The sequence below is a fragment of the Agelaius tricolor genome, unplaced genomic scaffold (assembly GCF_023055355.1).
Source record: "Agelaius tricolor isolate 1412-34295 unplaced genomic scaffold, bAgeTri1.0.p SCAF_52, whole genome shotgun sequence".
Classification (NCBI taxonomy): Eukaryota; Metazoa; Chordata; class Aves; order Passeriformes; family Icteridae; genus Agelaius; species Agelaius tricolor.
In genome coordinates, this window is record NW_027269312.1 from 2,287,832 (window position 1) to 2,357,270 (window position 69,439).

The 69,439-nt window shown below is 58.0% G+C and overlaps 2 protein-coding genes and 1 long non-coding RNA gene across 3 annotated transcripts; 2 read left to right on the forward strand and 1 right to left on the reverse strand.

The window, feature by feature from the left end:
- Positions 1–4,072: 4,072 nt before the first annotated feature.
- On the reverse strand, positions 4,073–11,802 carry LOC139604568 (Fc receptor-like protein 2). The gene is made up of 12 exons (XM_071455693.1): positions 11,754–11,802; positions 11,221–11,234; positions 8,266–8,347; positions 7,561–7,581; positions 7,242–7,472; positions 6,765–7,019; positions 6,386–6,664; positions 5,552–5,821; positions 5,160–5,462; positions 4,985–5,072; positions 4,415–4,494; positions 4,073–4,329 (listed from the first exon to the last, which is right to left on the reverse strand). Exons 1-12 carry the CDS (start codon positions 11,800–11,802, stop codon positions 4,220–4,222), a joined length of 1,782 nt encoding a protein of 593 aa, XP_071311794.1. The 3' UTR covers positions 4,073–4,219.
- A 313-nt stretch (positions 11,803–12,115) lies between these two features.
- On the forward strand, positions 12,116–59,405 carry LOC139604569 (uncharacterized). Its single transcript, XM_071455694.1, is given in 22 exon segments — positions 12,116–12,146; positions 12,468–12,698; positions 12,958–13,163; positions 13,265–13,514; positions 13,817–13,894; positions 14,449–14,470; positions 14,561–14,640; positions 17,471–17,728; positions 18,309–18,397; positions 18,443–18,620; positions 19,250–19,321; positions 32,156–32,256; positions 37,969–38,050; positions 38,278–38,298; positions 38,387–38,617; positions 56,466–56,718; positions 56,819–57,099; positions 57,665–57,934; positions 58,024–58,326; positions 58,414–58,501; positions 58,995–59,074; positions 59,160–59,405. Coding segments are annotated over 22 exon segments (3,315 nt in total). The 3' UTR covers positions 59,270–59,405.
- LOC139604512 (uncharacterized) lies at positions 39,898–41,158 on the forward strand. Its single transcript, XR_011683998.1, has 3 exons — positions 39,898–39,984; positions 40,371–40,392; positions 40,480–41,158. It is a non-coding gene; the product is annotated as an uncharacterized lncRNA (long non-coding RNA).
- Positions 59,406–69,439: the final 10,034 nt, after the last annotated feature.

Genomic DNA, 69,439 nt, shown 5'->3' on the forward strand with positions numbered 1-69,439 from the left:
GGTGACCCATGGAGCGGAGCCCACCCAGAGCCCTTGGGGTCCCCACAGGAGCCAGGCTGGGGACATCCAAACCCCCCTCACCATGTAAGACTGTCACCGTAGGGCTGTGCCCGGTGCCAGGTCTGTCACATGTGTAGATGCCACCTTTGGTGACAATGAGGTGGTCACGTTCCTGCTGCCCCCAGCGCTGCCCGTCCTTGTACCAGGAGGTGGCACCAGTGGTCCCCGAGCCCTGGCAGGTCAGGGTCACCCGGTCCCACGGCACCGCCGGCCTCCAGGGAGGCTCCACCAGGAGCTGGGTGGTCTGGGCACCTGTGGGTGACAGGGGACACCAGCCTGCCAGGGCCAGTGTGGGGCTGGGGACAGCGGGGTGGGGCCATGGCATTCCCCGAGGACTCACCAGCGAGGCCGAGGGTCTGGGCTGGAAGGGAGAAGGGACAGGGCTGGGTGGGGGTGGCACCATGGGGACAGAGGCAGAAGGCCATGGGGTGTGGGGGATGTGCCCAAAGTGTCCTTGTGTGACATGGACCCCTTGGGGACAGGGACACTGCGGGCACCCCTTGCTCAGGCAGGACATGGGGACACTGTGGGCACCCCTGAACTGGGGATGTCACAGCCACCCCGTGCTGGCACAGGTCACCCCCACCTGCCCCATGTTGCCTCCCCAAATCCCTGACCCCCTGTTATTGTCCCCACATTCCTGTCCCCCTTCCCCTGTCCCCAAAGCCACCCCACGACCCCAGTCACCTCATGCACCAGTTCTGATGGCCTTGAGGACCTCTGGGGACCCCGCAGCCCCCCTGTGTCCCCTCCCCTCCCTATCCCTGGGGTGTCAAGCCCATGCCTGGGGCACTCACCCCACAGGAGCAGCGCCACCTTCCCGGCCATCTCGGTGTCCCCAGCCATGTGCACTGGCTGTCACTCGCTGCCGGGGGTGGATGTCCCCTGGGTGGTGGCTCTTTGGATGAAGGGGAAGGAAGCGAGGTCAGGTCTTGTCCTCATGTGTTGGTGGCCCCTGGTGGGGGCAGGGTGGCCACAAGCACAGGATCATGGGGATGTGGCTGTGGGGACAGGCTTTGGGCAGGTTGGGAACAGGATGGTGACAAGGCTGGGTGGGACACAGCGGGACATGGGGTTCCCACGAGTGGGAGATTTGGTGGGTTTGGGGACCCAGGTATGGGTGTCCAGGAGAATTGGGGGGTCCCAGGGATGGGAGGGGACTCAGGGATGGGAGTCCCAGGGGAACGTGGGCTCCAGGGATTTGGGGTCATGGGAGGGGGATGCTGGGGGAATGGGGGTCCCTGTGGGAATGGAGGTCCTGGGAGAATCAAGGTCCTGGGGGAAGGAGGGTTTCAGGGGATGGAATGAATTGGAGAGGGTTCCTTGGGAATGGGGTCCTGGGCCATGGAGATCCTGGGGAATGGCATTACTGGGATGGTGGTCCCAGGCAAGGTGGGACATAAGGAATGGTGCTCCCATGTTTGATTTCAAGGGGAATGAGGGTGCCAGGAATAGGCAGTGGCCTTGTGAGCCCCTGGGTCAAAGCTCCTTCCCTGGCTGGCTCCAGCAAAGTCCCCTCAGGGTGCTTGTGGTTTGGGAGCATCACCCCAGGTAGATTCCAAGAAGGTCGGGTCTGTGTCCCCATAGACCTCAGGCAGTCTTCCCCTCTTTATTTCCACTTCCATAATTTTACCCCTCAATTTCACAACCCTCAATTTCGTGCCTTGATGATCCTGTGGAGGCCCTGAGCAGGGAATGGAAGGGGGAAACCCAGGGTGGGGGAAGCAGGGGTGAGGGGTCTGCAGGGAAGGCTGGGGAGGCTGTGGGGGATGGGGGTGCCCAGCTTTTACACCCCCAACATTTTCAGTTTCTCTCTCCTGCAGAAGAAGGAAGAGGCTGTTTGACACGTTTGTCACGGGGGAGAGGGGGGGAAGAGGGGCAGGTTCTGTCCTGGGGGGCACATCCAGGGGGCTCCTGTCCTGGGGGGGATCCTGTCCCAGGGGGGACACATGCTGGACAAGGGGCTCCTGTCCTGGGGGACGGCAGCTCCGGAGGGATCCAGACTTTTCCATTCTTGCTTGTCCCCTGCAGGATCTGCGCCAGCAAGAGCAGCTGGGGACTGGAGCCCCAGGCAGGAAGGAGCTCCCAAACTCCTGCTCCTTGAAGCCAGTGCCCATCCAAGGGTGGGGCCCAGCCATGGCCCAGCCCCACTGCACAGGGATGGCCATTGCCCAGCCCTGCTCTGCCCAGCTCCAGGTGGCAGCCAGGACATGAGGGTCCCCCCTGCCCCCTTGGCTTTGATTCTGGCAGCTTTAGAGCTGCTGCAGAGGTGAGAATTCTGTGGGTGGAAAAGGCCTGCCTGTGGTTTGCTCAGCCCTGCAAGAAGCACAAAACACAAAGAGAGCCCAAGCAGTGGCTCTGTGAGGGCCTTTGATGGTTTTCAGAGAAGCGCTGGCTGGAAACCCCTGCCTAGAGGGGCGACTGTGGGGGAACCAGTCTGGAAATGCAGCAATTGATCATTTTATCCCTTGCAGGAAGTTCTGAGAGAGCCCCAAAAACTCTGCAAATCCCACAAAAATCTGCTCAACAACCTGCCTGGGTCCATCCTCCTACCTGTGTCAAGCCTGCAGCCCTTTCTAATATCATGGGAAGAACATTTGTGTTCTGGTTTGGCTTCCAGAAAAGAGGTAAATGTGTGAAAATATCGAGCAGGGGTTCAGCCCTGCGGCCGTGGTGGTGCTGTGGGGAGTGACCCTGTCTGGATTCCAGGTGTCCCCAAAGCAGCTCCATCCCTGCCCTCCTCATCTGAGTGAAAGGCTGAAGGTTTGCAGGAATTGTGGTGTAAAGCCACCAGAGGTGCTGCTGTGGACCCGAGACCTGCCTGGGGTCAGGCTCTGCCTTCCTTCCATTCGAGATCATGGAGAGCGGTCGCAGGTGTTGTGCAGGGCGTGTGCCTGGCCCCGGGACACTGCTACGCTGCCAGTGGGCACTGGGATCCAACCTGCTGCCTTGGCGGCTTCTGCCCACTGCCGGTGGTGGTGCCGGGACCGATTGGTGGCTGTGAATTTGCAAAAGGAGCGATTTCACCTCTTCCCTCCCGGCCGAGGCCGCCATGGCCCCTGAGGGGATGGAGCTGGAGCGGGGCGCCCCCTGCTGGCCGGGAGTGCTCCCTGCAGCGCCCCCTGCTGGCCGCGGTTATAACTGCCACAAAAACCAACAGCGCTGAGCGGGAGGGAAAGTTCTGGGGTTCTGTTGTTGCTTCTCTTCTGGTTTATAAATTTCCCAGTAAAGAGCTATTATTCCTTTTCCAACACTTTTGCCTGGAAGCCCCATCATTTTTGAAACTAAAAAATGTTTTAGAGATGGGTCTTCTTTCCATTCTAGAAACATTCCCAATTTCCTTGGTAGATATTTCTCATTTAAATGAGATGTCAACTCTTGGGTTCCAGCCTGGATGGGAAAGACAGCCCAAGAGGAGACACAGTCAGTGACTTGACTACCTTATGCTCTGCCCTTTAAAGCAGTTGGGCCACCAAGGGCCCTCTTCCCAAGTGGCACTTCTGGTCACCCGGCCACTCCAGAGCTGGCTTTGGCAGAGCGTCACACTGTCCCAGTGCACCATGGCTGACAGACTGATAGACAGATGGGGCCCTGTCTCACCAAATGCCAGGCCTGACCCACCCCTGCCACATGGAGGTGTTCCAAAATGTCTCCAGACATCAAACTTCTGTCTCTGACACCCCACCCTGTGCCATGGCCTGATCCCGACTGCCCTGGAAAAGGAGGAGGCTCCGGGAACCCCACAGGGCTTTTGTGACATTCTTCTGTGAGGAACACAGCAGAGGAGGGTTTGGGACAGGGGACAAGAGAATCCAGAGTCTCCTGAAGGCTGCTTTGGCCATCAGAGCAAGGAAGGTCCAGGGCCCTGCCAGGTTCCTCTGGTGGAGGAAACCTTCTGGGGGAACTGTCTGGGGTTTGTTCCTTTTTGGTGGCTTGCCAAGGAAATCGTTCATTTTTTGCATATATAGACTCTGCACCTTGTTGCTGTTTCTGTTGGTTTTATTGTCTCTCATTGCTGTTTCAGGAAATTCTTCTTCTCTCAGCCCTTTGGGATGTTTGTGCCCCCACGGGGAGCAGGAGGGGCAGTTTTTAGTGGCAGCACAGACACGAGTGGGTGCCCATGGGTGGGGACCCCCAGTGCCCCCAGTTCCCCCCAGTGTCACAGCACATTCCCGTAGATGTCACCGGGTTCCCGCGGTCGCCCCTGGGGTCCCCGCAGCTCCGCGTAGGTCACCTGGGGATCCTGGAGGGTGGTGGCACGGGGGGACGCTGTGAGAGACACGGGCTGTGGGATCTGGGTGGGGTGACACTGGTGGGTGACGTGTCCCTCTGCGTGTGTCCCCCCCGTACTCACCCCCTGCCCTCTTGGTGACCACGATGTGGGTGTACAGCACCTCCCCCTCCTCTGGGGGGGCCGGGGGATCCGGGGGGCACCTGAGGGAATAAAGGGGATGTGGGGGAGGGAATGGGAGGTCTTGGGGTTTGGGGTAAAAGGGGAGAGTGTGGTTTGAGCCCCCCACTCACCTTTCCTGGTGCTTCCTGGCGGCTGCAGGGGAAAGAGAGGAGGAGTCACTGTGGGGTCCCAGGGCCCTGAACCCTCTTAGGAATCCTGTACCCCCACGGGACCCTCAATTCCCTTTAGGACCCCCAAGAATCCCTGAAGCCCACCGGAATTCATGCACCTCCCTGTGGCCCCAAACAAATCACCCTCAAGAACCCAAGGCCCAGCAGGGACAGAGACCCCCAAACAGCCCCAGGGCCCCTGAAGAACCCCCAGAATCCCTGCAGAACCCTCCAGCACCTCCCCAAACCCTACAGGACCCTCAGCCAAAGTCACAATTGGCGGTATGTGGGTTGTTCTCTATGGTTCCCCAATTCAGTTGGCCTCTACAGCTCGCTAGGTCCCCCAACCACCCATTGTCACCCACCCACACGGTGCCAGCAGCGACAGGTCACAATGACAGCCTTGAGGAGGACCAGGTAGGAAAGGGCCCCACCAACACCTGCAGCCACTGCAAGAAACAGAGGGGGACACATCAGGGTCACCCATCACCCCAGGGGTCCTGTACTCCCTGGTGACCCCACCTGTGTGACCCCACCTGTGACCCAGGGTGAACCAGGTGTCACCTCCAGGGCCAGCTCTGGGCTGAGTGTCTGGAACACGCGGTGCTCGTCCTGTCCCAGCTGGTTGGTGGCCACGCACTGGTAGGTGCCTGAATGTCCCACTTCAATGTCACTGAGCTCCAGGAGGGGACCCCGGGCCACCGCCTGCCCGTTGTGCAGCCAGGTGAAGGTGACAGGGGCTGAGCCCACCTGCACTGAGCAGCTCAGGGTTACGTTGTCACCTGCACGCACCTGGTGTGATTGGGGACTGGGAGTGATGGTGGCATTGGCCACAGGCACTGTGGGGACAGAGACAGGGCTGGCACGTGGCAAGGTGGGAGGGGAGTGCTCTGGGTGGGCTCATCCCCAGTTCGAGGGTCCCGCTCACCCAGGACGGTGACATTCATGGGGTCACTCTCGGCCACGCTGTCCCCGTCACTGACCCGGCACCGGTATTGGCCGCTGTCATTGTCCCCAATGTGGCACAGCTCCAGGCGGGGGCCGGTGCCCAGCAGTGCCCCCGAGCCTTCCCGGTGCCAGGAGAAGGACAGGGGACCTGTTCTCATGGTCACTGAGCAGTTCAGCACCAGGCTGTCCCCCAGTGCCACCTGTCCCCCGGGAGGCTGCGCTGACAGGGACACCCCCGAGGGTGGGACCCCTGCAGGAGAGGGGGACACCAGGGGACAGTGAGGGACCCAGGGGGTTCAGAGAGGGGCAGGGGAACTCCAGTGATGGAGAGCAGGCGCAGAGATGGAGGGGGGGGTGTGCTTAGAAAGGAACCCTGAGGGATAATTGGGAGATCAGGGAGTGAACACCTGGAGAGGGAGGTGGGCAACACCAGGGCAGGTAGGGGGACCCAGGGAGGGGATGGTGTGACCTGGGGAATGTGTGGAGACCTCAGAGAGGGGTGATGGGACCCATGGAGGGGTGAGGGGACCCAATGTGGGATGGAGGGAAGCACGAGCCAGGAATGGGGGGACCTGGGGAGGGACCCGGGGCAGCAATGGCAGGACACGTAAACGGTGCCAGGGAAGGATGGGGGTACCCATGTAGGGGCTGGGGGACCTGGTGAGGGACCCAAGAAAGGATGGTGGGAGCCAGGGAGGGATCCGGGAAAGGTTGGGTAGCCCAGAGCAGGCATCAGGGAGGGCTGGGCGATGCCAGGCAGTGTGGGGGACCCAAGGAGGCTGTGGGGGCTCCGCGTGCCCATCCCCGCACTCACTGCGCACCGTGACGCGGAGCCGGGCACTGCTCTTCCGCACGGCCCCACCCTGGGAGTGCACCTCACAGCCATAACTCCCCGAGTGGGAGACCCCCACAGCGGGCACCAGCAGCTGTGGGGACCCCTGTGGGCCCCCCACCACCTGCCAGTCCCGGTAGAACACGTGCAGGAGGGGGGCTTGGGGCCGCAGGGGGCTGGGGGTGCTGAGGCAGCTGAGAGTCAGGGGGGACCCCTCGGTGGGTGTGGGGGGACCCTCCAGCACCGGCATCGAGAAGAGCTCTGGGAAGGAGAGGGGAGGTGAGGAATGTGGCTCTGAATCCACTGGGAAGTGGCTTTGGGGTTGTCAAGATATTGGAGTTCCAGCCATGGGGGTGCTCACCATGCACTGTCACTGTCACTGCTGCTGACCGGGACTGCCAGGACCCCACCAAGCCCTCACATCGGTAGCGGCCGATGTTGTGCAGCTCCAGGGGGGACAGGGACAGCTCGGTTCCCCTGAGGGACCCCCCGAGATCCTTCTCCTCCCGGTAAAATCGCACCCTGCTGAGATGGTTTTCCTGCCGGCCCCGGCAGCGCAGTGTCACTGTGTCCCCCTCCAGCAGTGCCCACGCTGGCACCTGCAGCACCACTGGGTCTGTGGGACAGGAAGGACACATTTTACTGATGAGACCATTCTGAGGTGGGTGCCCATAGCACCAGGGACATCTGGGTGCTCTGGAGTGCACTGGGCTGCACTGGGATGTCCCTGTGTGCAGGGCACAAGCTCTCGCCACATGAGGGGTGTGAGGCCACCCATGGAGTGGAGCCCACCCTGACCTCTCAGGGGCCACCCTGATCATTAAAGATCCCCTCTCACCATCTAAGACTGTCACGGGGGGGCTGCGCTTGGTGCCGGGTCTGTCACATGTGTAAGTGCCACTCATGGTGACAGTGAGGTGTTCAGGTCCCTGCTGCCCCCAGCGCTGCCCATCCTTGTACCAGGTGGTGGCACTGGTGGCCCCCAAGCCCTGGCAGGTCAGTGTCACCCGGTCCCACAGCACTGCTGGCCTCCAGGGGGGCTCCACCAGGAGCTGGTTGGTCTGGGCACCTGCAGGTGACAGGGGACACCAGCCTGCCAGGGCCAGCGTGGGGCTGGGGACAGTGGGGTGGGGCCATGGCATCCCCTGAGGACTCACCAGCGAGGCCGAGGGTCTGGGCTGGAAGGGAGAAGGGACAGGGCTGGGTGGGGGTGGCACTGCAGGGAAGGAGGCACCAGGGTACAGGGTGTGGTGGCTGTCCCCAAAAACTGTCCCTGTTGGGACAGCAGTTTTTGTGGGAAAGTGTGTGTGGGTGGTCTCAAAAAGATTTGGAGAGGTAGGGGGACATGTCTGTGTCACAGCCACCCATGCACCACATCCCTGTGGCACAGACGCCTTGGGAACAGGGACACTGAGGCCACCCTGGGCTGAGGCAGAACATGGGGACACTGTGGACACCCTGGGCACTGGGATCGAGGACACCACGGACACAGCTAATGATCCCATCCCCGTGATCCCATCCCCATGATCCCATCCCCATGCCCACATCCTCACCGTTCTTGTCCCCTTCTGCCCCTGCATCCCAGTTCCCTTGTCCCCATCCCCAGAGCTACCTGAGCCCAAAGGTCTCAGTCCCCACATTCCTGTGCCCACATGCCCATCCCCAAATCCCTGCCACCTGTTCTTGTCCCCAAAGCCACCCTACATCATTCGCAGTCCCAACAAGGTCTACTGTGGGTACCATGGACTGGCACTGCTGGCATTGGTGACCTCAGGGGACCCCACAGCCCCCCTGTGCCCCATCCCCATCCCTGGGGTGTCAGGCCCGTGCCAGGGGCACTCACCCCACAGGAGCAGCGCCACCTTCCCGGCCATCCCGGTGTCCCCAGCCATGTGCACTGGCTGTCACTCGCTGCTGTGGCCACCGTTCCCCTGGCTGGCGGCTCTTTGGATGAAGGGGAAGGAAGCGAGGTCACGTCCGTCCCCATGCATAGGTGGCCCTTGGTGGGGGCAGGGTGGCCACAAGCTGGGCACAGGATGGGGATGAGGGTGGGTGGGACAAGGTGGGAGATGTGGTTTGCAGGAGTGGGGGGCTTGGTGGGTGTAGGGAGCCAGGGATGGATGTCCAGCGGAATGTGGTTCCTGAGGAGGGGGAGTCATGGGTCTGGGGGTGTCCAGGGCTGGGGGGACTCAGGGATGGGAGTCCCAGGTGAGCGTGGGCTCCAGGATTTGGGGTCATGAGATGGGGATGCTGGGGGAATGGGGGTCCCGTGGGAATGGCGTTCCTGAGAGAACCAAGGTCATGGGGGAAGGGGGATTTCAGGGCATTGAATGAACAGGAGAGGGTTCCTTGGGAATGGGGTGCTCGGCCATGGACATCGTGGGTAATGTCAGTACTGGGATGAGGGTCCCAGAGATGAGGGGACATAAGGAATGGGGATCCCATGTTTAGATTCCCAGTGGAATGGGGGTGCCAGGGATGAGCAGCTGCTGGATGGGCACAGGAGTCTCAGCTCCTTCCCTGGGTGCCTCAGATTTTGGTGTGACCCAGAGCAAGCAAAGCCCCCCTGGGATGCTTGTTTCCTGTGCAGGCATCACATGGGGGTCCTGGGTAGCTCTGCCTCTGTGCCCTCCACTGTCCTTGATTTTTTTGTGTTTTTATTGCTTTTCTTTCCTTATTTTCCTCACTTTTGTGCCACGTCCCCTCTGCACCTCTTCCTACCTCAACAATCCTGGGGAGCACCTGAGCAGGGAATGGGTTGGGGGGACCCAGGGGAGGGGAAAATGGGGAGCAGGGGATGCAGGGAAGGGTAGGCAGGCTGGGGGGGATGGAGGTGTTGGACTGTGCCCCCTCAACACTTTCACTTTCCTTTTCCTGGACAAGAAGGAAGAGGCCGTTTGTGCTGAGAGTCAGATGGGAAAGGGGGGGTTCTGTCCTGGGGTGGCACATCCAGAGGCTCCTGTCCTGGGGGGATCCTGTCCCAGGGGGTGACACATCCTGGCATGGGAGTTCCTGTCCCAGGTGTGGCAGTTCCAGAAATGTCCCTGCACATTCCTGGCCGGGTGCCCGTCCCAGGGGTGGCACATCCTGGGGACACCTGTCAATGCAAGGGTGGGGCCCAGCCATGGCCCAGCCCCACTGCACAGGGATGGCCATTGGCCAGCCCTGCTCTGCCCAGCCCCAGGTGGCAGCCAGGCCCTGAGGGTCCCCTCTGCCCCCTTGGCTTTGATTCTGGCAGCTTTAGAGCTGCTGCAGAGGTGAGAATTCTGTGGGTGGAAAAAGGCCCTGCCTGTGGTTTGCTCAGCCCTGCAAGAAGCACAAACCCCAAAGGAAGCCCAAGCAGTGGCTCTGTGAGGGCCTTTGATGGTTTTCAGAGCAGGGCTGGCTGGAAACCCCCACTGCAGGGCAGCTGTGAGGGAACCAGTCCGGAAATGCAGCAATTGATCATTTTGTCCCTTGCCCAAGGGACTGCGAAAACCACAAAACTACTGTAAAGACAAAAACAATCTGCTCAACAAACTGACTGGAACACTCCTTCTTGAAGAAAACCTGCAGACTTCTGGAACATCATGGAATTAATACTTGGGTTGGGCTCTTGCTGCCAAATAATGGGGAAAAGTGTGGAAATATTGAGCAGGGGCTGCACACGAGGGGCTGGGGAACAGGGGTGTCACAGCAGGAGCAGGGAGTGCCCAGGCAGAGGAATTCAGGGCAGGCTGGAGTGGATTTACCAGGGAATCAGACCCTGAGGCACACAGGGGCATTTCCACTGATTCCTGTGCACTGTCCCAAGCATGGACAGAGCTTCTCCCCTTCCTCCATGGGAAGTCAATCAAGTTTCAGGGTGGGAATGAGCAAAATGGGGAGAGTTCCTTAATATGGCCCAAGAAAAGTCTTCCTTAATATGGCCCAAGAAAAGTCTTCCTCCCAGCAGGCAGGGAGCAATCCCATGGAACTGTTGGACACTCAGGGAGATTCCACCCTCTGTGTTATCCACAAGGAAACGCTGCTATGGGATGCAGCAGGGGGTTGCTAAAGGGAACCAAAAAGTCTCATTTCACTGTGATTTGTTTGCGGTTTTATCGTGGTTTTATTTCCACTTATTTGTGTGTTAATTGTGTTTTGATTTCCTCTTGTTGGGAAAGCAATGATTAAAAGGATTCTATAAACCAGAGCATTTTATACCTTGTCACATTGATTTTTGAGGAGTTTGTGTTTTATTGGGAAAATAATGGTATAGGAAAAGATTTATGCCTTTTTTCTATGGATGTATAATTTTGTCACAGTCAATTGGGCATCAAGTGTTTCCTGAGATTGCTAAGACAGGAAATTTGGGTGACAGGAAAAAGCCCAGGGATTTGTGGGGCAGAGACCCAGAGCCTCCCAGGACAAGCCTGGGGTGCCCCAGGATGGGGTCTGTGCTGGGCTCTGAGTCATCTCAAAATCTGAGACCAAAATATGACCCCAAAATTGTCCAAAGCAATTGGGCATCAGGGAATTCAACCAGCTTGATCCTGGGATTTACCATCATCAGGGCAAGGTCATAAAAGATGCCTCCTTAAGTTTGGGCACCCCAGAGGTCACAGAGCCCCACTGGGGACAGCAGGAATGCTCAAGGCCCAGCCAGGACAGAGGACCCCAGGATGTGCCACCTCTGGGAAAGGAATCCCCAAGGATGTGGCACCCCCAGAACGAGGAGGAGCTCCCAGGGACAAGAGGCTGGGACAAGAGCCGGGTGTCAGCACAGCAGAGCTGCCCTTTTCCCTAAAGGCTGGACCCCTCTGGATGTGCCCCCTGGACAGAATTCATGTCCTTGCCTCAGCACAAACCGCTGCAGGAAAGAGAAAGAGTTGGGGGGTCACAGACAGGGAGCCCCATCCCCCACAGCCCTGAAACCACTGCCTGCACCCCCCAACCCCTTTTTTCCCTTCCTGGGATTCTCCCAGCTGTTCCCTGGGATGGTTAAGTCAGGAAATGCGGGGAGACAGGAAAAAGCCCAGGGCTGTGTGGGGCAGAGACACAGAACCTCCCAGGAGAGCCATGGGGTGCCCCAGGGTGGGGACTGTGCTGGGCTCTGAGTCACCCCAAATTCTGAGGCACCCCAGGAAGGAGCTGTGACCCCCGTGCCCACCCAGCCACTGCCCATCCCTGGCACCCCCCATTCCCCTGGGAACCCAACCATGGGACCCCCATTGCCTTGGTCTCTCCTCCCTGGGGACCCTCATCCCAGGACTGACATTGCCCAGCCCCACCATTGCCTTGATCCCATCCCATGGGCTGCTTCTTCCCCAGAACCCCTATTCCCGAGGGTCCCCTTTTTCCCCCATGCACCCCCAGCCCTGGCACCCACTTGCCATGACCCCAAATCCTTGGGGACCATGTTCCCACAGCACCCCCATCCCTGAATCCCACCAGGCATGGAAACCCCAATTGCAGTGGACTCCCATTCTCCTGGACACCCATCCTTGGTTCCCCACATCCCCTGAGCCCCCCACTCCTGGCAATGGCATCCCCCACCATGTCCCCATCCTGTCCCCACACTGCCCACAGCCTGTGCCCAGCTTGTGGCCACCCTGCCCCCACCAAGGGCCACCTACGCATGGGGACGGACGTGACCTCGCTTCCTTCCCCTTCATCCAAAGAGCCGCCAGCCAGGGGAGCGGTGGCCACAGCAGCGAGTGACAGCCAGTGCACATGGCTGGGGACACCGGGATGGCCGGGAAGGTGGCGCTGCTCCTGTGGGGTGAGTGCCCCAGGCACGCGCCTGACACCCTGGGGATAGGGAGGGGAGGGGGCACAGGGGAGCTGAGGGGTCCCTGTCCTCGAGACATCTGTGCCACAACAATGCCCCCACTGAGACGTTTTTCAGGGCCAGCCCCCACTCCCCCTGCCCCCGTGCCTCTGACCGCACAGTGCCACCCCCACCCAGCCCTGTCCCTTCCTTCTCCTTTCCAGCCCAGACCCTCAGCCTCGCTGGTGAGTCCTCAGGGGATGCCATGGCCCCACCCCACTGTCCCCAGCCCCACACTGGCCCTGGCAGGCTGGTGTCCCCGGTCACCCACAGGTGCCCAGACCACCCAGATCCTGGTGAAGCCCCCCTGGACACCAGCAGTTCCATGGGACTGGGTGACCCTGACCTGCCAGGGCTCGGGATCCACCGGTGCCACCACCTGGTACAAGGACGGGCAGCGCTGGGGGCAGCAGGGACGCACCAATGTCACTGTCATCATGAAAGGCACCTACCACTGTGACAGACCTGGCACTGGGCTCAGCCCCCCTGTGATTGTCTCAGAACGTGAGGGGGGTTTGGCTGTCCACAGCCTGGCACCCACGGGCACCCAAAGGGGTCTGGGTGGGCTCCGCTCCATGGGTCACCTCCTGTGTGACCAGAGCCCATCCCCTGCTCTGGGGACATCCCAGAGCATCCCAGAGTGAGAGGACCCTGTTTGTGGAATTGATGACCTCTGGTGCACTGGGTGTGACTCAGTGAGGGTTCCGATGTCAGCGGGACCCTTGAGATCCCTGTGATGTGATGAATCCCCTCTGTCCCCCAGACTGGCTGGTGCTGCAGGTGCCGGCGCGGGAGCTGCTGGAGGGGGACATGGTGACACTGCGCTGCCGGGGCTGGTGGAACAGCACGGTCAGCTTGGTGTCCTTCTACCAGGAGGGGAAGGAACTGGGGGTGTTCCCCAATGTCACTGAGCTGTCCCTGTCCCCTCTGCAGCTGAGCCACAGTGGCCACTACAGCTGCAGGGGCAAGGTGGGATCCTGGGGGTGGAGGGAGTCACCACTGGTGACAGTGACAGTGCACGGTGAGCACCACAAAGTCCCCACCCTGACACCCCCAAAGCCCCCCCCTAGGGACTTGGGGACCAAATTCCCTCTCCCCTCTCCTTCCCTGAGCTCTTCTCGGTGCTGGTGCTGGTGGGTCCCCCCAGCCCGCCCAGGGGTCCCCCCGACTCTCAGCTTCCTCAGCACCCCCAGCCCCCTGCAGTCCCAAGCCCCCTCCTGCACGTGTTCTACCGGGACAGGAAGATGGTGGGAGACCTGCAGGGGTCCCCACAGCTGCTGGTGCCCACCCTGGGGGTCTCCCACTCGGGGAATTACAGCTGTCAGCTGCACCCAGAGGGGGAGGGTGTGGGGAAAAACAGCACCTGGCTCCATGTCATGGTGCACAGGGAGTGCGGAATGGGCACAGGGAGCCCCCACAGACACCTCGGGTCCCCTGATTGGGCATCTCCAAGTCCCCAACAAAAATTTCCTTGCTCCTTCTATTACTCCCCTTGTGCCCACACCCTTCTGTGTTATGACCCCATCCCTGACATCCCCCATCACACCCATCCCCCATCCCTGTCCCCCCACACCGGCTGCCAGCCCCTCCCTGTGCCCTCAGCCCTGTCTCTGTCCCCGCAGTGCCCGTCGCCAATGCCACCATCACCCCCTGTGCCCTGGACGTGACACCGCAGGACACAGGGACACACAGGGATACAGGTGGGGTCCCACAGGGTCACCAGGGAGTGCAGGACCCCTGGGGTCATGGGTGACCCTGAATGATCCCCCTCTGTTTCTTGCAGTGGCCGCAGGGGTCGGTGGGGCCCTTTTGTTCCTGCTCCTGCTCGTGGGTGTCATTGTGGCCTGGAGATGGTGGCACCTTGTGGGTGGGTGACAATGGGGGGACGGGGGTCCCAGGGGACTGTAGAGGCCCCCATAATTGGGGAACGATAGTGTGGCATTCACAATCCCTGAGTTGTGACATTGGCTGGGGGTGCTATAGAGCTTGGGGAGGTGCTGGATGGTTGTTCAGGGATGTTGAGGGTTCTTTCAGGGCCCCTGGGTGTGTTTGGGGGGGTCTCTGTCCCTCCTGGGCTTTGGGTACTTAAGGCTGAGTTGATTTGGGGCACTGAGGATGTTCATGAATTCTGGGGAGCTCCAGAGATGCATGAGGGTCCTGTTGAAGATTGAGGGTCCCATGGGACTTCAGGAATCCTGAGAGCAGTCAGGGCCCTGGAGACCCCAGAGTCACCCCTCCCCTCTTTCCTCTGCAGCTGGCAGGAAGCAGCAGGAAAGGTGAGTGGGAGGCTCAAACCAACCGCTCTCCTTTTTCCCCAAGCCTCAAGACCTCCCATTTCCTCCCCCACATCCCCTTTATTCCCTCAGGGCCCCCCCAGATCCCCCGGCCCCCCCAGAGGAGGGGGAGGTGCTGTACACCCACATCGTGGTCACCAAGAGGGCAGGGGGTGAGTATGGGGGGGACACACACAGAGGGACACGTCACCCACCAGTGTCACCCCACCCAGATCCCACAGCCCATGTCTCTCGCAGCATCCCCCTGTGCCACCACCCTCCAGGATGCCCAGGTGACCACGCGGAGCTGTGGGGACCCCAGGGGTGACCGCGGGAACCCGGTGACATCTACGGGAATGTGCTGTGACACTGGGGGGAACTGGTGGCACTGGGGGTCCCCACCCATGGGCACCCACTCGTGTCTGTGCTGCCACTAAAAACTGCCCCAATCCCTCCCCATGAGGGCACAAAGATCCCAAAAGACTGAAAGAAGAATACTTTCCTGAAACAGCAATGAGAGAGAATAAAACCAACAGAAACAGCAACAAGGTTAAGTGTCCAAATTGCCACACAAGGAACAATTTCCAGGGAAAGCCCCCAATAAGGAACAAAGCCCAGACATTTCCCCCAGGAGGTTTCCTCCACCAGAGGAACCTGGCAGGGCTCTGGACCTTCCTTGCTCTGATGGTCAAAGTGGTCTTCAGGAGGCTCTGGATTCTCTTCTCCCCTATCCCAAACACCTCCTCTGCCCTGTTCCCCACACGAGGATGTCAGAAAGGCCCTGTGGGGATTCTGGAGCCGCCTCCTTTCCCAGGGCAGTTGGGATCAGGCCATGGCACAGGGTGGGGTGTCAGAGACAGGAAAAGTTTGATGTCTGGAGATATTTTGGAACACCTGTGTGTAGCAGGGGTGGGTCAGGCCTTGCTTTTGGTGAGACAGGGCCCCACCTGTCCATCAGTCTGTCAGCCGTGGCACACTGGGGACAGTGTGATGCTCTGCCAAAGCCAGCTCCTGAGTGGCCGGGTGACCAGGAGTGCCAACTTGGGCGAGGGCCCTTGGTGGCCCAACTGGCTCAAAGGACAAAGCATGAGGTGGCCAAGTCCCTGACCGTGTCTGTCCCATCCACGCTGGAAGCCAGCAGCTGGCAACTCATTTAAATGAGAAATATCTACCAAGGAAAGTGAGAATGTTCCTGGAATGGAAAGAAGACACATGTCTAAAAATCTTTTTAATTTCAAAAATGATGGGGCTTCCAGGCAAAAGTGTAGGAAAAGGAATAATAGCTGTTTTCTAGGAAATTTATAAACCAGAAGAGAAGCAACAACAGAACCCCAGAACTTTCCCTCCCGCTCAGCGCTGTTGGTTTTTGTGGCAGTTATAACCGCGGCCAGCAGGGGGCGCTGCAGGGAGCACTCCCGGCCAGCAGGGGGCGCCCCGCTCCAGCTCCATCCCCTCATGGGCCGCGGCGCCCTCAGGCGGAACGGAGGAGGGCAAATCGCTCCTTTTGCAAACTCACGGCCACCAATCGGTCCCGGCACCACCACCGGAAGCGGGCAGAAGCCGCCAAGGCAGCAGGTTGGATCCCAGTGCCCACTGGCAGCGTAGCAGTGTCCCGGGGCCAGGCACACGCCCTGCACAACACCCGTGACCGCTCTCCATGATCCCGAATGGAAGGAAGGCAGCGCCTGATCCCAGGCAGGTGTTGTGTCCACAGCAGCACCTCTGGTGGCTTTACACCACAATTCCTGCAAACCCTCAGCCTTTCACTCAGGTGAGGAGGGCAGGGATGGAGCAGCTTTGGGGACACCTGGAATCCAGACAGGGTCACTCCCCACTGCCCCACCATGGCCGCAGGCAGAGCCCCTGCTTGGTATTCCCACAGCTTTCCCTCTTATCTGGTGGACACATTCCAAACCCAAACCCATTCTTTCCAGGAGATTCATGAATGCTGCAGGTTTTGTTCAAGAAGGATAGTCCCGGTCAGGTTGTTGAGCAGAATGTTGTGGGTCGTGCAGTAGTTTTGTGGTTCCCTCTGTCCCTTACAAAGAGCAACAAATGAACAATTGCTGCATTTCAGGACTGGTTCCCTCACAGGTGCCCGCCCCTGCAGGGGCACTTTCCAGCCAGCCCTGCTCTGAAAACCATCAAAGGCCCTCGCAGAGCCACTGCTTGTACTCCCTTTGGGCTTTGTGCTTCTTGCAGGGCTGAGCAAACCACAGCCAGGCCTTTTTCTACCAACAGAATTCTCACCTCTGCAGCAGCTCCACAGACCCAGAGCCTCTCAGAATCTGTTTTGGGTGACCCCCAGGCCGCCGGCACCTTGTGGGGACTGTGCTGGGCTCTGGGTGACCCAAAATCTGAGGATCCCAGGGAAGGAGCTGAGACCTATGGGCCCATCCAGCAATTGCCCATCCCTGGCACCTCCATTCCCCTGGAAATCAAATCATGGGTACCCCATTTCTTATGTCTCCCCCTCTCTGGAAGCCGTATCCCAGTACTCACATTCCCCAGGATCACCATGGCCCAGGACCCCCGTTCCCAAGGAACCCTCTCCTGTTCATGCCATCCCCTGAAATCCTCCTTCCCCTGGCACCTTGATTCTCTCTGGAACCCCCATTCCCACGGGATCCCCCATTCCCCCAGCATCCCCATCCCATGACCCCAAATCCCTGGAGCCCACATTCCTCTTGCACTCCCATCCCTGAGTCCCCTCAGCCCTGGGCACCCCCATTCCCAGTGACTCCCCCTCCTCAGCACCCCCATTCCCAGGGACCCCATCCCTGAGACCCCCCCCCATTCCCCTGGACACCCATCCCCACATCCCCAAACCCCCTGAGCCCCCCCCACTCTTGGGAGCCCCATGTCCCACTGTGTCCCACCAAGCCTTGTCCCCATCCTGTCCCCACCCTGCCCACAGCCTGTCCCCAGCTTGTGTGGGGGCATCCTTGTGACATGGGGACCCTCCAGATGCCTGAGAATTGACAGGACCCCTCTGTCCCCCAGAGTGGCTGGTGCTGCAGGTGCCAGCATGGGCACTGCAGGAGGGGGACACGGTGACACTGCGCTGCTGGGGCTGGCGGAAGAGAACGGTCACCTCAGTGTCCTTCTACCATGAGGAGAAAGAGCTGCAGGTGGTCCCCAATTGGACCAAGCCGTCCCTGTCCCCTCTGCAGCTGAACCACAGTGGCAGCTCTTGCTGCAAAGCCGGGGTGAAACCCTGGGGGTGGAAGGAGTCAGCGCCAGTGACAGTGACAGGGCACGGTGAGCACCCCACTGCTGCCACCCTGAAAACTCCACAACCCCTCCCCAGGGACTCAGGCTCACAAATCCCCCTCCCCTCTGCTGCCTGTGCTGGAGGGTCCCCCCAAGCCCACCCTGGGGTCCCCCCTGACTCTCAGCTGCCTCAGCACCCCCAGCCCCCTGCAGCCCCGAGCCCCCCTCCTGCACGTGTTCTACCGGGACAGGCAGGTGGTGGGGGATGCGCAGGGGTTCCCACAGCTGCTGGTGCCAGCCCTGGGGGTCTCCCACTCGGGGAATTACAGCTGCCAGGTGCACTCTGAGGAGGGGCCATGTTGAATAGTAGCACCCGGCTCCAGGTCACGGTGAGTGTGGGGATGGGCATGGGGAGCCCCCACAGCCTGCTTGTGTCTTCTAGTTGGGTACCTCCATGTCCCCCTGACCCCTTTCTTGGGTCCTACCATCACTCCCCTTGTCCCCTCGCCCCTCTGTGGTGTGACCCCATAGCCAAAATCCCCCACCACACCCATCGCCCCTGTCCCTATCCCCCCACACCGGCTGCCAGCCCCTCCCTGTGGCCTAAGCCCTGTCTCTGTCCCCGCAGTGCCCGTGGCCAATGCCACCATCACTCCCATTCCCTTCTCACGTCAGGTGCATGCAGGTGACAACGTGACCCTGCACTGCTCAGTGCAGGTGGGCTCAGCCCCTGTCACCTTCACCTAGCTGCACAATGGGCAGGAGGTGGCCCAGGGTCCCCTCCTGGAGCTCAGGGACATCAATGTGGGACATTGGGGCACCTACCAGTGCGTGGCCACCAACCAGCTGGGACAGGACAGGCACTGCGTGTTCCGGGCACTCAGCCCAGAGGTGGCCCTGGAGGTGAAACCGCGGGACAAAGAGACACACAGGGACATAGGTGGGTTTACACGGGGTCACTGTAGGGTGCAGGACCCCTGGGGTGATGGGTGACCCTCATGGGTCCCCCTCTGTTTCTTGCAGTGGCCACAGGGGTCGGTGGGGCCCTTTTGTTCCTGCTCTGCTCGTGGGTGTCATTGTGTGGCACCGTGTGGGTGGGTGACAGTGGGTGGATGGGGGTCCCAGGGAGCTCCTGAGGCCCCCAGAGTTGGGGAACAATAGGGAAGCACCCCAGCCCCAAAATTGTGACCTTGTCTGGGGGACCTGTGGAGTATGGTGAGGTGCTGGAAGGTCCTGCATGGATGTTGGGGTTTCTTTCAGGGGCCCTGGAGGTGATGGGTTTTTCTATCCCTGGCAGGCTTTGGGTTCTTGAGGCTGACTTGGTCAGGGGGTTGGGAGAGTGTAATGATTTCTGGGGGGCTTCGGGGATTCTTGGGGGTACCTTGGGAGTTTAGGAATCGTGATAATATTCAGGGCCCTGGGACCCAACCGTCACCCATCCCCTCCTTCCTTTGAAGCTGGCAGGAAGCAGCAGGAAAGGTGAGTGGGAGGCTCAAACCAACCCCTCTCCTTTTTCCCCAACCCCCAAGAACTCCCATTCCCTCCCCCACATCCCCTGTATTCCCTCAGGGCCCCCCCCAGCCCCCCCAGAGGAGGGGGAGGTGCTGTACACCCACGTCGTGGTCACCAAGAGGGCAGGGGGTGAGTATGGGGGGGACACACGCAGAGGGACACGTCACCCACCAGTGTCACCCCACCCAGATCCCACAGCCCGTGTCTCTCGCAGTGTCCCCCCGTGCCACCACCCTCCAGCATCCCCAGGTAACCTACACAGAGCTGCAGGGACTCCAGGGGCGACCGTGGGAACCCGGTGACATCTACGGGAATGTGCTGTGACACTGGGGGGAACTGGGGGCACTGGGGGTCCCCACCCATGGGCACCCACTCGTGTCTGTGCTGCCACTAAAAACTGCCCCAATCCCTCCCCGTGGGGTCACAAAGATGCCAAAGGGCTGAGAGAAGAACAATTTCCTGCAACAGCAACGAGAGAGAATGAAACCAACAGCCATCGCAACAAGGTTGAGAGTCCAAAGGATCACGCAAGGACCGATTTCCAGGGAAAGCCACAACGAGGAACAAACCCCAGATGTTTCCCTCAGCATGTTTCTCCACCAGAGTAAAACTGGCAGGGCCCTGGACCTTCCTTGCTCTGGTGGCCCATGCGGCCTTCAGGAGGCTCTGGATTCTCTTGTTTCCTGTCCCAAAGCCCTCCTTTGCCCTGTTCCCTATACCAGGATGTCACAAAGGCCTTGTGTGTGTTCTGGAGCCTTCCCCTTTTCCAGGGCAGTTGGGATCAGGCCATGGCACAGGGCGGGTGTCAGAGACAGGAAAAGTTTGATGTCTGGAGACATTTTGGAACACCTCCATGTGGCAGGGGTGGGTCAGGCCTTGCTTTTGGTTAGACAGGGCCCCGTCTGTCCCTCAGTCTGTCAGCCATGGCACACTGGGGACTGTTTGACGCTCTGCCAAAGCCAGGTCCTGAGTGGTTGGGTGACCAGGAGTGCCAGCTTGGGAGAGGGTCCTTGGTGGCCCAACTGGCTTAAAAGGCAGAGCATGAGGTGACCAAGTCCCTGACCATGTCTCCTCTTGAGTGTGTCTGCCCCATCCAGGCTGGAACTCAGGATTCGGCAACTCATTTAAATGAGAAATATCTGCCATGGAAAGTGGGAACATTCCTGGAATGGAAAGAAGACCCACATCTAAAACTCTTTTTTTATTTCAAAATGATTTGGCTTTCAGACCAAAAGGTAGGAAAAGGAATAATAGCTGTTTTCTAGGAAATTTATAAACCAGAAGAGAAGCAACAACAGAACCCCAGAACTTTCCCTCCCGCTCAGCGCTGTTGGTTTTTGTGGCAGTTATAACCGCGGCCAGCAGGGGGCGCTGCAGGGAGCACTCCCGGCCAGCAGGGGGCGCCCCGCTCCAGCTCCATCCCCTCAGGGGCCATGGCGGCTTCGGGCGGGAGGGAGGAGGGGAAATCGCTCCTTTTGCAAACTCACGGCCACCAATCGGTCCTGGCACCACCACCGGCAGCGGGCAGAAGCCGCCAAGGCAGCAGGTTGGATCCCAGTGCCCACTGGCAGCGTAGCAGTGTCCCGGGGCCAGGCACACGCCCTGCACAACACCTGCAACCGCTCTATGATCCCGAATGGAAGGAAAGCAGCACCTGACCCTTGACAGGTTTTGGGTCCACAGCAGCACCTCTGGTGGCTTTGTGCCACAATTCCTGCAAATCCTCAGCCTTTCTCTCCCTTTTCCTCTTTCAGCCCTGTGTCACAGCCAATCTGCAAATGTTGAATTGCTCTGGAATGTTGAGGAAAGCTGATGTTCAGTCCTGGCTCTGCCTGGGCTCCTCTGGGGGCTCCAGAGCACATTTGGAGTTCCTGCTCTTCCTGGGCCACTGCTGGTCCCCACACAGCATCTGCAGGGAAAGGAAGAGCAGATGGAGAGCAGAGCCACAATTCCAAGGGCTCTGCAGCTGCCACTGGAGCACAGGGACAGCCCTGGCCGGGAGCAGTGCCTTGAGAGGGAAAAATGGGGAGAAATTGGATCTAGTTGGGCTAATGCCCCTGTTCTGCTCAGGGACCAGCAGACCCTTAAGGAGGTGTTATAATTAGTTCTCGAGTTCCTAAAGTTCAGCCATGCTCCTAAAACATCCCTGTGCACAAACACAGGGTTCTGGTGCCTCTCCTGGGGATTTTGGGATCCTGCGGCTGAGGCAGCAGCAGCTGGAGCAAGTGGGCCACTGGAACAGCACCTGGCCATGGAGAGGAGCAGGAGTGCCGGGAATTCTGCAGGGTGCTCAGACGAGGGCCACAGGGCACCGCTTGCCATTCCTGCTCCCCCCAGATTTTGGGAGGGAGCAGTGACACCCATGGGGCCCCCAAACTCCTCAGGGCTCAGGCACAGCCTCACAGGAGGTCCCAGCCCAGGCCTCGGGGATGATTTGGGCACTCTCGGGCTCGTTCCCGACAAAGGGCAGCGCTCCAGGAGCGGTCGGCACATCCCGAAGGAGCAGCCCGGGGCTGCTGGAGCCCGAGTGCTGCGGGCAAGGACGGAGTGAGGGAGCCGGGCCCCGCTCAGCCGGCGCTGCCCCAGGAACGTCTCATCCTGCAGGAGCTCGGCAGCCTCTGCCGGTGCCGGCCCCGGGGCTGTCGGGGGGCGCGGCCGGAGGGGCCGGGGAGCAGCGGGTGGGAGGGGCCGGGATGGAGGGACCGGGACCCCCCTGGGGAGCCCCGAGCGTGGAGGGAGCGAAACGGCGGAGGGGAGACCCCGGGACAGGGGGGAGCAGAGACTCTGCGGTGGGGTCTGCGGAAAGGAGGGACCGCAATGGTGGTCCCGGAGCACCGGGAAGGGGCCCAGCTGCCATCGCGCTGCGAGTGCCGGGACGGTCACGGGGTGTCCGAACCGACTGTGGCAGCGTGTCCGAAGCCACTGTCGCGATGTGTCGGGACCGAGCGTTGCCAGGGTAAGGCCCCACAGCTCCGGGAAGTGGAGGGGGACCCTGGAAGGGGCGGGGCAGGGGCAGGGCAGAGCCCTGTCTATTCCCTGTGCCCTGTGCAGGTGAGGAGGGCAGGGATGGAGCAGCTTTGGGAACACCTGGAATCCAGACAGGGTCACTCCCCACAGCCCCACCACGGCCGCAGGCAGAGCCACTGCTCTCTATTCCCTCACTTTTCCCTCTTGTCTGGCACCCGAGCAAGAACCCAAATATTCTTCCCAGGACATTCCAAAGGGCTTCAGGTTTGAGACAGGAAGGAGGAGGGACCCAGTCAGGTTGTTGTGCAAAACATTATTGTGTTTGCAGAAGTTAGGGAGCTATCTCAGACCCTTGCTGCTAGGGACAAAGTGATCAATTGCTGCATTTCCGGACTGCTTCCTCCAGACCTGCCCTTGCAGGGGTGATTTCCAGCCAGCCCTGCTCTGAAAACCACCAAAGGCCCTGGCAGAGCCACTGCTTGGGCTCCCATTGGGTTTTGTGCTTCTTGCAGGGCTGAGCAAACCACAGCCAGGCCTTTTTCCCCCACAGAATTCTCACCTCTGCGGCACCTCCATAGACTCAGAGCCCCTCAGAATCTCTCTGGGGCGACGCCCAGGCCTCCAGCACCTTGTGGGGCCTGTGCTGGGCTTGGGTCACCCCAAAATCTGAGGCACCCAGGGAAGGCGCTTTGACCCACAGGCCCACCCAGCAATTGCCCATCCCTGGGACCTCCATTCCCATGGGAACCAACCATGGGACCCCCTTTCCTTGTGTCCCCCCCCTCCCTGGGACCCCCATCCTAATACTGACATTCCCCAAGGTCTCCATGGCCCAGGACCCCATTCCCAAGGAACCCTCTCCTGTTCATTTCATCTCCTGCAATCCTCCTTCCTCCAGGACCCCCACTCCCATGGGACCCCCCTTTCCCCCAGCATCCCCATCCCATGACCCCAAATCCCTGGATCCCACGTTCCCCTGGGACTCCCATCCCTGAGTCCCCCCAGCCCTGGGCACCCCCATTCCCATGGCACCCCCATTCCCAGTGACTCTCCCTCCTCAGCACCCCCATTCCCAGGGACCCCATCCCTGGGACCTCCCATTCCCCAGGACACCCATTCCCCATTCCCAAACCCCCTGAGCCCCCCACTCCTGGGAGCCCCATGTCCCACCTTGTCCCACCCAGCCTTGTCCCCATCCTGTCCCCACCCTGCCCACAGCCTGTCCCCAGCTTGTGGCCACCCTGCACCCACCAGGTGCCACCTACACATGGGGATGAGACCTGACCTCGCTTCCTTCCCCTCTGGCCAAAGAGCCACCAGCCAGGGGACAGCCACCCCTGGCAGCGAGTGACAGCCAGTGCACATGGCTGGGGACACCGGGATGGCCGGGAAGGTGGCGCTGCTCCTGTGGGGTGAGTGCCCCTGGGCAGGTGTCTGACGCCCTGGGGATGGGCTCTGGTGAGGGAGAGATGAGTGGGTAGGGGGCACAGGGGAGCTGCGCAGTTCCTTGAGAACCCCAGGGCCACCAGGGCATGGAGCCCAGTGTGACCAGAGCTGTGGGATGGCCGTGGGGACAGGAAAAGGGGGACAGGAACAGGGGAACTGGGATGAGTGCACAGGAGCATGGAATTGGAGATGTTGGGACAATGATGTGGCAGAAGGAACCTTGGGGCTGGGGCAGCTGTGGGGACAGGGACACAGACATGCAGGGACAGGGACAAGGGGACAAGCACCCTGTGTTTGGGCCATGGGGACAGGTGCCACCAAAATGGGATCATGGGCACAGGGCCGTGGGGATGTGTCTGTGGGGCTGGCAGGGGTGACCTGTGCCAGCACAGGGTCCCCATGCCTAAGCAGGGGTTGGCTGCTGTGTCCCTGTCCTCGAGACCTCTGTACCACACAAGTGCCCCCACTGAGACCTTCTGGGGACAGCCCCCACACCCAGTGCCCCCGTGCCTCTGTCCCCATGGTGCCACCCTCACCCAGCCCTGTCCCTTCTCCCTTCCAGCCCAGACCCTCGGCCTCGCTGGTGAGTCCTCAGGGGATGCCATGGCCCCACCCCGCTGTCCCCAGCCCCACGCTGGCCCTGGCAGGCTGGTGTCCCCTGTCACCCACAGGTGCCCAGACCACCCAGCTCCTGGTGGAGCCCCCCTGGAGGCGGCGGTGCTGTGGGACCGGGTGACCCTGACCTGCCAGGGCTTGGGGACCGCCGGTGCCACCACCTGGTACAAGGATGGGCGGCACTAGAGGCAGGAGGGATGCGACCCCTTTAAGGTCACTGAGAGTGACACCGACATGTGTGACAGACCCAGAACTGGGCTCAGCCCCCCTGGGACAGTCTTAAATGGTGAGGAGTTTTGGGAGTCCTGTGAGAGTCAGTCCAAATTTTCCCTCATCTGCCTCACGGTCATCATTGGGGAACTACTGAAGAGAAGACTACCCCTGTCTAAAATCTCTGGCTCTGAAGGAGAAAGTCACATGCCAACAAGGCCCTGAGACCTGAGAGCATTGCTATGTTTTTGTTTTCACATGTGTTGTTTGCTGTATGCTACACCAAGCCCAATGAGAAGAAGAAGGGGGCACCGTGCACTTTTTGCAACAATAGCCTTGGAAGCTGTCCCACCTCTCAGCCTAGCTGGACTTTTCCTGAGTTCTGGGTGGTCCCCTGCAGAAGACCCTTCTCACTCATTTGCAACCACTGTGACAGACAGACTGAGATGTAAGAAGCCTTTCCATCAAAGACTGAGACATGAAACCCCTTTGTGAGAAGGCCCCCTCTCCTCCTTCCAAGGCCTGGGACTGAAACCCCCAACCCAGCAGAGATGTGCAGGGGGAGGCAAGCTGACCAAAGCAAGATGGATGTTGCAGGTGTGAGCATTGGACCATGAACACAATGGCTCTCGCCTCCTGCTGAGAACAGGGACTGTGTGTACCCTTTGCAAATACCATTCCCCCTTCCCCCATCGAAAGAGAGTAGAATTGGAGTCCAGATGAACTGCACCTCTGAGATCTCCCCGATGTAACAGGCAGATCCTCAGCTGGACTGCACCAAAGGTCTTCGTCTCTATGTTTGGTAGCTATATTCCCCCTCTTTCTCTCTCTTTGTTCTCTCTCTTTCTCTTTTTCTCTCCCTTAATCTCTCTATCGCATTTTGCTATGGTCATTCAATAAAGGTGCATTTGTTTTGATTATTACTGCAAATCCCCTGTGCTGTGTCAGTTTTTTTTTTCCACTCTGAGATCAATCCACGAACCATCTCGAAACTCGTTCGTAAGGACGGATCGTGACACCCCAGCCATGTGCACTGGCTGTCGCTCGCTGCTGTGGCCACCGCTCCCCTGGCTGGTGGCTCTTTGGATGAAGGGAAAGGAGCGAGGTCACGTCTGTCCCCATGTGTAGTTGGGCCTTGGTGGGAGGAGGGTGGGGACAGGATGGGGGCAGGGTGGGGACCTGATGGGACATGGGGGTGATGGTGGCACGTGTTTGTGATGGTGGGACATGGTGGGGACATGGTGTTGCCAGAATTTTGAGGCTGAGGCGGTATAGGGGGCCAGGGATGGGTGTTCAGGGTAATGGGAGGCCCAGGGATGGCGTCTCAGGGGAATGGGGGACCCAAGGATTTGGTGGACTCAGGCTTGGGGTGAGGGTCCCAGGACAACGTGGCCTCCAGGGATTTGTGATCATGGGATGGGGCCGAGGGATTGGCATGCCATGGGAATGAGATTCCTGGTGGAACCAAGGCCCCCAGTGGAAGGGGGATCCCAGAGGCCAGAATTACCAAGCTGGGGTTCCTTGGGAATTAAGATCCTGGGGACTGCCAGCCCTGGGATGATGGCCAGGGGAAGTTGGGATGGAAGGAGTGGGGATCATATGGTTGGGGTGCCAGGGGAAGGGGGTGCCAGGGATGGACAGTTGCTTGGGTGGGCTGGTGGGTCACAGCTCCTTCCCTGGGTGCCTCAGATTTTGGGGTGAATCAGGGCCTAGTGCTGCTCCCCTGGGGTGTTGATTTCCTGGGCACAGGGGTCCTGGGTAGCTCTGCTGCTGTGCCCTTGACTTTTTTGAGTCTATATTTATCTTTTTTCTTATTTTCCTCACTTTTCTGCCAGGTCCCATCATGCCCCGTTCCCAGCTGAGCAATCCTGGAGAGCACCTGAGCAGGGAATGAGTTGGGATGACTCAGAGGAGGGGGGAAATGGGGAAGTGGGGGGTGCAGGGAAGGGTGGGGAGGCTCTGGGGGATGGGAGTGTTGAGCTGTGCCCCCCAACACTTTCTCTCTCCTGCAGAAGAAGGAAGAGGCCGTTTGTGCTGAGTATAATGGGGGTGGAGGGTTCTGTCCTGAGCAGCAAATCCAGGGGGGGTCCTCTCATGAGAGGATCCTGTCCCAGGGGGTGACACAGCTTAGCATGGGGGGTCCTGTCCTGGGTATGGCAGTTCCGGAAATGTCCCTGCACATTCCTGGCCGGGTGCCTGTCCCAGGGGTGGCACATCCTGGGGACCCCTGTCAATGCAAGGCTGGGGCCCAGCCATGGCCCAGCCCCACTGCACAGGGATGGCCATTGGCCAGCCCTGCTCTGCCCAGCCCCAGGTGGCAGCCAGGCCCTGAGGGTCCCCTCTGCCCCCTTGGCTTTGATTCTGGCAGCTTTAGAGCTGCTGCAGAGGTGAGAATTCTGTGGGTGGAAAAAGGCCCTGCCTGTGGTTTGCTCAGCCCTGCAAGAAACACAGAACCCAAAGGGAGCCCAAGCAGTGGCTCTGTGAGGGCCTTTGATGGTTTTCAGAGCAGGGCTGGCTGGAAACTGCCCCGTGCAGAGGCAGCTAAGAGGGAAGCAGTCTGGAAATGCACCAACTGATCATTAGGTCCCTTGCAGCAAGGATCTGAGAGAGCCCCAGAAACCTGCAAAGACAACAATCTGCTCAAAAACCTGACCTGGACCCATGTCCTTCCTGTCTCAAACCTGCAGCGCTTTGGAAAGGCCTGGGAAGAATAAATGGGTTCTGATTCGGCTCCTAGACAACAGGGAAATGTGTGGGAATACTGAGTAGGGGCTCTAACCCACAGCCATGGTGGGGCAGTGGGGAGTGACCCTGTCTGGATTCCAGGTGTCCCCAAAACTGCTCCATCCCTGTCTTCCTCACCTGAGTGAAAGGCTGAGGGTTTGCAGGAATTGTGGCACAAAGCCACCAGAGGTGCTGCTGTGGACCCAAAACCTGTCAAGGGTCAGGTGCTGCTTTCCTTCCATTCGGGATCATAGAGCGGTTGCAGGTGTTGTGCAGGGCGTGTGCCTGGCCCCGGGACACTGCTACGCTGCCAGTGGGCACTGGGATCCAACCTGCTGCCTTGGCGGCTTCTGCCCGCTGCCGGTGGTGGTGCCGGGACCGATTGGTGGCCGTGAGTTTGCAAAAGGAGCGATTTCCCCTCCTCCCTCCCGCCCGAAGCCGCCATGGCCCCTGAGGGGATGGAGCTGGAGCGGGGCGCCCCCTGCTGGCCGGGAGTGCTCCCTGCAGCGCCCCCTGCTGGCCGCGGTTATAACTGCCACAAAAACCAACAGCGCTGAGCGGGAGGGAAAGTTCTGGGTTTATGTTCTTTGTTCTCTTCTGCTTTATAAATTTCCTACTACAGAGCTATTATTCCTTTTCCAACACTTTTGCCTGGAAGCCCCATCATTTTTGAAATTAAAGAAAATATTACACACGTTTCTTCTTTCCATTCCAGGAATGTTCCCACTTTCCTTGGCAGATATTTCTCATTTAAACAAGTTGCCAACTCCTCGGTTGGGGACAGACACCCCAAAAGAAGACAGGATCAAGGACTTGGTCACCTCATGCTCTGCCTTTTAAGCCAGTTGGGCCACCAAGGGCTATGTCCCCAGCTGGCACTCCTGGTCACCCGGCCACTCAGGAGCTGTCTTTGGCAGAGCATCACACTGTCCCCAATGTGCTACGGCTGACAGACTGATGGACAGATGGGGCCCTGTCTCACCAAAAGCAAGGCCTTACCCACCCCTGCCACATAGAGGTGTTCCAAAATGTCTCCAGACATCAAACTTCTCCTGTCTCTGACACCCGCCCTGTGCCATGGCCTGATCCCAACTGCCCTGGAAAAGGGGGAGGCTCCAGAACCCCCACGGGGCCTTTCTGACATCCTCATGTGGGGAACAGGGCAGAGGAGGGCTTTGGGACAGGGGAGAAGAGGATCCAGAGCCTCCTAAAGGCTGTGTTGGCCATCAGAGCAAGGAAGCACAAGGGCCCTGCCAGGTTCCTCTGGTGGTGGAAACGTGCTGGGGACAGCGTCTGGGGTTTGTTCCTTATTGGGGGCTTTCCCTGGAAATTGTTCCTTGTCTGACTATTTGGACTCTGAACCTTGTTGCTGTTTCTGTTGGTTTTGTTCTCTTGTTGCTGATTCAGCAAATTGTTCTTCTCTCAGCCCTTTGGGATCTTTGTGCCTCCACTGGGAAGGTGAGGGGCATCAGCCCCTGGTTTTTAGTGCAGCCAAGAACTGGAGAATCACGTTCCAAAGCCCGACAACGCTGAACAAACACCATCTCTGCCAGTTTAACCAAAAAGCTGCATTTTGGACCAAATAAGGAAATGGCTCCTGTGCCCCCTGGCACTGGGAGGAGCCTGGGGGGCCATGGGTGTACTGGGGGAACTGGGAGGGGGAAAGGGGAGCACTGGGTGCCCTGTGCAGCCCCCCCTGACTCGTGATCATCACCCCAGGCAGGATGGGCCACAACGGGAGCCATGGGATGGGGACTCCCAGTGTCCCCCAGTGTCACAGCACGTTCCCATGGATGTCACTGGTGTCCTGCAGTCGCCCGTGTGGTCCTGGCAGCTCTGCCTGCGTCACCTGGGGGTCCTTGGGGGGGACAGTAAGGGACACCTGGCTGGGGGTGACACCCATGGGTGACATGTCTGTGTCCCCACCCATCCCCCATACTCACCCCCTGCCCCCTCGGTGTCCAGCCCCTCCCCCTCCTCCAGGGGATAAGGGGGTTCTGGGGGGGCCCTGTGGGGATAAGGGGGGGTCTGAGGGGTGTCTGGGGAGGGGGTCAAGGAGAGCCATGGCTGGAGCTCCCCACTCACCTGTCCTGGCATTTCCTGAGAGCTGCAAGAAAAAGAGGATGGGGTGATCATGGGATGCCCTGGGCCCCAACCCCACCTGGGACCTTTAAATGCCCACTGGACCCCTGAACCCCCACCAGACACTGATTTCTACTGGACTCCCAGGCCCCTGCACCCCAAACCACCCCTGAGGTACCCCAGAACACCTGAGACACCCAGGTACTCCAACCCCCTCCCCAGGACCCCTGAACTGCCTTGGGACCCTGATTCTTCACACAGCCCCTGAGCACCCCTCAAGCCCCCAAAAACCCCAAGAATGGAATGCAGGGAAGCCTCCAAACAGCTCCAGGATCCCTCAAGAGCTCTCAACATCCCTGCACAACTCTCCAACACCTCCCTAAAAGCCCCCAGGAGATCCCAGAGTCACCCCAATATACCTCAAGGCCCTTCCTGGGACAGCCCAGGACCCTCCAAAATGCCCCAAACCTGTGAGCACCCCAAGCAAAGGTCACTGGGGACTCAGCTTCCTCCAGGTCAGGAGCTTTGGGTGATGCCCCAAGTGCCCCCCCCAGTGTGTGGGGCTTCCCCCCAGTTCCTGTAGGACCTCGTGACCCCCCCATTGTCACCCACCCCGGCGGTGCCAGCAGTGACAGCCCCCGATGACAGCCAGGAGCAGGAGCAGGAACAGGAGGGTCCTGCTGACATTCACAGCCACTGCTGGGAACAGAGGGGACACATTGGGGTCACCTGGAACCCTGGAGGTCCTGAACACCCCAGTGACCCCATGTGACCCCACCTGTGCCCCAGGGTGAGCCAGGTGTCACCTCCAGGGCCACCTCTGGGCTGAGTGCCTGGAACACGCGGTGCCCGTCCTGTCCCAGCTGGTTGGTGGCCATGCACTGGTAGGTGCCCACATGTCCCACATTGATGTCTCCAAGCTCCAGGAGGGGACCATGGGGCCACCTCCTTCCCGTTGTGCAGCCAGGTGAAGGTGACAGGGACTGAGCCCACCTGCACTGAGCAGTGCAGGGTCATGGGGTCCCCTGCACGCACCTGGTGTGCCAGGGGACCAGGGGTGATGGTGGCATTGGCCATGGGCACTGTGGCGACAAAGACGGGGCTGGCACCTGGTGAAGTGGGATGGGAGTGCCATGGGTGGGGTCATCCCACGCCAGAGGGTCTCGCTCATCCAGGACAGTGACATTCATGGGGTCACTCTCGGCCACACTGTCCCCATTGCTGACCCTGCACCGGTACTGGCCGCTGTCATTGTCCCCAGTGTGACACAGCTCCAGGCAGGGGCCGGTGCCCAGCGGTGCCCCCGCGCCCTCTCAGTGCCAGGAGAAGGACAGGGGACCTATCCCCGTGGCCACCGTGCAGCTCAGCACGAGGCTGTCCCTGAGTGCCACCTGTCCCCCGGGGGGCTGTGCTGACAGGGACACCCCGGAGGGCAGGACCCCTGTGGGAGGGGAGGATAGCAAGGGACAGTGAAGGACCCCGGGGGGGGGTAGGGGAGGGGCAGGGAGACCCCAGTGAGGGAGAGGGGGCGCAGAGATTGGTGGGGCTTGGAAAGGAACCCCAAGGGACACCTGGAGAGGGGGGAGGATGACACCAGGGTGGGTATGGGGAGCCAGGGAGGGAATGATGTGACCTGGGGAATGTGTGGGGACCAGGGGAATGTGTGGTGACCTCAGAGAGAGATGGGGGGGATTCTGGGAGGTGTGAGGGGACTCAGAGAGGGATGGGGAGACACAAACCAGGAATGGGGGGACCTGGGGACGGACCCGGGGCAGGGATGGCAGGACATGGAAAATGTGTAGGGGTAGGATGGGGGCAGCCCTCTAGGGGTGGGGGACCCTGAGAGGGACATGAGAAGGGAGCAGGGGAGCAAGGGTAGGATATGGGAAATGTTGGGGCCACAGGGCAGGTGTCTGGAAGGACTGGGCATCCCCTGAAGGCCCGGGAGAGCTGAGGAGGCTGTGGGGACTCCCCGTGCCCATCCCCGCACTCACTGCGCACCGTGACACGGAGCTGGGCGCTGCTCTTTTGCACAGCACACCCCTTGGAGTGCACCTAGCAGCCATAATTCCCCGAGTGGGAGACCCCCACGGCGGGCACCAGCAGCTGCAGGGACCCTGCAGGCCCCCCACCACCTGCCCGTCCCAGTAGAACACGTGCAGGAGGGGGCTCGGGGCCACAGGGGGCTGGGGGTGCTGAGGCAGCTGAGAGTCAGGGGGGACCCCTCAGAGTGCTCGGGGGGACCCTCCAGCACTGGCACTGAGAAAAGCTCTGGGAAGGAGAGGGGAGGGGGATTTGTGAGCCCGAGTCCCTGGTGAGGGGCTGTGGGGGTGTCAGGGTGGCAGCTGTGGGGTGCTCACTGTGCCCTGTCACTGTCACCAGTGCTGAATTTCATGACCTCCCTGACCACCAGGATTTCACCAGACCCTGCAGCTGTAGCGACCGCTGTGGTGCAGCTGCAGAGGGGACAGGGACAGCTCGGTGCCATCATGGAGCCCCCCCAGACCATTCTCCTCACAGTAGAGGGACACCGAGGTGACGGTGCTGTTCCACCAGCCCTGGCAGCGCAGTGTCACCGTGTCCCCTCCAGCAGCGCCTGTGCCAGCACCTGCAGCACCAGCGGGCCTGGGGGACAGAGGGGTCCTGTTACACCCGATGGCACCGGGACCCCATCTGGGATACACCCAGTGCACCAGGGGTCCCCAATTCCCACATGGTTTCCCCAACACTAGGATAATCTGGGATGTCCCCATAGCAGGGGACAGGCTCTGGTTACACCAGGAGGTGAACCATGGAGTGGAGCCCACTGAGAGCCCTCAGGGTCCCCTGGGTGCCAGGCTGGGGACACCCAAACCCCCCTCACTGTCTGAGAAACTCACAGGGGGACTGAGACTGATGCCAGGTCTGTCACATGTGTAGGTGCCACTCTCGGTGACAGTGAGGTGTTCAGGTCCCTCCTGCCCCAGTGCTGCCCATCCTTGTACCAGGTGGTGGCACCAGCAGTCCCCGAGCCCTGGCAGGTCAGTGTCACCCAGTCCCACAGCACCGCCGGCCTCCAGGGGGGCTCCACCAGGAGCTGTGTGGTCTGGGCACCTGTGGGTGACAGGGGACACCAGCCTGCCAGGGCCAGCGTGGGGCTGGGGACAGCGGGGTGGGGCCATGGCATCCCCTGAGGACTCACCAGCGAGGCCGGGGGTCTGGGCTGGAAGGGAGAAGGGACAGGGCTGGGTGAGGGTCATGGGGACACTGTGGGCACCCCATGTTTGCACATGTCACCTCCACCAGCCCTACAGCACCTGTCCCCACAGCCATAAATCCATGGCCCTGTGCCCATCATCCCATTCCAATGGCACCTGTTCTCCCGGCCCATCCCCATGCAATGTGGCCCTTGTCCCTGTCCCTGCATCCCTGTTCCCCTGTCCCTGTCCCCACAGCTACCCATGCCCCAAGGCTCCTTCTGCCACATACTTGTTCCCACATCTCTACCCCCCTGTTCCTGTCCCCACATCCCAGTTCCCCTGTTCTTGTCCCTAAAGCCACTCCCCAACTCTGGTCACACTGGGCTCTATGCCCCGCTCTGGCTCTGCTGGCCTTGGGGACCTCAGGGGTCCCCACAGCCCCCTTGTGCCCCCTCCCCTCCCCATCCCCGGGGTGTCAGGCCCAAGCCCGGGGCACTCACCCCACAGGAGCAGCGCCACCTTCCCAGCCATCCCGGTGTCCCCAGCCATGTGCACTGGCTGTCACTCGCTGCTGTGGCCACCGCTCCCCTGGCTGGCGGCTCTTGGGATGAAGGGGAAGGAAGCGAGGTCACGTCCGTCCCCATGCGTAGGTGGCCCTTGGTGGGGGCAGGGTGGGGACGCTGTGGGACATGGGAGGCAGGGTGGGACATGGTGGGGACATGGTGTTGCCAGAATCTGGAGTCTAAGGCTGTGTAGGGAGCCAGGGATGGGTGTCCAGGGGAATGGGGTGCCCAAGGATGGGGTCCCAGGGAAATGGGGGTCCCAAGGGTTGGGTGGACTCAGACTTGGGAATGAGGGCCCCAAACAACGTGGCCTCCTGGGATTTGTGATCATGGGATGGGGGCCATGGCATGGGGGTGCCAGGGGAAAGGGGATCCCTGTGAGAATGGGAGCCCTGGGGAAATCAAGGTCCCCAAGGGAAGGGGTGTCCCAGGGACTGGAATTACTGGGATGGGGTTCCTTGGGGTTGGAGATCCTGGGGAAGTGCAGTCCACGGATGGGGGTCTCAGGGAAGGGGGGACAGAAGGAAATTGGGTCCCAAGGTTGGGGTCCCAGGGGAATGGGGGTGCCAGGGATGGGCAGTGGCTGGGGGGGCCTGGGGGTCTCAGCTCCTTCCTGTCGTGAACGTCGGGAGAAATGCGACACACCATATGCAATGATTAGCAAATCCCAAAGTTTATTGAAAGCTCACCCATATTTATATTGGTGTTAATGAAGCTTATACATATTGCAAAAGCTGAGCTCATTATTGGTTAAAGCACACTTAGATCAACCACACCTACTTCTATCTTCTAACAATTATTTTGCTTCTATGTTTGCATTCTTCTAACTTTTCTACCTAAGATAACTACATTTTCTGGCAAGCGATTTTCTCCCCCGTCTTCCCATTTCAGAGAAGGTCACTGTGACCTTCGTCAGTGATTGGACACTGGTTGCTCAGTTCCCAGCTTGTTTCCCCTATCCTTATCCATTGGTATCACATCGAAATGTCCTTTCTCAGCTAACCAACTATCCAAAAAGCTCTCTACATCTCCCCTGTTTTTCTGTTAAACAAGCATGGTTTGATTAAATGCGGTAGTTATCATCTTTCGCACCATATTCTGTAAGCATATACAAAAGCAAGGCAAGACTAATACTAACAACAAAGCTACAATAGCTACTACAATGCTAATCTTAACAATAGAACGTAACCATCATCCTAAGTTTAAAGATTTGAGCCATCCATCAATACCAAGGCCTGATTCCACCTGTAAGTTCCCAGTTAACCTTCGTAACTCAGAGAGCTGTGAGTGTACAGATCGTGCATGATCAGAAAGATTCATGCAACACATGCCCTCAAATCATCACAGCCATGGCCTTGTGCAAGTAAAAGAAAATCAATTGCAGCTCTATTTTGAAGCGTCACATGGCGAATAGAATCTACATCAAGCAAAAGACTGGAAATTGCTAAAAAAGTTGCATTTGTTTGTTTAGCAAGCTAACACCCTAACTTATTTAAAATAGCATGAGCACCTGCTGCTGATACCCCTGGAGTTAAGAAAGATGCCGCAATTATGGCCGCTGGGGACCAAAACTTTACATCGTCCCAGCAGTCGGCTGCAAAGGCATGAGCCATTCGTTTGCCTCTATGATGGCGACGGCTCATGTTCAGTATCATGGACATGTTAGGTGTAAGTAGAGACAGCCGTCCAAGTGTACATGGTCCCCCGTGCAGCATTGATGGGATACCGGCCCAAGCACGGTCTCCACATATCAGGAAATATCCTGCTGGCAATTGAATAGGGTCATTTGATGAGACTGACACTCTCTTTGTTGTATAATTGCACCAGGCCGATGCATTTCGATAGACAGCCATGCTAGAAGTTACAACACCTTCCCTGGATGCTTCAGATTTTGGAGTGACCCAGGGCTCTGCAAAATCACCCCCAGGGTGCTCATTTCCTGGCCAGGCTTTCATGGGGGTCCTGGGTAGCTCAGCCTCTGTGTCCTCCCCTGCCCCTGACTTCTTCCTCTCTTTATTTCTTTTTTTTCCTTATTCTCCTTAATTTTGCCATGTCCCCTCACCCCTGGTTCCTGGCTCAGCAATCCTGGGAAGCACCTGAGCAGTGAATGGGTTGGGGGGACTCAGGGGAGGGGGAAAATGGGGAGAAGGAGGTGCAGGGAATGGTGGGGAGGCTGTGGGGGATGGAGGTGTTGGGCTGTGCCCCCTCAACATTTTCACTTCCTTTTTCCTGGACAAGAAGGAAGAGGCCGTTTGTGCTGAGAGTCAGATGGTTAAGGGGGGGTTCTGTCCTGGGGTGGCACATCCAGAGGCTCCTGTCCTGGGGGGATCCTGTCCCAGGGGGTGACACATCCTGGCATGGGGGGTCCTGTCCCAGGTGTGGCAGTTCCGGAAATGTCCCTGCACATTCCTGGCCGGGTGCCTGTCCCAGGGGTGGCACATCCTGGGGACCCCTGTCAATGCAAGGCTGGGGCCCAACCATGGCCCAGCCCCACTGCACAGGGATGGCCATTGCCCAGACCTGCTCTGCCCAGCCCCAGGTGGCAGCCAGGCCCTGAGGGTCCCCTCTGCCCCCTTGGCTTTGATTCTGGCAGCTTTAGAGCTGCTGCAGAGGTGAGAATTCTGTGGGTGGAAAAAGGCCCTGCCTGTGGTTTGCTCAGCCCTGCAAGAAACACAGAACCCAATGGGAGCCCAAGCAGTGGCTCTGAGAGGGCCTTTGATGGTTTTCAGAGCAGGGCTTTCTGGAAACTGCCCCTGCAGGGGCAGCTTTGGGGGATTCAGTCCGAAAATGCAGCAATTGATCATTTTGTCACTCTCAACGAGGGACTGAGAGATCTCCAGAACTGCTGCACATCCCACACCAATTTCCTCAAAAACCTGACCAGCGCCCTCCTACTTGAACAAGCCTCCTGTCCTTTGGAACCTCATGGAAAGAATGTTTGTGTTCTGGATGTGCACACCAGAAGAGAGGGAAAAGTGTGGAAATATTGAGCAGGGGCTGCACACGAGGGGCTGGGGAACAGGGGTGTCACAGCATCAGCAGGGAGTGACCAGGCAGGGGAATTCAGGGCAGGCTGGAGTGGATTTACCAGGGAATCAGACCCTGAGGCACACAGGGGCATTTCCACAGATTCCTGTGCACTGTCCCAAGCATGGACAGAGCTTGTCCCCTTCCTCCATGGGAAGTCAATCAAGTTTCAGGGTGGGAACGAGCAAAATGGGAAGAGTTCCTTAATACGGCCCAAGGAAAGGCTTCCTTAGGGGCTGGGTTGCTGCCCAGCAGGCAGGGAACAATCCCATGGAGCTGTTGGACACTCAGGGAGATTCCACCCTCTGTGTTATCCACAAGCAAACGCTGCTGTGGGATGCAGCAGGGGGCTGCTAAAGGGAACCAAAAAGTCTCATTTCACTGTGATTTGTTTGTGGTTTTCTTGTGGTTTTTATGTCCACTTATTTGTGTTTTTATTGTGTTTTGATTTTCTCTTGTTGGGAAAGCAATGATTAAAAGGATTCTATAAACCAGAGCATTTTATACCTTGTCAGTTTGATTTTTGAGGAGTTTGTGTTTTATTGGGAAAATAATGGTATAGGAAAAGATTTATGCCTTTTTTCTATGGCTGTGTAATTTTGTCACAGTCAACTGGGAATCAAGTGTTTCCTGAGATTGCTAAGACAGGAAATTTGGGTGACAGGAAAAAGCCCAGGGATTTGTGGAGCAGAGACCCAGAGCCTCCCAGGACAAGCCTGGGGTGCCCCAGGGTGGGGTTTGTGCTGGGCTCTGAGTCATCTCAAAATCTGAGACCAAAATATGACCCCAAAATTGTCCAAAGCAATTGGGCATCAGGGAATTCAACCAGCTTGATCCTGGGATTTACCATCATCAGGGCAAGGTCATAAAAGATGCCTCCTTAAGTTTGGGCACCCCAGAGGTCACAGGGCCCCACTGGGGACAGCGGGAATGCTCAAGGCCCAGCCAGGACAGAGGACCCCAGGATGTGCCACCTCTGGGAAAGGAATCCCCAAGGATGTGGCACCCCCAGAACGAGGAGGAGCTCCCAGGGACAAGAGGCTGGGACAAGAGCCGGGTGTCACCACAGCAGAGCTGCCCTTTTCCCTAAAGGCTGGACCCCTCTGGATGTGCCCCCTGGACAGAATTCATGTCCTTGCCTCAGCACAAACCGCTGCAGGAAAGAGAAAGAGTTGGGGGGTCACAGACAGGGAGATCCATCCCCCACAGCCCTGAAACCACTGCCTGCACCCCCCAACCCCTTTTTTCCCTTCCTGGGATTCTCCCAGCTGTTCCCTGGGATGGTTCAGCCAGGAAATGCGGGGAGATAGGAAAAAGCCCAGGGCTGTGTGGGGCAGAGACACAGAACCTCCCAGGAGAGCCATGGGGTGCCCCAGGGTGGGGACTGTGCTGGGCTCTGAGTCACCCCAAAATCTGAGGCACCCCATGAAGGAGCTCTGACCCCGGTGCCCACCCAGCCACTGCCCATCCCTGGCACCCCCATTCCCCTGGGAACCCAACCATGGGACCCCCATTGCCTTGGTCTCTCCTCCCTGGGGACCCCCATGCCAGGACTGACATTGCCCAGCCCCACCATTGCCCTGATCCCATCCCATGGGCTGCTTCTTCCCCCTGAACCCCTATTCCCGAGCGTCCCCTTTTTCCCTCTGTACCCCCAGCCCTGGCACCCACTTGCCATGACCCCAAATCCCTGGGGACCATGTTCCCCGAGCAGCCCCATCCCTGAATCCCCCCAGGTATGGAAACCCCAATTCCAGTGGACTCCCATTCTCCTGGACACCCATCCTTGTTTCCCCACATCCCCTGAGCTCCCCACTCCTGGCAACAGCATCCCCCACCATGTCCCCAGGCTGTCCCCACCCTGCCCACAGCCTGTGCCCAACTTGTGGCCACCCTGCCCCCACCAAGGGCCACCTACGCATGGGGACGGACGTGACCTCGCTTCCTTCCCCTTCATCCAAAGAGCCGCCAGCCAGGGGAGCGGTGGCCACAGCAGCGAGTGACAGCCAGTGCACATGGCTAGGGACACCGGGATGGCCGGGAAGGTGGCGCTGCTCCTGTGGGGTGAGTGCCCCAGGCATGGGCCTGACACCCTGGGGATGGGGAGGGGAGGGGGCACAGGGGAGCTGAGGGGTCCCTGTCCTCGAGACCTCTGTGCCTCACCAATGCCCCCACTGAGACATTTTTCAGGGACAGCCCCCACTCCCCCTGCCCCCGTGCCTCTGACCGCACAGTGCCACCCCCACCCAGCCCTGTCCCTTCTCCCTTCCAGCCCAGACCCTCGGCCTCACTGGTGAGTCCTCGGGGGATGCCATGGCCCCACCCCACTGTCCCCAGCCCCACAGTGGCCCTGGCAGGCTGGTGTCCCCTGTCACCCACAGGTGCCCAGACCACCCAGCTCCTGGTGGAGCCCCCCTGGAGGCCGGCGGTGCTGTGGGACCTGGTGACACTGACCTGCCAGGGCTCGGGGACCGCTGGTGCCACCACCTGGTACAAGGACGGGCAGCACTGGGAGCAGCAGGGACCTGAACGCCTCAGTGTCACCATGAAAGGCATTTACCGGTGTGACAGACCTGGCACTGCGCTCAGCCCCCCTGTGATTGTCTCAGAAGGTGAGGGGGGCTTTGCTGTCCCCAGCCTGGCACCCACGGGGACTCTGTGGGCTCTGGGTGGGCTCTGCTCCATGGGTCACCTCCTGTGTGACCAGAGCCCATCCCCTGCTCTGGGGACATCCCAGATCATCCCCGAGTGAGAGGACCCTGTTTGTGGAATTGCTGACCTCTGGTGCACTGGGTGTGACTCAGTGAGGGTCCCGATGTCAGCAGAACCCTTGAGATCCCTGTGATGTGATGAATCCCCTCTGTCCCCCAGATGATCTGGTGCTGCAGGTGCCAGCGCGGGAGCTGCTGGAGGGGGACACGGTGACACTGCGCTGCTGGGGCTGGTGGAACAGCACGGTCAGCTTGGTGTCCTTCTACCAGGAGGGGAAGGAACTGGGGGTGTTCCCCAATGTCACTGAGCTGTCCCTGTCCCCTCTGCAGCTGAGCCACAGTGGCCACTACAGCTGCAGGGGCAAGGTGGGATCCTGGGGGTGGAGGGAGTCACCACCAGTGACAGTGACAGTGCACGGTGAGCACCACAAAGTCCCCACTCCGACACCCCCAAAGCCCCTCCCCAGGGACTCGGGGCCGAAATTCCCTCTCCCCTCTCCTTCCCTGAGCTCTTCTTGGTGCCAGTGCTGGAGGGTCCCCCAAGCCCACCCTGGGGTCCCCCCTGACTCTCAGCTTCCTCAGCACCCCCAGCCCCCTGCAGCCCCGAGCCCCCCTCCTGCACGTGTTCTACCGGGACAGGAAGATGGTGGGAGACCCACAGGGGTCCCCACAGCTGCTGGTGCCCGCCCTGGGGGTCTCCCACTCAGGGAATTACAGCTGCCAGCTGCACCCTGAGGGGGGGCGGGGTTGGGGAAAAGCAGCACCAGGCTCCATGTCATGGTGCACAGGGAGTGCGGGATGGGCACAGGGAGCCCCCACAGACACCTCGGGTCCCCTGTTTGGGCATCTCCAAGTCCCCAACAAAAATTTCCTTGCTCCTTCTATTACTTCCCTTGTGCCCACACCCTTCTGTGTTATGACCCCATTCCTGACATCCCCCATCACACCCATCCCCCATCCCTGTCCCCCCACACCGGCTGCCAGCCCCTCCCTGTGCCCTCAGCCCTGTCTCTGTCCCCGCAGTGCCCGTGGCCAATGCCACCATCACCCCCGGTGCCCTGGATGTGACACCGCAGGACAGAGGGACACACAGGGACACAGGTGGGGTCCCAGAGGGTAACCAGGGAGTGCTGGACCCCTGGGGTCATGGGTGACCCTGATGTGTCCCCCTCTGTTTCTTGCAGTGGCTGCAGGGGTCAGTGGGGCCCTTTTGTTCCTGCTCCTGCTCGTGGGTGTCATTGTGGCCTGGAGATGGTGGCACCGTGTGGGTGGGTGACAATGGGGGGACAGGGGTCCCAGGGGACTGTAGAGGCCCCTATAATTGGGGAACGAGATTGTGGCATTCACAATCCAAGAGTTATGACATTGGCTGGGAGTGCTGTAGAGCTTGGGAAGGTGCAGGAGGGTTGTTCAGGGATGCTGGGAGTTCTTTCAGGGGCCCTGGGGGTGTTCGGGGGGTCTCTGTCCCTCCTGGGCTTTGGGTACTTAAGGCTGAGTTGATTCGGGGCACTGAGGATGCTCATGAATTCTGGGGGGCTCCAGGGATGCATGGGGGTCCTGTTGAAGATTGAGGGTCCCATGGGAGTTCAGGAATCCTGAGAGCAGTCAGGGCCCTGGGGACCCCACAGTCACCCCTCCCCTCTTTCCTCTGCAGCTGCCAGGAAGAACCAGGAAAGGTGGGTGCAGGCTCCAGCCATGATACACCTTTTACCCAAACCCCCAGTACCTCCCATCCCCTTCCACACACCCCCTTATTCCCACAGGGCCCCCCAAGACCCCCTGGCACCCCCACTGGAGGATCCTCAGGCGATGTACATGGAGCTGCAAAGGCAACCGTGGGAGCCCAGTGACATCTATGACAATCTACACCAAAAGTTGTGATGCTCTGGGAAGCAGGAGGCACTGGGTGACACTGGGGGTGCTCCCTCCATGGCTCCTGTGGCTGCCCATCCTTCCAAGGGAGGTGGTCATGGGTCAGGGGGAGGCTACACAGGGCACCCTGTGCTCCCCATTCCCCCTTCCACTACCCCTGTCCCATCCCACTGTAAAAGGGGGAGTCGGGGAGGATTCTTGCTGAAAGGTTTCTCGGATGAAAATGAAGCACAAACATGGCAATATTATATCTGAGAACTGTTTATTGATAAAGGAGGGTAAGGGTTCTTACCAAAGGGGCAGAGAAGGCAGTAGAAAGGGAAAAGGACAGAGAGAGAAAAGAAGACAGGGACAGCGTTACCGCAAGAAGCCCGGGCGCTCTGTGGGCATCAGCTCGGCAGATGGAGTGTGTGTGCTGCAAGCCAGGGCGAGCCCACATGGCTTTTGTGAGTGGCTGGGCGTGATTTCCAAGGACGGTGTTATAAGTTGCGGTGAGGAACCAACCACCGACAAGTGAGTCCAAATAAATTGTAATTTATTAATTGATAGAGCAAGAGATAATAGGCAAATTACAGCGCTGGGTGCAGCCAACAAAAGGCTTGCACCCACCCGGGAGCACTGGGTGTAGCCGGGGAGTCACCGCTCCACCATCAGCCCACGCCACTTGGCAGTTCAGTCCTCCTTTTTATCTGTTGTTGTTGGGTGGCCTTCCGGTGTTCTCTGCGTCTGTGCCGATAGTTGCTAGGGGGTCTTATTCTGCCTTCTGGTGGTCGCCTGGACGAAGGCTCCCGTCCTCTCCCTCGAGGTCCTACAATAGCCTTTACCATATATAGGCACATAGCTACATATAGTTACACTTACATAGCTACATATAGTTACACTACATTTGCTTAGTCTTTCAACGTATTAGCTTCTGACAGTTTGTGGTTTAAGCCTTATGACAGTTATTTTAGCCCGTTATATTAGCCCGTTATATTCATCTTGCAACATATTAGTTGGTCACATCTATTCTTGCGGGTTTTCTACTATTGGCTTTTCCCCCTTCTATAGTTTTGATGAACAAACTAAGACATTAACTCATTACAATTCCCCCCTTTTACCCATTTTGTTCATCAAATCGTTTTAATGCAAACAAAACCCTTATAATAGATTTAAGTGAATCTCATATCTACTTGAATTAGATGTTCTCCCCCCCTCTATATTTCTAGTTACTTATTCCTATGTCCCCTATCACAGATTTGCCAAAGAGGGTGGGGTCCTACCTTAAAGATCTTACATACTCTTTGATTTCCCTGGGGAGCTGTCTTTTCAGATTCCCGGAGTGTGTTAGTCCTCAAGGGAACTTCAGTATTTGAGAGGCAGTAAGCATGCTCCACTGTGGGTCGCAGATCCCTTTGCCTTTTCCTCTCTGCCTCACCCGTCGATCCAGTTGCATCGGGCCACGGGGTGAACCATCTTCTCGGCAGCAGAGGTATTTGCTCAGGGATCTCTTTTGTTTTTGCCTTTCTCGATATGGTTCCCAATTCCTTTTCCAAAGGAGAACTGCAATAACACCGGGCATCCATTTCCAGTAGTATTCCTTTTTACGAAGGGAGTGGGTTTACTAGCATGAGAAAAACATGCCTCTGAATTTAGACCCTTAGTAAAGATTCCCTATTGCCTGTAAAAATTCATGTCTTACCCACTTCCCCAAAAGCTCCCCTAATTTTAGAATGGTTTCTGTTAATTCCCCTTTTAACACCCTCTATAAATACCAGCCGGAGGTCTTTCTCGGCAGTATTGGACCCACCACCACCATTTTTGGCAAATCCTGCAAAAAAAAAGCATACAAAAGGATAACATTCCCACCCCTCAATTCTGCAATATATTATACAATCCTTTGTCATTGCGTCTAGCATCCATGATTTTTTGTTGGTCTTTGGGAATAAACCCATAGGCAACGATGGCGCCAATATTCGTTCTCGGCATACCACTTAATGCTAAGTACAGAATGAGGATAAGGCACAAATACATTTTTATCACACTCAAAAGTGATTATACGTGATTTTTTACAATAAGCTAAAAGAGTAACATATGTGCAGATTTCACTGGCGTTGATTGCCCAGAAAGCTTGTTCTCTGTTCTTGAGTAATTGATGTATATTCTGAATAGACCTGGGCCCACCAATAAACGCCTCTAATTGTCTTTCCCACATAGAGTTCTTCTGGTTTTCATGATAACATTCTGCACATAAATTATAAAATAAACGTCTAGCATAAATCCATTTTAGTGTTTTACATTTACCACATTCGAGCAGGATCCAACTTTTTTTGTTCCCTCAATTAGCCTGTGTCCTAACTATTTTACCTCTTTTTCTACAAACTGCAATTTAGATTTCGAAACTTTTAGCCCTTTGGGACTAAGGAAATTTAACAACTTTATACTTCCCTTTCTAACTGATTCTTCCTCTTTTCCTGCTATTAGCAAGTCGTCCACATACTAAATTAAGGTGGTCCCTTCCTCGGGGTGATATTCCTGCAGGATCTGTTCTAACACTTGTCTGAACAGCTTAGGGGATTCTGTAAATCCCTGGGGCAATACTGTCCATCGAAGTTGTTGCTTGCGGTTTGTGTCTGGGTCTTCCCATTCAAACGCAAAATAATCTCGTGATGTTTCCTTAAGTGGGCAAGCCCAAAATTCGTCCTGAAGATCTACCACTGTGTAATACCTGTCCTCAGGCCCCAATTTACTGAGTAAGGTATATGGATTAGCTACCACAGGGAACCTTTCAACTGTTCTTTTATTAATTTCTCTCAAATCATGTACTAACCTATAGCTCCCATCTGATTTTCTAACAGGTAGTATGGGAGTATTGAAGGGTGACATACAGGGTTCAAGCAACCCCTGCCGCAATAGCCGTTCAATTTCTGGTTTTAATCCCTTCCTCCCTTCGCTGGATAGAGGGTATTGCTTTACCCTGATAGGAATTTTGGGATTTTTAATGGTTACCTCAAAAGGAGGAATATCCAATCTGCCCACAGTGTCTGGAGCGTACCAAACTTCTGGGTTAATTTCTTCTTCATCACTGATCCTTAAAGGGCATAATTTTACGCTTAATTTATCTTCAATTATCTCTATCCCTATTCCTAATTCAATCATAAGGTCCCGCCCCAAAAGATTATAATCGGCTTCTGGGACCAACAATAAGGACCCTATTCCTATTTTAGAAGGCCTTTCAATTACCATATCTTTTATCATAGGTACACCAAAGGGTTCCCCCTTAGCTCCCACTACCTGCACTACTTCTGCAGACAGATTACATCCTTTAGGGAGAGTTTGTACCGTAGATCATTCGGCACCCGAATCCACAAGGAATTCGTATACCTGTTGCTGGGGACCTATTTTAAGCTTTACCAGGGGCTCCGTTGTTTCTCTTTTCCCAGCAAGTAGAGCCCCTGACACCCCTAGTCCCGAAACTGTTTCTCATCTGCTTGCCTTTCGTGGCATTCCCGTCTCACGTGTCCTTTCTTCCCGCAGTAATAGCAAATGACCCCACCCCCCTTTTCTCTTGCTTGATCTTTCTTTTGCATACCTGGAACCCTCTGACTCATTTGCCCCTTCTTTTGACCCTCTCATACTGCTTCCACCATTATCCTCATTTGCTTGTGACTTTCATCTTCCCTTCTGACATACACTTTCTGGGCCTTCCTTAACAATTCATCTAAGCCTCTGTCCTGCCAATCCTCCATCTTCCCTAACTTTCTTCTAATATCCACCCATGCCTTGGCTACAAATTGCATTTTCAGCAAAGCTTGCCCAACAGGAGGAAGTGGTGCATCAGGATTTTCTGGGGGTGGTAAATAAGGTGGGGGAGAAGGATCAGGCATTTCCCAATTATCTCCTGATCTCTTCTTCTTTTTCTCAGATTTCAATACAAATAGGGAGAAACGTGTCTCACCAACAATCCATAGGGCAGCATATTCACTTCCCTCCACACTAAATGGTTCCTTTGAATTAACATATGTGTTCAGGGCTTGACAGATCCAATCCTCAAATGCTCCAAACACAGACCAGTAAAGGCTATCTGCCCTGATCTGTTTCCCTCCCCAAACCTCCATACATTAATGGATCATACTTAATCATCAAGCCTAAAGGGCTATCTGGAGGTATTGAGGGGAGCCCTATGCGAGGTCTTTTCTTTATGGGATTAGAGGGCTTGCTCTTCCCCTGTCCCATCTTCTGGAGTATCTTTAGAGGGTTTACTCTCCCCTTATCCCCTCCCGGAGCGTCTTCTTCCACACACTCTCTCGCTTCCCCCCGTTCATGGCCCAGTCCCTCGCGGGTACTTGGGAACCGCACTATAAGGGGTCCGCACTCGCACCTTCCAGAGGACGTCTCAAACACTGCGCTCTGGGAGTGCCACACTCCAGGATCCCAACCCCAACTGGATCTACCCAGGGCTTATACTCACGCTCCTCGCCGCGTCTTGTCCGGGCTTCGTGCACAAAGATTATGGGGTTGACGGCCTCAGTTTGCCTATTATTGAATTTGGGTTCGTTGGTCGGGGGTCCTGGAGAATGGCAACCTTGGGGCCACCCATGAGGTGGGGCGCCTCCCCGACAGGTGCTCTTCTCCAAGAATTTTCCCGATCCGAGTCTTGGCACCAATTTGTTATAAATTGCAGTGAGGAACCAACCACCAACAAGTGAGTCCAAATAAAATGCAATTTATTAATTGATAGAGCAAGAGATAATAGGCAAATTACAGCGCTGGGTGCAGCCAACAAAAGGCTTGCACCCACCCAGGAGTGCTGGGTGTAGCTGGGGAGTCACCGCTCCACCATCAGCCTACGCCACTTGGCAGTTCAGTCCTCCTTTTTATCTGTTGTTGTTGGGTGGCCTTCCGGTGTTCTCTGCGTCTGCGCCGATAGTTGCTAGGGGGTCTTATTCTACCTTCTGGTGGTCGCCTGGACAAAGGCTCCCGTCCTCTCCCTCAAGGTCTCACAATAGCCTTTACCATATATAGGCACATAGCTACATATAGTTACACATTTGCTTAGTTAGCCTTTCAACATAATAGCTTCTGACAGTTTGTGGTTTAAGCCTTATGACAGTTATTTTAGCCCGTTATATTAGCCCGTTATATTCATCTTGCAACATATTAGTTGGTCACATCTATTCTTGCGGGTTTTCTACTATTGGCTTTTCCCCCTTCTATAGTTTTGATGAACAAACTAAGACATTAACTCATTACAGACGGCACCTGTGTGTCTCTGGCATTGCGAGCGATGGCTGCAGGGGCTGCTGCGGGCTGGCTGTGGGCTGGTGCTGGGCACCGGTGGCTCTGGGCTGGCTGCCGCGGGCTGGGGCTGCTGTGGGCAGGTGCAGCAGGCTCGGGGCTGTGGGCAGCGTGGGAAACGCGGCAGAGGCGGCGGGTGGGTGCAGGCAGCATCTGCTCCATCGGGGAAGCAATGAAGGAACGTCCAGGAGGAGCAGGAATGAGCTGCCTCGGGGAAGCAGCGAAGCAGGGAAGAACGGGTGCGGACAGGGAAGAAGGACCACCGGGAGGAAAAGGTGAGGAGGGGGAGTATCGGTGATATTTTAGTCTGACGTCCGAGAGGAATGATGCATCTGACTCCATCTTATCAGAAGGCTAATTATTTACTTTATTATACTATATTATTCTATGCCATATTACATTACATCTAAACTGAATCTGCCAAGCACTCAACTGCACTCCACTGCACACAATCTCATGACTGTCAGCCAACAGTCCTGACATGCACACACCTGGATTCAATTGGTCAGTGAATCAAAACCCTCACACCAGAATCCAATTACCAATTCCCTTCAGGTAAACAATCTTCCACAATGCATTCCACTTGTGAAAAACACAGGAGCAGTAAATGAGGTAAGAATTGTTTGGATCATCTTTTGCTTCTCTCACTGCTTCTCCCAGGTTCAGAGAATGTCAATCCCACAGGGGAGGAGAGCCAAGTGGACCCTCCAAGCAAGCCCCTGAACCCTCCAAGAAACCCAAAGCAAAACGCTCCTGTTGTGTCACAGTTTGTTGCTTTGATTTGCAAAGGCTTCTCCCAAAGCTGGATTTCCCGGGCATTTTTTCACAGATATTTTTCCCGGGCATCTGTCCCACCAGCCAGTGGGGGTCACTCACAGCCCGATCACTGAAGCTTTCTCTCCCCTGATTCTCTGTTGTGTGAAGCCTCGCCAGGGACAGGGTTCCCAGCACATGGACAACCCACAGAGTCATTTTTCAGTCATGTGTAGCATATGTTGAGACATAAATCAAATTCAGATTTGTTCCTCTTAACCCCAGTGTGCTTCGTGGCTCTGCAATCCCCCTCCCAGTGCTCCCACTAAGGTGGCTTACTAGTGCCCATCCCAGTTCCAAAGGGGTACAGGACCTGGTTCCCTGCTCCTGGGACAAAAATGCAGCTCTTTGGTTAAACGGGCAGAAATGGTGTTTCTTTGTTCTGCTCTGTCAAGGCAGCTGAACAAGGTGGGAACCTCCCTTGGAATGGAAAATACAACCCCCATCACTCTGGACTATTGTAACATTGAAATTACGAGGCTTTTAGGCAAACATGTGGGAACAGGAATAAGAGCTCTTTACTGGTATGTATTATGAGAAACAAGTAAATGGAAGTTGAGTTTTGCTGGATATTATATGAATTGATATTACATAATTGATGATATTGTTGATTAAATATTGTGATGTTTTTAGTGTTGGGACAGTGATGTGTATTGTGGAGTGGCTGATGTTGTTGGTGTGTCCATTTAAGACTGGGGCCCAGCCTGGGCCCAGCCATGGCCCAGCCCCACTGCACAGGGATGGCCATTGCCCAGCCCTGCTCTGCCCAGCCCCAGGTGGCAGCAAGCACCTGAGGGTCCCCCCCTGCCCCCTTGGCTTTGATTCTGGCAGCTTTAGAGCTGCTGCAGAGGTGAGAATTCTATGAGGGAGAAGGCCTGGCTGTGGTTTGCTCAGCCCTGCAAGAAGCACAAAGCCCAAACGGAGCCCAAGCAGTGGTTCTGGGAGGGCCTTTGATGGTTTTCAGAGCAGGGCTGGCTGGAAACTGCCCTTGAAGGGGCAGCTAAGAGGGAACCAGTCTGGAAATGCAGCAATTGATCATTTTGTCCCTCTTGGCAAGGGACTGAGGGAGCCCCAGAACTACTGCAAAGGCAACAACACTCTGCTGAAGAAGCTCTAATGGGCCTTCATTCTTGAACGAAACCTGCAGCCTTCTGAAACCTCATGGAAAGAATGTTTGGCCTCAGGCTGTGGTCATCAGATAAGAGAGAAAAGTGTGGAAATATCGAGCAGGAGCTCTGGCCATTGTGGGGAGTGACCCTGTCTGGATTCCAGGTGTCCCCAAAGCTGCTCCATCCCTGCTGTCCTCATCTGAGTGAAAGGCTGAGGGTTTGCAGGAATTGTGGTGTAAAGCCACCAGAGGTGCTGCTGTGGACCCGACACCTGTCTGGGATCAGGCGCCACCTTCCTTCCATTCAGGACCATGGAGAGCGGTCGCAGGTGTTGTGCAGGGCGTGTGCCTGGCCCCGGGACACTGCTACGCTGCCAGTGGGCACTGGGATCCAACCTGCTGCCTTGGCGGCTTCTGCCCACTGCCGGTGGTGGTGCCAGGACCGATTGGTGGCCGTGAGTTTGCAAAAGGAGCGATTTCCCCTCCTCCCTCCCGCCCGAGGCCGCCATGGCCCCTGAGGGGATGGAGCTGGAGCGGGGCGCCCCCTGCTGGCCGGGAGTGCTCCCTGCAGCGCCCCCCGCTGGCCGCGGTTATAACTGCCACAAAAACCAACAGCGCTGAGCGGGAGGGAAAGTTCTGGGTTTGTGTTGTTTCTTCTGTTCTGCTTTATAAATTTCCTGGTAAAGAGCTGTTATTCCTTTTCCCACATTTTGGCCTGCAAGCCTCATCATTTTTCAAATTTAAAAATTTTTAGACATGGGTCTTCTTTCCATTCCGGGAACATTCCCACTTTCCTTTGCAGAGATTTCTCATTTAAATGAAATTCTTGACCCACCCCTGCCACACACAGCTGTTCCAAAATGTCTCCATTCATCAAATTTTCCTGTCTCTGACAACCTGCCCTGTACCATTGCTTGATCCTGACTGCCCTCGCAAAAGGGGAGACTCCAGAACGCCCACAGGGCCTTTGTGAGATCATCGTGAGCGGAAAACAGCAGAGGAGGGCTTTGGGACAGGGGACACGAGAATCCAGAGCTTCCTGAAGGCCACTTTGGCCCCGAGAGGAACAAAGATCCAGGGCTCTGCCAGGTTCCTCTGGTGGAGGAAACGTGCTGGGGGGAACTGTCTGGGGATTGTTCCTTTTTGGGGGCTTTCCCTGGAAATCGTTCCTTGTGTGACAATTTGGGCTCTTAACCTTGTTGCTCTTGCTGTTGGTTTTATTTTCTCCCATTGCTGTTTCAGGAAATTGTTCTTCTCTCAGCTCTTTGGCATCTTTGTGCCCCCACAGGGAGGGATTGGGGAAGTTTTTAGTGTCAGCACAGACACGAGTGGGTGCCCATGGGTAGTGGCCCTCAGTGTCCCCAGTTCCCCCCAGTGTCACAGCACATTCCCGTAGATGTCACCGGGTTCCCGCGGTCGCCCCTGGGGTCCCCGCAGCTCTGCGTAGGTCACCTGGGGATCCTGGAGGGTGGTGGCACGGGGGGACGCTGCGAGAGACACGGGCTGTGGGATCTGGGTGGGGTGACACTGGTGGGTGACGTGTCCCTCTGTGTGAGTCCCCCCCGTACTCACCCCCTGCCCTCTTGGTGACCACGACGTGGGTGTACAGCACCTCCCCCTCCTCTGGGAGGCCGGGGGATCCGGGGGGGCCCTGAGGGAATAAAGGGGATGTGGGGGAGGGAATGGGAGGTCTTGGGGGTTTTGGTAAAAGGGGAGAGTGTGGTTTGAGCTCCCCACTCACCTTTCCTGGTGCTTCCTAGCAGCTTCAAAGGAAAGAGGGGAGGGGTGACTGTGGGGGTTCCCCGGGCTCTGACCCCTCTCAGGATTGCTGAACCCCCACAGGACCCTCAATTTTCCTCAGGACCCCCAAACATCTCTGGAGCTCCAAGAATCTGTGAACCTCCCCAGTGCCCCCTACCAACTCAGCCTCAATATCCCAAGCCCAGCAGGGAGAGAGACCCCCCAGATACCCCCAGGGCCCATGAAAGAACCCTTAACATCCCCGCAGGACCCTCCAGCACCTCCCCAAACCCCATCAGCACCTTCAGCCAAGGTCACAATTCTGGGGCTGTGGGTGCTGCCCTATTGCTCCCCAACTCTGGGGGTCTCTACAGCTCCCTGGGACCCCTGTCCCCCCATTGTCACCCACCCAGGTGGTGCCACGGGCGCCAGGCTTCAATGACACCCACGAACAGGACCAGGAACAGAAGGGCCCCACCGACCCTTGTGGCCACTGCAAGTAACAGAAGGGGACACATCAGGTTTACCCTGAACCCTGGGTGTCCTGCACTCCCTGATGACCCCGTGTGGCCCCACCTTTGTTGCAGTGTCACAGCCACGAGGAGCTAAGTGCTTCCATGGAGCGGAGCCCACCCAGAGCCCTTGGGGTCCCTCTGGGTGCCAGGCTGCGGAGACCCAAACCTCCCTCACCATATAAGACAGTCACAGGGGGGCTGAACCCGGTGCCGGGTCTGTCACACTCACAGATTCCACTCTCAGTGAAAGTGAAATGGTCAGGTCCCTGCTGCCACCAGTGCTGCCCATCCTTGTACCAAGTGGTGGCATTGGTGGTCCCCGAGCCCTGGCAGGTCAGTGTCACCCGGTCCCACAGCATCACAGGTCTCCAAGGGGGGCTCCACCAAGAGCTGGGTGGTCTGGGCACCTGTGGGTGACAGGGGACACCAGCCTGCCAGGGCCAGTGTGGGGCTGGGCACAGCGGGGTGGGGCCATGGCATCCCCCGAGGACACACCAGCGAGGCCGAGGGTCTGGGCAGGAAGGGAGAAGGGACAGGGCTGGGTGGGGGTGGCACTGTAGGGAGAGAGGCACATGGGGCACAATGTGTGGGGGCTGTCCCCAAAGTGTCCCCATGTGGACAGCAGTTCTTGTGAGAAAGGGCATGGGGGTGGCCCCCAAAAGATTTGGCAAAGCAGGGGGAGATTTCTGTGTCACAGCCACCTGTGCACCACATCTGTGTGGCACAGATACCTTGGGAACAGGAACGTGTCCCCTTCTGTCCCTGCATCCCACTTGCCTTGTCCCCCACCCTATCCCCAGAGCTACCAGAGCCCAAAGGTGCCAGTCCCCACATTCCTGTCCCCATATCCCCATCCCCAAATTCCTGCCCCTGTTCCTGTCCCCAAAGTCACCCTACATCCCCAGTCCAACCAATGTCCACTGTGGCTAACACGGACTGGCACTGCTGGCACTTGGGACCTCAGGGGACCCTGCAGCCCCCCTTTGCTCCCTCCCCTCCTCATCCCCAGGCTTTCAGGCCCATGCCCAGGGCACTCATCCCACAGGAGCAGCACCACCTTCCCGGCCATCCCGGTGTTGCCAGCCATGTGGACTGGTGTGCGAATCTGTCCAAAATATCCCTCATCTGCCTCACGATCATCATTGGGGGACCACCGAAGAAAAGACCCCCCTGTCTAGCCCTGTAGGAGAAAGTCATATGCCAGCCAGGCCCCGAGACCTGAGAGCATTGCTAAATTTTTGTTTTCACAGGTGTATTTACTATATGCTACACTGAGCTCAACAAGAAGAAAGAAGGACATTCTGACCTTTTGCAACAATAGCTGTGGGATTTTTCTCTTGGCCTGGCTGAACTTCTCCTGAGCTCTGGGTGGTCCTCCTAAGAAGACCCCTCTGGCTTGTTTGCAATCACCGTGACAGACAAACTGAAATGTAAGAAGCCTCTTCACCAGAGAAAAACCGAGACATGAAACCCCTATGTGAGAAGGCCCCCTCTCATACTTTCCAAGGCCTGGGACTGAAACCCCCAAACCCGGGGAGGAGTGCGGGGGGAGGCAAGCTGACCAAAGCAAGATGGATGTTGCAGGTGGGAGCATTGGACCATGAAGACAATGGCTCTCACCCACTGCAGAGAATATGGACTGTGTGTACCCTTTCCAAATACCATTCTTTTCCCCAAGGATAGAATAGACTACCTTTGATTCGGTTACAAGATCTATTCCCCTCCCCCCATCAAAAAAGGGTATTATTAGAGTGCAGATGGACTGCACCCCTGAGATCTCCCTGGACGTGACCTGGTGAACTCCATCGGCTGGACACCGAAAGACTCCGCAGTACTACGTTTGGTAGCTACATACCTTTTTCTTTTTCCTCCCTCTTTTCCCTTTTATTTTTCCCTTTCCCCCAATTCCTCCCCAAGGCATTTTCACTGTGGTTATTTCAATAAAGGTGCATTTGTTTTGATTATCAGTGCAAACCCCCTTCGACCGTGTTGGTTCTTCTTGCACTCTGAGATCACGAACCATCACGAAACCCATCCGTGAGGACAGCTTGTGACAACTGGCTGTCACTCACTGCTGTGGCCACCGCTCCCCTGGCTGGCGGCTCTTGGGATGAAGGGCAAGGAAGCAAGGTCACATCTTGTCCCAACATGGAGGTGGCCCTTGGTGGGGGCAGGGTGGCCACAAGCTGGGCACAGGCTGTGGGCAGGGTGGGGACAGCCTGGGGACATGGTGGGGGATGGTGTTGCCAGGACTGGGGAGCTCAGGGGATGTGGGGAACCAAGGATGGGTGTCCAGGAGAATGAGGGTCCAGGGGAATTGGGGTCTCCATGCCTGGGGGGATTCAGGGATGGGGCTGCTCGGGGAACATGGTCCCCAGGGATTTGGGGTCATGGCAAGTGGGTGCCAGGGTTGGGGGTGCAGGGGGAAAAAGGGGACCCTCGGGAATAGGGGCTCTGGGGGAAGAAGCAGCCCATGGGATGGGATCAAGGCAATGGTGGGGCTGGGCAATGTCAGTCCTGGGATGGGGGTCCCCAGGGAGGAGAGACCAAGGCAATGGGGGTCCCATGGTTGGGTTCCCAGGGGAATGGGGGTGCCAGGGATGGGCAGTGGCTGGGTGGACACGGGGGTCACAGCTCCTTCATGGGGTGCCTCAGATTTTGGGGTGACCCAGAGCCCAGCACAGTCCCCACCCTGGGGCACCCCATGGCTCTCCTGGGAGTCTCTGTGTCCCTTCCCCACTCAGCCCTGGGTCAGGTCCCCCCATTTCCTGGCTCAGCCATCCCAGGCAACACTTGATGCCCAATTGGTTCAGACAAAATTACACACCCATAGAATAAAAGCAAAAATCTTTCCCACACCATTATTTTTCCAATAAGGAACAAACTCAGCAAAAATCAAACTGGCAAGGTATAAAATGCTCTGGTTTGTAGAATCCTTATAACGCTTCCTGTCCCAACAAGTCCCTCACAATAAAAACACAAAGAAATCAAAAAGAAATGAGACTTTTTGGGTCCCTTAAGAAGCCCCTTGGTGCATCCCACAGTAGCATTTTCTTGTGGATAACACAGAGTGTCCCTGAGTGTCCAACAGCTCCATGGGATTGTTCCCTGCCTGCTGGGCAGCAACCCAGCCCCTAAGGAAACCTTTTCTTGGACCATATTTAGGAACTCTCCCAATTTTTCTCATTCCTACCCTGAAACTTGATTAACTTCCCATGGAGGAAGGGGAGAAGCTCTGTCCATGCTTGGGACAGTGCACAGGAATCTGTGGAAATGCCCTTGTGTGCCTCAGGGTCTGATTCCCTGGTAAATCCACTCCAGCCTGCCCTGAATTCCCCTGCCTGGGCACTCCCTGCTCCTGCTGTGACACCCCTGTTCCCCAGCCCCTCGTGTGCAGCCCCTGCTCAATATTTCCACACTTTTCCCTGTTGTTTGGTGGCCAGAGCCCAAACCCAAATATTCATTCCATGATGTTCCAGAAGTCTGCAGGTTTTCTTCAAGAAGGAGCGTTCCAGTCAGGTTGTTAAACAGATTGTTATTGTCTTTACAGTAGTTTTGTGGTTTTCTCAGTCCCTTGGGGCAAGGGACAAAATGAACAATTGCTGCATTTCCGGACTGGTTCCCTCACAGTTGAACCTGCAGGGGCAGTTTCCAAACAGCCCTGCTCTGAAAACCATCAAAGGCCCTCACAGAGCCACTGCTTGAGCTCCCTTTGGGCTTTGTGCTTCTTGCAGGGCTGAGCAAACCACAGGCAGGGCCTTTTTCCACCCACAGAATTCTCACCTTTGCAGCAGCTCTAAAGCTGCCAGAATCAAAGCCAAGGGGGCAGGGGGGACCCTCAGGTGCTGGCTGCCACCTGGGGCTGAGCAGAGCAGGGCTGGGCAATGGCCATCCCTGTGCAGTGGGGCTGGGCCATGGCTGGGCCCCACCATTGCATTGACAGGGGTCCCCAGGATGTGCCACCCCTGGGACAGGCACCCGGCCAGGAATGTGCAGGGACATTTCCCGAACTGCCACACCCGGGACAGGAGCCCCCATGCCAGGATGTGTCACCCCTGGGACAGGATCCCCCCAGGACAGGAGCCTCTGGATGTGCCCCCCCAGGACAGAACCCCCCCCCTTTCCCATCTGACTCTCAGCACAAACGGCCTCTTCCTTCTTGTCCAGGAAAAGGAAAGTGAAAGTGTTGAGGGGGCACAGCCCAACACCTCCATCCCCCCCAGCCTCCCCACCCTTCCCTGCACCCCTGCTCCCCATTTTCCCCCTACCCTGGCTCCCCCCAACCCATTCCCTGCTCAGGTGCTCCCTGGGATTGCTGAGCCAGGAATGGGGGCAGAGGGCACCTGGCACAGAAGTGATGAAAATAAGGAAAAAAAAGCAATAAAACCACAAAAAAGTCAAGGACAGTGGAGGGCACAGAGGCCGAGCTACCCAGGACCCCCATGTGATGCCTGCACAGGAAACAAGCATCCCAGGGGGGCTTTGCTTGCTCTGGGTCACACCAAAATCTGAGGCACCCAGGGAAGGAGCTGAGACTCCTGAGCCCATCCAGAAACTGCTCATCCCCGGCACCCCCATTCCACCTGGAATCTAAACATGAGATCCCCATTCCTTATGTCCCCTCATCCCTGGGACCCCCATCCCAGTACTGACATTCCCCAGGATCTCCATGGCCCAGCACCCCTTTCCCAAGGAACACTCTCCTGCTCATTCAGTCCTCTGAAATCCCCCTTCCCCCATGACCTTGATTCTCTCAGGAATGCCATTCCCATGGACAACCCCCATTCCCCCAGCATCCCCATCTCCTGACCCCAAATCCTGGAGCCCACGCTCACCTGGGACTCCCATCCCTGAGTCCCCTCAGCCCTGGACACCCCCAGACCCATGACTCCCCCTCCTCAGGAACCACATTCCTCTGGACATCCATCCCTGGCTCCCCAAACCCACCGAGCCCCCCACTCCTGCAAACCACATCTCCCACCTTGTCCCACCCACCCTCATCCCCATCCTGTGCCCAGCTTGTGGCAACCCTGCCCCCACCAAGGGCCACCTACGCATGGGGACGGACGTGACCTCGCTTCCTTCCCCTTCATCCGAAGTGCTGCCAGCCAGGGGAGCGGTGGCCACAGCAGCAAGTGACAGCCAGTGCACATGGCTGGGGACACCAGGATGGCCGGGAACGTGGCGCTGCTCCTGTGGGGTGAGTGCCCCGGGCACGGGCCTGACACCCTGGGGATGGGGAGGGGAGGGGGCACAGGGGGGCTGTGGGGTCCCCTGAGGTCCCCAATGCCAGCAGTGCAAGTCCATGGTACCCACAGTGGACCTTGGTGTGACTGGGGATGTAGGGTGGCTTTGGGGACAGGAATAGAGGGGCAGGAATTTGGGGATGGTGATGTGGGGACAGGAATGTGGGGACTGGCACCTTTGGGCTCATGTAACTCTGGGGATAAGGACAAGGGAACTGGGATGCAGGGACAGAAAGCAACAAGAACCATGAGGATGTGGCCATGGGGATGGGATCATGAGCTGGTGGGGATGACCTGGGCCAGCATGGGCTGTGTCCGTGGTGTCCTCGTGCCTGGGGTATCCAAAGTTTCCCCATGTTCTGCCTCAGCCCAGGGTGGCCTCGGTGTCCCTGTTCCCAAGGTGTCTGTGTCACAGGGATGTGGTGCATGGGTGGCTGTGACACAGACATGTCCCCCTGCCTCTCCAAATCTTTTTGAGACCACCCACACACACTTTCCCACAAGAAATGCTGTCCCAACAGGGACAGTTTTTGGGGACAGCCACCACACCCTGTACCCTGGTGCCTCCTTCCCTGCAGTGCCACCCCCACCCAGCCCTGTCCCTTCTCCCTTCCAGCCCAGACCCTCAGCCTCGCTGGTGAGTCCTCAAGGGATGTCATGGCCCCACCCCACTGTCCCCAGCCCCACACTGGCCATGGCAGGCTGGTGTCCCCTGTCACCCACAGGTGCCCAGACCACCCAGCTCCTGGTGGAGCCCCCCTGGAGGCCGGCGGTGCTGTGGGACCGGGTGACACTGACCTGCCAGGGCTTGGGGGCCACCAGTGCCACCACCTGGTACAAGGACAGTAAGCCCTGGGGGCAGCAGGGACCTGAACACCTCAATGTCACCGAGAGTGGAACCTACACATGTGACAGACCCGGCACCAGGCGCAGCCCCCCTGTGACAGTCTTAGATGGTGAGGGGGGATCTTTAATGATCAGGGTGGCCCCTGAGAGGTCAGGGTGGGTTCCACTCCATGGGTGGCCTCACACCCCTCATGTGGCGAGAGCTTGTGCCCTGCACACAGGGACATCCCAGTGCAGCCCAGTGCACTCCAGAGCACCCAGATGTCCCTGGTGCTATGGGCACCCACCTCAGAATGGTCTCATCAGTAAAATGTGACCTTCCTGTCCCACAGACTGGGTGGTGCTGCAGGTGCCAGCACGGGCATTGCTGGAGGGGGACACAGTGACACTGCGCTGCCGGGGCCGGCAGGAAAACCATCTCAGCAGGGTGCGATTTTACCGGGATGAGAAGGATCTCGGGGGGTCCCTCAGGGGAACCGAGCTGTCCCTGTCCCCCCTGCAGCTGCACCACAGCGGCCGCTACAGTTGTGCAGGCTTGGTGGGGTCCTGGCAGTCCCGGTCAGCAGCAGTGACAGTGACAGTGCACGGTGAGCACCCCCAGGGCTGGAACTCCAATATCTTGACAACCCCAAAGCCACTTCCCAGTGGATTCAGAGCCACATTCCTCACCTCCCCTCTCCTTCCCTGAGCTCTTCTCGGTGCCAGTGCTGGAGGGTCACCCCAAGCCTACCCAGGGGTCCCCCCTGACTCTCAGCTGCCTCAGCACCCCCAGTCCCCTGCGGCCCCGAGCCCCCCTCCTGCACGTGTTCTACTGGGACGGGCAGGTGGTGGGGGGCCCACAGGGGTCCCCGCAGCTGCTGGTGCCCGCCGTAGGGGTCTCCCACTCGGGGAATTATGGCTGTGAGGTGCACTCCCAGGGTGGGGCCATGCAGAAGAGCAGCGCCTGGCTCCGTGTCACGGTGCGCAGTGAGTGCGGGGATGGGCACGGGGATCTCCCACAGCCTCCTTGGGTGCCCCACACTGCCTGGCATCGCCCAGCCCTCCCTGATGCCTGCTCTGGGCTACCCAACCTTTCCCGGATCCCTCCCTGGCTCCCACCATCCTTTCTTGGGTCCCTCCCTGGGACCCCCAGCCCCTACATGGGTACCCCCATCCTTCCCTGGCACTGTTTCTGTGTCCTGCCATTGCTGCCCCGGGTCCCTCCCTAGGTCCCCCCATTCCTGGCTCGTGCTTCCCTCCATCTCACACTGGGTCCCCTCACCCCTCCATGGGTCCCATCACCCCTCTCTGTGTTCTCCACACATTCCCCAGATCACACCCTCCCCTCCCAGGGTCCCCGTACCTGCCCTGGTGTTGCCCACCTCCCTCTCCAGGTGTTCCCTCCCTGACTCCCCCAGCATCCCTCAGGGTTCCTTTCAAAGCACTGCCCCCCCCTCCATCTCTGCACCCGCTCTCCATCACTGGAGTTCCCCTGCCCCTCCATGATCCCCCTGGGTCCCTCACTGTCCCCTGGTGTCCCCCTCTCCTGCAGGGGTCCCGCCCTTGGGGGTGTCCCTGTCAGCACAGCCCTCCAGGGCACAGGTGGCACTCGGGGACAGCCTGGTGCTGAACTGCTCAGTGACCACGGGAACAGGTCCCCTGTCCTTCTCCTGGCACCGGGAGGGCTCGGGGGCACCTCTGGGCACCGGTCCCCGCCTGGAGCTGCGCCACATTGGGGACAATGACAGCGGCCAATACCGGTGCCGGGTCAGTGACGGGGACAGTGTGGCCGAGAGTGACCCCATGAATGTCACTGTCCTGGGTGAGTGGGACCCTCGAGCTGGGGATGAGCCCACCCAGAGCACTCCCATCCCACCTTTCTTTGTGCCAGCCCTGTCTGTGTCCCCACAGTGCCCGTAGCCAATGCCACCATCACCCCCAGTACCCTGTCACACCAGGTGCATGCAGGTGACAACGTGACCCTGCACTGCTCAGTGCAGGTGGGCTCATCCCCTGTCACCTTCACCTGGCTGCATGACGGCCAGAAGGTGACCCAGGGTCCCCTCCTGCAGCTCAATGATGTTGAAGTGGGACATTCAGGCACCTACCAGTGCGTGGCCACCAACCAGCTGGGACAGGACGGGCACCGCGTGTTCTGGGCACATAGCCCAGAGCTGGCCCTGGAGGTGACACCTGGCTCACCCTGGGTCACAGGTGGGGTCACACAGGTGGGGTCACCAGGGAGTGCAGGACCCCTGGGGGGATGGGTAACCCTGATGTGTCCCTCTCTGTTTCTTGCAGTGGCTGCAGGCTTTGGTGGGGCCCTTTCCTTCCTGGTCCTCCTCATGGCTGTCACTGTCACCTGGCACTGGTGGCATCATGTGGGTGGGTGACAATGGGAGATGGGGGTCCCAGGGAGCTGTAGAGGCCCACAGAATTGGGGAACCATAGGGAATGACCCACATACCCACAATTGTGACTTTGGCTGAGGGTCCTGTAGGGTTTGGGGAGGTGCTGGAGGGTCCTGCAGGGATGCTGGGGGCTCTTTCAGGGGCCCTGGGGGTGTTCGGGGGTCTCTGTCCCTGCTGGGCTTTGGGTTCTTGAGGGTGATTTGTTTGGGGCCACTGGGGAGGTTCATGAATTATGGGGGGCTGCAGGGATTCTTGGGAGTCCTGAGGGGAATTGAGGGTCCCGTGGAGGTACAGGATTCCTAAGGGGTTTCAGGGCCCTGGGGACTCCTCAATCACCCCGTTCCTCTTTCGTCTGCAGCTGCCAGGAAGCACCAGGAAAGGTGAGTGGGAGGCTCAAACCACACTCTCCCCTTTTTACACCAACCCCCAAGATCTCCCATTCCCCTCCCCACATCCCCTTTGTTCCCTCAGGGCCCCCCCGGATCCCCCGGCCCCCCCAGAGGAGGGGGAGGTGCTGTACACCCACGTCGTGGTCACCAAGAGGGCAGGGGGTGAGTACGGGGGGGACACACACAGAGGAACACGTCACCCACCAGTGTCACCCCACCCAGATCCCACAGCCCGTGTCTCTCGCAGCGTCCCCCCGTGCCACCACCCTCCAGGATCCCCAGGTGACCTACGCGGAACTGCGGGGACCCCAGGGGCGACCACGGGAACCCGGTGACATCTACGGGAATGTGCTGTGACACTGGGGGGAACTGGGGGTCCCCACCCATGGGCACCCACTTGTGTTTGTGCTGCCACTAAAAACTGCCCCAGTCCCTCCCCGTGGGGGCACAAAGATCCCAAAGGGCTGAAAGAAGAACAATTTCCTGCAACAGCAACGAGAGAGAATAAAACCAACAGCAACAAGGTGCAGAGTCCAAATGGTCAAAAAATGAACAATTTCCTTGGAAAGCCACCAAAAAGGCACAAACCCCAGATGTTTCCCCCAGCACGTTTCCTCCACCAGAGGAACCTGGCAGGGCCTCGACCTTCCTTCCTCTGATGGCCAAAGTGGCCTTCAGGAGGCTCTGGATTCTCCTCTCCCCTGACCCAAACCCCTCCTCTGCCCTTTTCCACACACGAGGATGTCACAAAACCCATGGGGGGGTTCTGGAGCCTCCCCCGTTTCTAGGGCAGTCGGGATCAGGCCATGGCACAGGGTGGGGTGTCAGAGACAGGAAAAGTTTGATGTCTGGAGACATTTTGGAACACCTGTGTGTAGCAGGGGTGGGTCAGGCCTTGCTTTTGGTGAGACAGGGCCCTGCCTGTCCATCAGTCTGTCAGCCACAGCACACTGGGGACAGTGGGATGCTCTGCCAAAGCCAGCTCCTGAGTGGCCGGGTGACCAGGAGTGCCAGCTGGGGAGAGGGCCCTTGGTGGCCCAACTGGCCTAAAGGGTAGAGCATAAGGTAGTCAAGTCCCTGACCGTGTCACCTCTTGGGTTGTCTGTCCCATCCACGCAGGAACCCAAGAGTTGGCAACTCATTTAAATGAGAAATCTCTGCAAAGGAAAGTGGGAATGTTCCCGGAATGGAAAGAAGACACATGTCTAAAAATTTTTAAATTTGAAAAATGATGAGGCTTGCAGGCCAAAATGTGGGAAAAGGAATAACAGCTCTTTACCAGGAAATTTATAAAGCAGAACAGAACCAACAACACAAACCCAGAACTTTCCCTCCCGCTCAGCGCTGTTGGTTTTTGTGGCAGTTATAACCGCGGCCAGCAGGGGGCGCTGCAGGGAGCACTCCCGGCCAGCAGGGGGCGCCCCGCTCCAGCTCCATCCCCTCAGGGGCCATGGCGGCCTCGGGCGGGAGGCAGGAGGGCAAATCGCTCCTTTTGCAAACTCACGACCACCAATCAGTCCCGGCACCACCACCGGCAGCGGGCAGAAGCCGCCAAGGCAGCAGGTTGGATCCCAGTGCCCACTGGCAGCGTAGCAGTGTCCCGGGGCCAGGCACACACCCTGCACAACACCCACGACCGCTCTCCATGATCCTGAATGGAAGGAAGGCAGCGCCTGACCCCAGGCAGGTGTCGTGTCCACAGTAGCACCTCTGGTGGCTTTGTGGCACAATTCCTGCAAACCCTGAGCCTTTCACTCAGGTGAGGAGGGCAGGAATGGAGCAGCTTTGTGGACACCGGGAATCCAAACAGGGTCACTCCCCACAGCCCCACCATGGCTGCAGGGCTGACCCCCTGCTCAATATTTCCACACATATACCACTTATCTGGCAGCCAAAACAGAACCCAAATATTCTTCCCGGGATGTTACAAAGCGCTGCAGGCTTGACACAGGTAGGAGGATGGACCCAGGCAGGTTGTTGAGCAGATTGGTGTGGGATTTGCAGAGTTTTTTGGGCTCTCTCAGAACCTTGCTGCAAGGGACAAAATGATCAATTGCTGCATTTCCGGACTCATTCCCTCGCAGCTTCCCCTGCAAGGGCAGTTTCCAGCCAGCCCTGCTCTGAAAACCATCAAAGGCCCTCCTAGAGCCACTGCTTGGGCTCCCTTTGGGCTTTGTGCTTCTTGCAGGCCTGAGCAAACCACAGGCAGGCCTTTTTCCACCCACAGAATTCTCACCTCTGCAGCAGCTCCAAAAACCCAGAGCCCCTTGGAATCTGTCCGTGGTGACACCCAGGCTGCTGGCACCTTTTTGGGGCTGTGTTAGGTCGTGGGCCACCCCAAAATGTGAGGCATCAAAAGAAGGAGCTGCGACCACGGGTCCATCCAGCCCCTGCCCTTCCCTGGCAATCTCATTTCCCTGGAAATAAAACCATGGGAGTCCCATTCTTTAGGTCCCACTGTACCTGGGACCCCTATCCCTGTACTGACATTCCCCAGGATCTCCATGGCCCAAGACCCCATTCCCAAGGAATCCTCTCCTGTTCATTCTATCCTCTGAAATCCTCCTTCCCCCATGACCTTGATTCTCCCAGGACCCCCATTCCCATGGGAGCCCCCATTCCCCCAGCATCCTCATCCCATGACCCTGGAGCCCACATTCCCCTGGGCCTCCCATCCCTGAGTCCCCCAAGCCCTGGGCAATCCCATTCCCATGGCACACCCATCCCTGGTGATTCCACCTCTGCAGCACCCTCATTCCCACAGACCCCATCCCTGGGACCCCCCATTCTCCTGGACACCCATCCCTGTCACCACAAACCCTCTGAGCCCCCCACTACTGGGAACCCCATATTGCACCTTGCCTCACCCAGTTTTGTCCCCATCCTGTCCCCACCCTGCCCACAGCCTGTCCCCTGCTTGTGGCCACCCTGCCCCCACCAAGGGCCACCTACACATGAGGGCGAGGCCTGACCTGGCTTCCTTCCCCTTCATCCGAAGAGCCGCCAGCCAGGGGACAGCCACCCCCGGCAGCGAGTGACCGCCAGTGCACATGGCTGGGGACACTGGGATGGCCGGGAAGGTGGCGCTGCTCCTGTGGGGTGAGTGCCCCAGGCACGGGCCTGACACCCCGGGGATGGGGAGGGGAGGGGGCACAGGGGGGCTGCAGAGTCCCCTGAGGTCCCCAATGCCAGCAGTGCCAGTCGATGTTACCCACAGTGGACCTTGGTGTGACTGGGGATGTAGGGTGGCTTTGGGGACAGGAATAGAGGGGCAGGAATTTGGGGATGGTGATGTGGGGACAGGAATGTGAGGACTGGCACCTTTGGGCTCAGGTACCTCTGGGGATAAGGACAAGGGAACTGGGATGCAGGGACAGAAGGGAACAAGAACGGTGAGGATGTGGCCTTGGGGATGGGATCACGAGCTGGTGGGGGTGACCTGGGCCAGAACGGGCTGTGTCCGTGGTGTCCTTGTGCCGGGAGAGTCCACAGTGTCCCCATGTTCTGCCTCAGCCCAGGGTGGCCTCGGTGTCCCTGTTCCCAAGGTGTCTGTGCCACAGGGATGTGGTGCATGGGTGGCTGTGACACAGACATGTCCCCCAGCAGCGAAAAATCTTTTGGGGACCACCCAGACACACTTTCTCACAAGAAATGCTGTCCCCATGAGGACAATTTGGGGATAGCCCTCACGCCCTGTACCTTGTGTGCCTCTGTCCCTTCAGTGCCACCCCCACCCAGCCCTGTCCCTTCTCCCTTCCAGCCCAGACCCTCGGCCTCACTGGTGAGTCCTCGGGGGATGCCATGGCCCCACCCCACTGTCCCCAGCCCCACACTGGCCATGGCAGGCTGGTGTCCCCTGTCACCCGCAGTTGCCCAGACCACCCAGCTCCTGGTGGAGCCCCCCTGGAGGCCGGCGGTGCTGTGGGACCGGGTGACACTGACCTGCCAGGGCTTGGGGGCCACCAGTGCCACCACCTGGTACAAGGACAGTAAGCCCTGGGGGCAGAAGGGATCTGACCATTTCACTGTCATTGTGAGTGGCACCAACATGTGTGACAGACCCGACACTGGGCTCACCCCCCCCCCGTGAGAATCTCAGATGGTGAGGGGGCTTTGGGTGTCCCCATCCTGGCACCTGTGGGGACCCCAAGGGCTCTGGGTAGGCTCTCCTCCATGGGTCACCTCCTGTGTGATCACAGCCTGTCCCCTGCTCTGGGGACATCCCAGAGCATCCTAGGCTGGGAGGATCCCCATGCTGGATATGGGGACCCCTGGTGCACTGGGTGTGACCCTACGGGGGGGTTCCAGTGCCATCAGGTGTGACAGGACTCCTCTGTCCCCCAGAGTGGCTGGTGCTGCAGGTGTCAGTACAGGCACTGCTGGAGGGGGACATGGTGACACTGTGCTGCTGGGGCTGGCGGAACCTCAATGTCAAATCCATGTCCTTCTACCACAAGGGGAAGAGACTGGAGGGGCTCCGCAATGGGACTGAGCTGTCCCTGTCTCCTCTGCAGCTGCACCACAGCGGCAACTACAGCTGCAGGGGCTGGGTGAGGTCCTGAGTGTTGGAGGAGTCAGCACCTGTGACAGTGACAGTGCATGGTGAGCATCCCAGAGCATCCCAGTGTGGGGGGAGCCCCATGTTGGAAGTGGGGATCTCTGGTGTGCTGGGGATGACCCAATGGGGAATGCTCATGAAAACAGGACCACCGGTGTGACAGGACCCCCGTGTCGTGCAGCCCAGTTAGAGTGGCAGGTGTCAGCGTGGGAGCTGCTGGAGGGGGACACGGTGACACTGTGCTGCCGGCGTTGGCAGAACAACCCAGTCACCGAGGTGTGATTCTACCATGGAGAGAAGGAGGTCCCTCAATGGGGCCGAGCTGTCCCTGTCCTGCCTGCAGCTGCACCACAGTGGCCACTACAGCTGCAGGGGCTGGGTGGAGTCCAAAGTGTCACCATGGGCGCTCTCAGCACCAGTGACAGTGACAGTGCAGGGTGAGCACCCCCAGGGCTGGAACTCCAATCTCCTGACACCCCCAAAAGCACAGCCCAGTGCACTCAGAGTCACAGTCCTCACCTCCCCTCTCCTTCCCAGAGCTCTTCACGCTGCCGGTGCTGGAGGGTCCCCCCGAGCCCACCCTGGGGGCCCCCCTGACTCTCAGCTGCCTCAGCACCCCCAGTCCCCTGCGGCCCCGAGCCCCCCTCTTGCACGTGTTCTACCGGGACAGGCAGGTGTTGGGGGGCCTGCAGGGGTCCCTGCAGCTGCTGGTGCCCACCCTGGGGGTCTCCCACTCGGGGAATTACAGCTGCCAGGTGTGCTCCAAGGGGGGGCCATGCAGAAGAGCAGTGCCCGGCTCCGCATCACGGTGCACAGTGAGTGTGGGGATAGGCACGGGGAGCCCTCCCAGCCTCCTGAGGTCCCCTGCCTGGGCACCTCCATGTTCCCCAGACACCTTTGTTTCGTCCCCCCACATCTGCACTGTGTCGCCTCACCCCTCTGTGGTGTGACCCCATCCCTGACATCCCCCACCACACCCATACCCCTGTCCCTTTTATCCCATTGCCGGCTGTCAGCCCCTCTCTGTGTCCTCAGCCCTGTCTCTGTCCTCGCAGTGCCCGTGGCCAATGACACCATTACACCTGGTGTCCTGGAGGTGACACTGCAGGACACAGGGACACACAGTGATACAGGTGGGGTCACACGGGGAGTGCAGGACCCCTGGGGTCATGGGTGACCGTGATGTGTCCCCATCCGTTTCTTGCACTGGCCGCAGCGGTCAGTGGGGCCCTTTTGTTCCTGCTCCTACTCATGGCTGTCATTGTGGCCTGGCACTGGTGGCACCCTGTGGGTGGGTGACAATGGGGGGGATGGGGGTAATGGAGAGAGGTGGGAAGGGCCCCACAGAAGGGGGGCCATAGGGTGGCACTCACAGCCCCTGACTTGGGAGAGGCTGAGGCCCCAGTGACCATGGCTCAGAGCCCTTGGAGCTGTTGGAGGGTCCTGCAGGGATGTTGGGGGTTCTATCAGGGGTTCCCCTCCCTGCCAGGCTCGGGGTTCTGGGGGCTCAGGTTGTTGGTGCAAGTGGGGGCGCATCAGGGAGACTGGGGGGCCTGGGGAGGATTGTGTGTCTGCTGGTGGTTCAGCATTCCCAAGGGTGGATGGGGGCCCCTGGATCTCCAAAGTCACCCCTCCAGTTTTCCTTTGCAGATGCCAGGAAGCACCAGGAAAGGTGGGTGCCCCCTCCAGCCATGATACACCTTTTACCCAAACCCCCAGCACCTCCCATCCCCTTACACACACCCCCTTATTCCCACAGGGCCCCCCAAGACCCCCTGGCACCCCCGCTGGAGGATCCTCAGGCGACGTACATGGAGCTGCAAAGGCAACCGTGGGAGCCCAGTGACATCTATGACAATCTACACCAAAAGTTGTGATGCTCTGGGAAGCCGGAGGCACTGGGTGACACTGGGGGTGCTCCCTCCATGGCTCCTGTGGCTGCCCATCCTTCCAAGGGAGGTGGTCATGGGTCAGGGGGAGGCTACACAGGGCACCCTGTGCTCCCCATTCCCCCTCCCACTACCCCTGTCCCATCCCACTGTAAAAGGGGGATTTGGGGAGGATTCTTGCTGAAAGGTTTCTCGGATGAAAATGAAGCACAAACATGGCAATATTCTATCTGAGAACTGTTTATTGATAAAGGAGGTTAAGGGTTCTTACCAAAGGGGAAGAGAAGGGAGTAGAAAGGGAAAAGGACAGAGAGAGAAACAGAAGACAGGGACAGCGTTACCGCAAGAAACCCGGGCGCTCTGTGGGCATCAGCTCGGCAGATGGAGTGTGTGTGCTGCAAGCCAGGGCGAGCCCACATGGCTTTTGTGAGTGGCTGGGCGTGATTTCCAAGGACGGCACCTGCGTTTCTCTGGCATTGCGAGCGATGGCTGCAGGGGCTGCTGCGGGCTGGCTGCGGGCTGGTGCTGGGCACTGGTGGCTCTGGGCTGGCTGCCGCAGGCTGGGGCTGCCGTGGGCAGGTGCAGCAGGCTCGGGGCTGTGGGCAGCGTGGGAAACGCGGCAGAGGCGGCGGGTGGGTGCAGGCAGCATCCGCTCCATCGGGGAAGCAATGAAGGAACGTCCAGGAGGAGCAGGAATGAGCTGCCTCGGGGAAGCAGCGAAGCAGGGAAGAACGGGTGCGGACAGGGAAGAAGGACCACCGGGAGGAAAAGGTGAGGAGGGGGAGTATGGGTGATATTTTTGCCTGACAACTGGGAGGAGTGATGCATCTGACTCCATCTTATCAGAAGGCTAATTGTTTACTTTATTATACTATATTATTCTATGCCATATTACATTACATCTAAACTGAATCTGCCAAGCACTCAACTGCACTGCACTGCACACAATCTCATGACTGTCAGCCAACAGTCCCCACACACACACACCTGGATTCAATTGGTCAGTGAATCAAAACACTCACACCAGAATCCAATTACCAATTCCCTTCAGGTAAACAATCTTCCACAATGCATTCCACTTGTGAAAAACACAGGAGCAGTAACTGAGATAAGAACTCTTTGGATCATTCTTTGCTTCTCTCACTGCTTCTCCCAGGTTCAGAGAATGTCAATCCCACAGGGGAGGAGGGCCAAGCTGACCCTCTGAGCAAGCCCCTGAACCCTCCAAGAAACCCAAAGCAAAACGCTCCTGTTGTGTCACAGTTTGCTGCTTTGATTTGCAAAGGCTCCTCCCACAGCCGGATTTCCTGGGAATTTTTCCCAGACATTTTTCCCGGGCATCTGTCCCACCAGCCAGTGTGGGTCACTCACAGCCAGATCATGGAAGCTTTCTCTCCCCTGATTCTCTGTTGTGTGATGCCTCGCCAGGGACAGGGTTCCCAGCACATGGACAACCACAGAGTAATTATTCAGTCATGTGTAGCATATGTTAAGACATAAATCAAATTCAGATTTGTTCCTCTTAACCCCAGTGTACTTAGTGGCTCTACAATCCCCCTCCCAGTGCTCCCACTAAGGTGGCTTACTGGTACCCGTCCCAGTTCCAAAGGGGTGCAGGACATGGTTCCCTGCTCCTGGGACTAAAATGCAACTCTTTTGTTAAACAGGCAGAAATGGTGTTTCTTTGTTCTGCACTGTCAAGGAAGCTGAACAAGGTGGGAACCTCCATTGGAATGGAAAATACAATACCCCTCACTCTGAATTATTGTAACATTGAAATTACAGGGCTTTTAGGCAAAGATGTGGGAACAGGAATAAGAGTTCTTTACTGGTATGTACTGTGAGAAACAAGTTAATGGAAGTTGACTTTTGCTGGATATTATATGAATTGATATTACATTATTGATGATATTGTTGATTAAATATTGTGATGTTGTTAGTGTTGGAACAGTGCTGTGTATTGTGGAGTCGCTGATGTTGTTGGGGTGTCCATTTAAGACTCAGGCCCAGCCGGGGCCCAGCCATGGCCCAGCCCCACTGCACAGGGACGGCCATTGCCCAGCCCTGCTCTGCCCAGCCCCAGGTGGCAGCAAGCACCTGAGGGTCCCCCCCTGCCCCCTTGGCTTTGATTCTGGCAGCTTTAGAGCTGCTGCAGAGGTGAGAATTCTGTGGGTGGAAAAAGGCCCTGCCTGTGGTTTGCTCAGCCCTGCAAGAAGCACAAAGCCCAAAGGGGGCCCAAGCAGTGGCTCTGCGAGGACCTTTGATGGTTTTCAGAGCAGGGCTGGCTGGAAACTGCCCCTGCAGGGGCAGCTGAGAGGGAACCAGTCCAGAAATGCAGCAATTGATCATTTTGTCCCTTTTGGCAAGGGACTGAGGGAGCCCCAGAACTACTGCAAAGACAACAACTCTCTGCTTAACAAGCTGAAGTGGGCCTTCATCCTTAAAGAAAACCTGCAGCCTTCTGAAACCTCATGGAACGAATGTTTGGCCTCAGGCTGCGGTCATCAGATAAGAGAGAAAAGTGTGGAAATATCGAGCAGGAGCTCTGGCCATTGTGGGGAGTGACCCTGTCTGGATTCCAGGTGTCCCCAAAGCTGCTCCATCCCTGCATTTCTCACCTGAGTGAAAGGCTGGGGGTTTGCAGGAATTGGGGTGTAAAGCCACCAGAGGTGCTGCTGTGGACCCGAGACCTGCCTGGGGTCAGGTGCTGCCTTCCTTCCATTCGGGATCATGGAGAGCGGTCGCGGGTGTTGCACAGGGCGTGTGCCTGGCCCCGGGACACTGCTACGCTGCCAGTGGGCACTGGGATCCAACCTGCTGCCTTGGCGGCTTCTGCCCACTGCCGGTGGTGGTGCCGGGACCGATTGGTGGTCGTGAGTTTGCAAAAGGAGCGATTTGCCCTCCTGCCTCCCGCCCGAGGCCGCCATGGCCCCTGAGGGGATGGAGCTGGAGCGGGGCGCCCCCTGCTGGCCGGGAGTGCTCCCTGCAGCGCCCCCTGCTGGCCGCGGTTATAACTGCCACAAAAACCAACAGCGCTGAGCGGGAGGGAAAGTTCTGGGTTTGTGTTGTTTGTTCTGTTTTGGTTTATAAATTTCCTGGTAAAGAGCTGTTATTCCTTTTCCCACATTTTGGCCTGCAAGCCTCATCATTTTTCAAATTTAAAAAATTTTAGACATGGGTCTTCTTTCCATTCCGAGAAAATTCCCTCTTTCCTTGGCAGAGATTTCTCATTTAAATGAAAGCCTTGACCCACCTCTGCCAAACACAGCTGTTCCAAAATGTCTCCATTCATCAAATTTTCCTGTCTCTGACAACTCGCCCTGTACCATGGCTTGATCCCGACTACCCTGGCAATAGGGGAGACTCCAGAACGCCCCTTGGGCCTTTGTGAGATCATCGTGAGGGGAACACAGCAGAGGAGAGGTTAGGGACCGGGAACAAGAGAATCCAGAGCCTCCTGAAGGCTGCTTTGGCCACCAGAGCAAGGAAGGTCCAGGGCCCTGCCAGTTCCTCTGGTGGAGAAACGTGCTGAGGGAAACATCTGGGGTTTGTTCCTCGTTGTGGCTTTCCCTGGAAATCGGTCCTTGCGTGACCATTTGGACTCTCAACCTTGTTGCGGTTGCTGTTGGTTTCATTCTCTGTGGTTGCTGTTTCAGGAAATTGTTCTTCTCTCAGCTCTTTGGCATCTTTGTGCCCCCACGGGGAGCAGGAGGGGCAGTTTTTAGTGGCAGCACAGACACGAGAGGGTGCCCATGGGTGGGGACCCCCAGTGCCCCCAGGTCACCCCAGTGTCACAGCACATTCCCATAGATGTCACCGGGTTCCCGCGGTCGCCCCTGGGGTCCCCGCAGCTCCGTGTAGGTCACCTGGGGATCCTGGAGGGTGGTGGCACGGGGGACGCTGCGAGAGACACGGGCTGTGGGATCTGGGTGGGGTGACACTGGTGGGTGACGTGTCCCTCTGCGTGTGTCCCCCCTGTACTCACCCCCTGCCCTCTTGGTGACCACGACGTGGGTGTACAGCACCTCCCCCTGCTCTGGGGGGGCCGGGTGATCCATGGGGGCCCTGAGGGAATAAAGG

What these genes read in the sequence shown, in the direction of transcription:
- LOC139604568 (XM_071455693.1), bottom strand. Translation starts at nt 11,802, where the DNA reads ATGGGGGTGCTGTGGGAACATGGTCCCCAAGGATTTGGGGTCATGGCA. An exon ending in CCCCGTGACAGTCTTAGATG is followed by an intron (nt 7,020 to 7,241) that starts GTGAGAGGGGAT and finishes CCTGTCCCACAG; the next exon opens with ACCCAGTGGTGCTGCAGGTG. An exon ending in CATGAATGTCACCGTCCTGG is followed by an intron (nt 5,463 to 5,551) that starts GTGAGCGGGACC and finishes CTGTCCCCACAG; the next exon opens with TGCCTGTGGCCAATGCCACC.